The sequence below is a fragment of the Aythya fuligula genome, chromosome 4 (genome assembly GCF_009819795.1).
Source record: "Aythya fuligula isolate bAytFul2 chromosome 4, bAytFul2.pri, whole genome shotgun sequence".
Taxonomy (NCBI): Eukaryota; Metazoa; Chordata; class Aves; order Anseriformes; family Anatidae; genus Aythya; species Aythya fuligula.
The window spans coordinates 64,255,504-64,309,874 of NC_045562.1; the positions used below are offsets into that span (position 1 = coordinate 64,255,504).

The window sequence follows — 54,371 nt, forward strand, 5'->3', positions numbered from 1 at the left end:
ATGGCTTTTTCTGTCTTCAAAATGCTCGGCTTATCCCAAAAGCAGGGCAGCAGTGCCCTCTCTTGGACATCTAGCAAGCTTCCTTTCCCTTGCTGTTGGACATCACCAGAGGAGCAGGGAAGGGTCACTGGGCTCAGGCAGCAGGTACCAGCTCTTCCCACAGCCCCTCGAGGTGGGACCCCTTCTGCCACCTTCCCCATGCCACTGGGTCTGCCCTGCAGGCACCTCCCTGCCCTCTCATCTCTCTGGGATCAAATGTCTACAAACAGCCATTTCTCCCATTCTCTCTCAATCACCTTCACTTCACAACACAGAACTGCTGCTCTTGTCCCTGTCACTAACTGCACAGTCTTCCTGCATTACTTCCAGATTCACTGTCCTGCTTAAATTAAAAGCCTGTACAGATTTCATGCATAGTGTGGCACTCATAATTCCGTGCCAGTGATGCAGGTATTGAACAAGAACACTCATCAGAATTTCATTGGCCTAAGAAACAAGTGTAGTAAATGCCAAGTAAATCTCACAACAGTTCTCTGTATTATGTTATTCATCCTTAACCACTGCATCAGTCGGTATCTGTATCATGATGCCAAAAACCTCTATCCCATCTTATGATCAGTCATTACAGAGGGATTTTATTTTTTATTTTTTAATCTTACCCCTCAGTTAAGTTTAACTCCATGTGACAGCTTATTTCCAAGACAACACAGAATAATACTGAGCCAAAGATTTTTCCTGATGTTGTGAAATACTTTATCACCAGCCAAACAGGCACATTGCAATGGTCAAGTTTTAGCACAGAAGTTCCAATTACTTACTGTTTAGGAAAAAAAAAAATATATATATATATATATATATATATATTTGGCAAGAACAGGTTATTCAAGGGAGGGTGCAGAATATCCATCTGTGCAGAGTTTCAGCACTCAGCAGTACAAGATCCTGAATGACCTGTTTTAACTCGGAAATTAGCCCTGCTTGGAGTAGGAGGCTGGACTAGCTGACCTCCAGGTACCTTCTTCAACCTAATTCTTTCCATGACTCTAATATTCCTTCATACTGATCTGTTGCTTATTTCTTTAGTGCTTTTTTTTTTTTTTTTTTTTTTTTCCTCTCTCTTTTTTTAATCTTTCTTTTTTCTTAAGGGACCAGAGAAATAGCTTGTGAGCCAGGAACTGTGCCTAGACTCCCTGGGACATTGCTAAGCAGTTTTGCCAGCTGAGAGCAATCTCCAGGAACCCCCACTACGGGATGTCAAAAAATGGAGATCCCTAGGCACCCGTCACAGCCCAAAACACCTTTATAACAGAAAGCTGTAAAGCACTATCTTTTAGTTTATTCAGGAGAGACTCACAAGGTGCTTTGATCATGATTTACAGATACATACAACAAATAATGCAGAAATTTAAGGAAAAAAAAACAGGTCTGTTTTTCTTAACATCTAGGCTAGCAACTATAACAACAGCTTACAATTGTGCTGAACCTCATTCACAACTTTATGACAACAGAATATCTAAAATTCTAAGTGTGGTGTTGAGAGTCACTGAGTGTGCTGTATGTCATCAACAAGCAAAACAGCCCATCACAGTGGTCACAGCTCTAGAAAAAGCTGGTAGAGCTTAAAGATTTTTAAATCAGTGTATATAACTATATAAAGTTACCTTTGCATCTCCCTATGCTAGAAAAATACAGAATATGCAGGCAGGGAGCAGAAGGACAAGGTGCTGAAACCTAACTGTTTTACCCATATCACTGCAAATACTTTGTGTTACTCAAAGAAACAGTATGATACTTTGAGTATGATACTCAGAGAAACAGCATCCACAACTCAGCATTTTTACTGCATTGGAAGACATTATTCCCTCTCCTGTACATAATTTATTCTTAATTGAATACCACTTACTGTCATCACTGAAATACAGCTGGAAAGCATGTGCAAAGTTCACCAAAATCAAGATGGAAAACTGTTCTCAAATCTGTTTGTTGTGATCACTGAGATTTAATACTGAACAAGTCTAAATGGCAAGAACTAACTGGTGTCAAGTAAATAATTTGAGAGTAATGGCAGATTCAAAAGGAAGCACTTAGAACATTAAGCTGTACAAATCCTTGCTCTAGGAAGCCATAAATGCCAAGATTTTACATGGGTTTTAAAGGTGCCTTAGCAAATTCATGGCAAAACAATCCACTGAGAGCTACGGAGGGGAGCAATGCTACTGCTTCTTAAAGGATATATTCAGAGGATTGGAATTGTAAGTTTCCTCTTTCTTAAGCTTACATTGTTTCTAATGGAACCCAGAGTACATGGTCATCTGATCTGTCCACCCTGTGGTTTTAATTCTTAAGGAAGAATTCTTAATGAAGATCAGTGTATTGCTAGCAAGAAATACTTATCAGCTGGGACATGTCAGTTTTGGAACAGCCTTAGCATCATCATTAACAGACTTTGTCAAGGAGGTGCAGGACAAGGTCAGACCAGTGGAGAGCTTCCTGAGTGATAGTTTGGACAAGCTTGCTTTACAGTTTGCCTGCTACCAGAGTAATGCAGTTATGTTTAAATCTTAGTGTTTTTAACAAAGATAGTCCTCAAACTGGATCACAGGGACTAACTTTAAGGGGTCTGCAAACGTCAATGGGGAAGAACTAGTTTTAAATTATTAGGGCTATTTCCACTATTAAAATGTTATAGCCCTGCTATAATTGTTTAGAAGTTTGACAATTCAAAAGCCATGAAAATGACTTTTCAAACTACAAGTAGAAAGCAGGGAGGTAACAACTGCTCCCACCCACATGCTAACAGATTGAACATTGCCCAGATGGGTGCTCCTACAAGAGAGCAAATTCCAGAATAGTTTCCTGCTCTGCAAATGTATTCAGGATCACAAACTAATTCACTGTTTATTTATTATGATTTTATTATTTAGGGATAGCTTAACGATGCAGCAGCAGGGACATTGCTGTGAAATAGGCCTTGGGGTAGGAAGGGAGGCACCACTTACCTTGTTCAAAACCCCATTGTTGCCAGCTCTCTGGTGCTGCATCACAGTAGGTGTCCAGATGAGGTATCCATCCTTCACCTTACCATGCTGGTGACCATGCAGTAAGCTCCCTGTGCTCAAACGTAAAAGAAGAGGTCTTTGATTCACACCCAGGTAGTAGTTCTTGTCCAGAGTGGTGAGACCCAGGCACAGCACAGGATCCACGGGCTTAATGCGGGCTGTCCCCAAGCAGTGGCACAGGAGTGTGGTCAGGCTGCAAGGGCTTCCAAACACCATGAGCACGCTGGCACATTTCTCCTCAGAGAAATCACAACAGAGTTACACTGACCTCACAGGCACAGTCTTGTCATGCAGAACCACTGAGCCACGAATCACCTTACAAACACGTGTAGGTGTATTAATTCACAGGCACTTCAGCATGAAAAAGTAAATGTTTTAACAACAATGGAGTTTGCTTACATGCAAAGGGTTCTTTGGTTTAGGATTATGTTTTGCATGGAGGAAAAGTGGAATCTGTCAATACTAGTTATGCAATTCCTTGTTATCATCTCAGAGGTGAAAAGCCTCGTAGATTGAGTAGCATTACTCAGAGGTAAGCAAACACTGCTACCTGCACAAGCACAGAAATCACTACGGAAATTGAAATCAGCAGTTCCGAAATTTTCACACTATGTCAGATTTTCCAGATGATAGTTTCACAAGCCAGCTTGCTTTCTATTTTCAGAGTTAAGATTACCAGGCCTGTTGCTGGCACTGTCAACACTTAGAGCAAATAGGCTGAAATAACACAGTGGAGGTAGAGTCTTGGTTCAAGATTGCTAAACAAGATGGGTCACCTGCTAGGCTGTAGGTTATTCCAGAGCAGTTTGTCCTCAGACTTCTATGCTGCCATTGCTTTATATAATAAAACACACAGATCTCAAAGTAAGCAAGCAAGCCTAGAGATGAGGACACTCTCCAGTCAATAGGAAACATGAATTTGAATCCTTGGGCAGGAGAAAAGGGGTTGGTTTATTTTTATTTGTTTACAAGTATCAGAAAGAAACTAATTGTATTTGTGAAAGGCTTTTTCTTTTATTTTGGAAATAGAATCAATTCAGTTCACTTCAGGATGAACTGCAGTGTTTCTTCACTGGTTCACATCAAAGCCAAAGCAAAAAGAAAAGCCAGTTATTTAGACCAGCTCTGCTGCCAGGTTTTCAGGCCAAGCTAACAGAAATGAAGTTTTCTAGGGCACTGGTTCCCTTCCTAGGAAAGTTGGAGGTGATAGCGCACTGGCTTCAGAGTAAGATGACATGCTTCAGGTAGGCTATTTTCCAAAACTTGACCAGTGCTACATGGTCAAGCCTGAAACGAGATAAAATCATTCCACTGGCAATGTGCTCCTGCAGTACTTTTCCTGTTGCAGCTTGGTAGTGTAGGAAATGGCACAAGGCCAGTGGGAGATGTTTTGCTGACCTGTTTAATTTCAGAGCATCCCACCCTCTGCTATAGCACACACTTCCCCCAACATCTGCAACACAATCAGACAGGTAAAAAGTGATAGAAAATGTTCCTTTTACATAGTCTGTGATATAATCAGAAAAACTGGACAAAGGATTTCTTTCACTCTTACAGAAAAAGATAATACCAAGTCCACGTCCTCTCACCTTTTCTGCATCGTGTCTTGTTCACAACATGCCTGAACACTGCCTAAGGGCAGACAGATCAGCACAGAGCACACCAAGAAAACCAATAGTAAGTCAAATACAGCTTAGGTCTAACTGGAGCATTGCTTACTGTTTATGTACAGATGAAGATGCTGGCAATCAAGTCCATTTGAAGCAAGCTAGGTAAACTTGAAAGCCTTGGAAGAAAGCTGATTTAGGTCTCACTTGGCCAAAATTGAGGCAGCTGCAATATAAGTGGTAATTTTTACAGTGAGCTCTACTTAAGACAGATTATGGCATGCTTACAGTATGCATATGCAGACATCTATACAACGTCCCTTGTGATCTAGGGAGGTTGGTTCCTTCTTTCACATGATGCAGACCTAAAAAGACAGTTTCTCATGAGTTTCTCCATTCTAAATTTTTAATAATAGCAGTAACAGCACTGGAAAGCAGAGGAAGACGCTTACCCATCAATTAATTTCCTTTATTTCACAAGCTTTGAATTCAGAAATAGAACCACGACTAGTAGATCTTGATACGGTAGAGTAAGTAAAAATGCATGTGATTACAAAGGAAAAACTTTGTACAAAAAACTTTAAAAATCCGTCGGCAACTTGGATTATCTGTAAGTACCAAAAAACTCATGCAGAAGGAGAGCACTACTGCCCAGGTGGAGAAATCCCTGCAGGGGTGGCAATGGCATTGCTTTGCATAAATTATGGCGCTGTTGAAAATGGAAACAATGAAGACACAGACTTGGAACATACTGAGTGGGTACAGACAGGTGCTACAGAGACCATTTGTCATTCTAAGTTCTGGTGATTTTCTGTGTCTGAGAAAGTCTGAAGTGCTTCTTGGGTTTATAATAAATTAAAGATAAAACAGAAGCTGCCTATACTACTCTACTGCATACTTTCAAGATGGCCATTTTCTTCCTTCATAAGTGTTTTTGGTGATGGTTTTCAAATACAGATATTAATCTTGGCATTGTGTCTAGTCAATTGTTGGCAACGTGTTCTATAGGGACTCACTCACTGAATGCAACTTGCATAAATAACTCAGTAACATGCATTAACTACTCTAATACAGCAAAAGGGTGCAAAGGAACCATCATTCAGTTACGAGACGAAGCTAAAACCTGTAGTCACTAAAGGGGCAATGGAAGCACCATGCTTTAAGGTGACTATGGCATGAAAGCACAATTGTGAGGCAAGTAGTTCCAAGCAAACACACCACACTATTATCACCTCTTCCTATACAAAAAAAAAAAAAAAAAAAAGACATTTCATTTTTTATTTCCATTAGTACCAAATAAAACTGTGGGTTTGATAACACAGATATTGAAGGGAATGTACATTATTCCCATGATCCTTCCTCCTTGTGTTTCTGTCCATCATCAGTTTTCAGCCAAGACTGGTAATATTAGAGCGACCACCAGGAGGTGCCACGATGCGGTGTCCAGTACGGCGTGGGTTATTGTCATCTATCTGAGCTCCTGAAACAAGAGGAATACAGGAAAGAAAGCTATGAAAAGGAAAAAATCATCAGCAGTGATACTTTACCTGACATTCCAGCTATGCTTCCCTCACATCAGTTGGTTTCTCTCGAGCCAGACCCCTGCCTGAAGCACTAGAGAGATCTTCAAAGGCACATTTCTGTGCCTAGCTCCAGTCATCTTCAATAAGAACTGTAGACTTAAATGTTTGGGATCAGACTGATGCTCATCCTACATGGGCAATTGTTTTCCACTAGCCTGACAAAGAGCCTGTACAGAGATGACAATCTACAGACTAGATTCCCTTCATGAGATCAGACACTAATGGAAAAATATTGCTGCTCTAACTGAGAAAAATAAACTCATATAATGTAGAGTGGCTTTTTCAAACCTGCCTCATTGATTTAGAATGCCTGTCCTCACTGGGTCCATGGGTTAACAGTACAGAAAACCTGATGTTAGTGATTGTAAGTCCACATGAAAAGGAACATTGATCTCATATAAATTCATACCCACTTCAAAACACATTTTAAAATGCTGGAAGATTAAACTTATGACAGCCAGCTTTCTGCCACACTAAATATCATGTGATCACACGAGCTTCTTACAGGTAACGTAACACTACCATGAAAGTGTAGGATCATTTTAAATGCTATCATAGTCTCTGGTTAATTCCATAAACAGTAATGTGCATTTGCCTGATTTGGGTCATGCTTGTTAGCACCAGGTGCCACGGTAATACACAGATCCAGCAGTGGACTGTGAAACCACAGGTTTGCGTGCTTTTGAAAATCCCACTTATTATTATTGTTAGAGGTCAAGATTGAAAGCACTTTTTTGCTTCATAGAGACTTACATATTTGTATATGCTCACCATGGACCTAACTGTACAGGGAAAAATATACTCCAATTCACCAGAAGGGTCTTTAAAATATTTGCTCTCCTTAGGCATTCTTCCAGAGGTTTCATTTAGTTTCTAAAGACAGGATCTGTCAGGGATGAAAACTCCACCATTGGCTCCCACAGGGGAGAAAATCCAGTCACTTTCATAACAACATCATAAAGAGCCACTTATTTACCAACTGGGCTGTAGACTTTTGAAGGACAATGATTTGGCACACTTATAATTATCTTCAAACGTCAGGAATTATTTCCAACAACCCCAAAGGATGATTTTCTTGTCTATTTCTTATGTACTGTGGAAAATGTTTTGGGTATCAAGAGCAAAGAGACAAGAAATACTATAATCGGCATATTAATAGATTCTGCATGTGATTTTCTGACCATGGACAAGGACAGTTGAAGTTTCTGTGTCTAGCAGTTTCTGGTGATACAGCAAGAAAGAAATGTGAGGTGTTTGAGCCACATGAGTCACACCAGGCCCAAGTCCCATCACTGATACGTACTAACAGGCCTCAGTTGTATCAACCAGAGACCTCAGCTAACCATAAGGTGTCAGGTAAATAATACTACAAGACTGCAAGCAGATAAATATTTTAGATGACAAACATTCTGAATATTTGGTAATTTGTAAAATATTCCTAGAGAAAGAATGTATACGAACATACCTAACTATAGATGTTCTTACGTATATATATACACACATGTATATATATATATATATATGTGTGTATATATATTTCATACATATATGATTAAAGAGGTAATTTTTATAATTGAAATTTATCAGCAACAATCCATACACACTGAAGGCTTTAAAGGCATTTCTAATGAGTCAGGTTGACTTACCTGATAAGCTAAAATTAGACTGGTGGAGGTTCCTGATTGGTGGGGGCTGGTTTTTGGCAGGGGAGGATTTAGTTGAGGGTGCAGGAGTTGCATATTTTGGCGTAGCTGGGATTTCATACACAGGCCCATCATACATTCCTCTGGAGACTCCTTGCAGTCCTCCCACCTAAAGCAAGAGCAGAATAAAATCAGACACTGAATGCCCTGATAATGCTCCCTAATGATACTGGTAAACAGAGGCCACCGAGCACAGAGCTATATTCTGCATTAGCTGAGGTACACATTCGTACTATTGTCAAAGCTACAGTCAGCTTTGTATAAAAAGGAAACTATGAAGTCTCCTCTCATAATTTTATAAATATATATATATATAATAAATATATATAAACACATGAGATCAAGACTTAATAGGCTTCCTTCACAGTCAGTGGAGAAAAATTGGATCTCAAAAGAACAATAGCTCTCACCTAAGATATTTATTTTATGTAAGATCAGTCAATGTCATCTCTACATTCAAAGGATTTTCAGTATGGTGGGATCAGGTGAGTCTCATATGTGAGCTGCTGAATCACATTTTGGTTGTGGTAAGACTGACAATCACTATATAGACTCTAGCAATTTCACTCTTAGAATCATAGAATATCCTGAGTTGGAAGGGACCCATAAGGATCATCAAGTCCAACTCCTGGTACCGTGTAACTACATGCACAATCCAATCGCTTCTTAAATTCAGACAGGCTTGGTGCAGTAACTATTTTGGAGCAGCTCTTACCTGGTTTCTCTGCTCCTCCCCTTCAAATATCACATTATTTCCATTAGAACCTCATTGAAAAGCAGTGACTTTTTTTTTTTTTTAAATAAAATTTCAAAAGTTTCCACTTCTTGTCACGAACTAGAAAAGCAATTATACAACAGACTGCAGCTTGGGACCCATCTTTCATTATCTGTCAATAGACTATCTGTCACCTGAGTTTTGATTTCAGTTTAAGGTCTCTATCTTATCCCTGTACTGTTCCTATTAGAATTATGAGGAAAGATAATCGTAACAGTCTCATTGTCCTAAAAAACAAACAAACAAACAAACAAACACAGAAATCTAGGAAACAGTACTTTAAAAAACACTTTAAATTTTCAGGAAGAATCTGAAGCCACTGAATTTCTTAATCCAAAGCCCATCCAAAGGATTATAAATCTAAGGCTTACACAACTATTGTTTCAGGACCCTTTCCCCAGTGAGTTAACAGTACAATTAAAGTACTGGGGAGGAAGGCCACACTATTCATGGGGGTCTGATCTTGCTCTTACAGAAATCAGTGCATTTTCCTTGCTTTTGGTGACAGGGACGTCAGGCTCAGAAGAGACACTGTCTCACAAGCTGAGCCAAAGCTAATGCCCCGAGGGAAGCAGCTGCTGATCACAGCAGTGAATCCGCTATCCAGGGCTCCACAAAGGCAGGGATTTGCACTGCTATCCCTGTTCCAGGAGGTTTTCCCTGGGCCAGCTAAAGCTTTGCAGACCCTTGTGTGATGGGTTTTGCTGTGTGGTGACATAGCCACATGATGGTGGCTGATATCACGATCAGTGGGTTTTCCTAAATCTTTTCAATTAAAAAAATTTGACTGTGAAAAGAAACACAAGACATAAGACTGCTCTCACTTCCTCTCAGCAGGCAGCAGAGGGAGCTGGATGAGCAATAATGTCAATGCCTCACTTGGTCCCTCTGCAGACCTTTGCTTATGGATCTAGAATCAAAGGTCTTTCCCCAAATCCAGGCCCACTACAAGATGCAAGTTATTTGGGCTGGTTACTTTTGAGCAAATCCTTGGTGTAAGGCACCACTCTCTGATACTTGTTTTTCAAGTGCTGTTTTCACTATTTAAATAGCATCATCACTCCAATTTATATAGCATTCCCATGTGCTAAACCCTTGAAAGGCAGATGTGGAGACCCATGTCACCTAACCGATTAACGTTAAAATAAAATAAGAAAAAAGAAAGAAAAATTAATTTGTTGGTATTTTGCAAAACTCCTTTGCAGATGCATTTTATTTTTATGCCTCTTATCCTTCCCACTTGTAGACTTGATTTCAGCTGCCACCCTTACAGGCAATGGCATATGCCTTGTTGAAGAAAATACATTTTTTTGGTAAATTTGTCGTTGCTACCTGCTCTCACAAAGTACTTTATTGCCCAGTGGCAAAAAGCAACCCAAAACTAGCACCAAGCCAACTGGTTTTCAACAGGGGAGTGTGAATATAATTCAATACCAGAACTGACCAAGTCGTGATCTTGGTCATTTCCCAAGCTTCTATTTAAATACACAATAAAAGCTTCCTGAGCTGTGAATGCTGCTAATACTCAGTTTAGCAAATGCACCAACAGCAGTTCAGAGATGCCAAATATAATGAGCATCTCCGACTTAGATGCTTTTCTTCTCTGCAATGGGGCTGTTCAGCATGCGAAGCTTAGTAGCAATTTAAAATGCTATTTTTCTTCTGGCTAACCCTCCTTCCAAAGAATCTGCATCTTTTTGCTGACATCTAACTAAAAGTAAATTCTATCACTATTCCACCTCCCTTCAAAAGACTGCACAGCTGGGCATACAGCAATTATACCCAAATGGCACTTATGTGCTCTACCCACTGAAGTGCAATTTTAAATTATATCAGCTCGCACTTGCAGAGGAGCCAGTTTTTGGTCATATTTTGACCATATACAAACATAGGTCAGACATAAATCATACATAGGTCATCTAATACAGATTTATATTAGCACAGTAGTAATAATAATTAAAATTTGCTAATGTGGTTCTGAAAAGGTATGCCTTGGAAGAAAATTAAATAATATCTGACATTACCTTATTCCTGATTTTGACGCGCTGGTAAAGATATTCAGGGAAAGGTTTGCGAGGGATGAAGCGGCCCATTCCTTTATTTACGTGCAGGTTTCCATCTTCAAACACTATCTTCCCTTGGCTTATGACCACTAGCGGGGCACCGTGGCACTCCATTCCTTCAAAGATGTTGTACTCAACAGCCTGAGGATCAACCAATATACTCACTGCAAGTTCAGTACAAGGTCTCCTTCAGTTAGTAACTTACAATACACATTTGTAGTCATATTTTTAAGCAACTGCCATTAACAGGCATATAAAATTGCTTTTTTTCTGAAGGAAAAGCAATGCATTTCTATGCATTGTTATTGATTAAATGATTAAAAAGCATCTGTCCAGTCAGACTCCCCTGTATGTATTGCTCACTTTCCATCAAGACTTTATCTCATTTGCTTTTGAGGACTTACCCTGTTTATCCAGAACCTCTAGAAATTCAATAATCTTAATAAGAAGGAAAATTCTGACTCAGCTGTTGGATATCCAGAAGATTTAGTCCTATCACGCATGTGGTGTGACTGCATAAGGGAATTTCTAAGCCCCTGCAAAGAAAGCTTCAGACTTGCAGCAAGTACTGAGTTTTCAGGGCCAGCATATTTCTGTCTGAATTTTTCTATCTGAAAAAGCCCAGAAAGGACCAGGAAAGCTTGAAGCTAGATGGAAATGACAGTCAAGTGGCAGGTGATTATTACTTTCTCAAAAATACTGAGATATCTCAAGACAGAGAAATAAACAATGCATCATCTAAAGTTTTTAAAGGTTTTCAAAGGTTTCTGCCCTTTTAATATAAATCATATCACTAGATTTTCAATACAAGTTTTGGAAGAATTTCCCAATATGTATTTAAAAAAACACTGAACATAATAAGATAAAAACTTTGAGATAGATAACATGTAAGGTAAACGCATAAGACCCGTCACTGCCAAAATTAACATGACTGTGAGTCACTGGTATTCTGTGTTAAGGGGCTGAGAAGTACTACACATCAAAGCTTTGGAATTAAATAAGAAATCCCATCCATAAAGCTGATCAGAGCTGTACTATCAAAATATTTAATCATCTATAATATGCTAGAATACTATTGATTTAATTGTGCATTTTATATTAGGTGTTTCTCATACAAGCAAAAGAAGTGAGCTGGTTTTAAATGTATTTTCACAACTTTATTAACCTCAGCTGCAGACCTGCTGATTCATACCTATTTACAGGTCAGGCACAAGCATACAAAAATAGTGCAATTGTATATGCTGAGAGAAAAGAAATCCTTCCAATGCAAGATTCAATACTTTCATTTTCAGAAATAATTACATGTTTCAGAAAAGGATCAGGCTGTTACCCCACTCTTCTATATCCAATACATTTGTTCACATGAATTTGACATTTGAAAAGCAACAGAGACGTTGCTTGTTTTCTTTTTCTTCTTACCGATTTATGGCTTTTAGCTGTTATAGTCTTCACCTTATCAGGGTCCCAAATAACAACATCAGCATCCGATCCTACAGCAATCCGTCCTTTTCTTGGATACAGATTAAAGATTTTGGCAGCATTGGTGCTGGTGACAGCTACAAACTGGCTTTCGTCCATCTTACCTGTGGCCTAAAAACAACATAACTTGACCAAAGCACATTTATAATACAGAGATTGAGTATTCAGAGTGCTGAATGGTTGAGGAGATACAGGAAAGTGTGTTGTTCATATATCTGGTGATGTTGTACGAAATTAGGCTTTATTGAGCAGGATTTTATATAAGGAACATTACTTTGGAGTTTCAGGTAAGTGAATGCGTTATTCCTGGCTGTCAAGTTTCTCAGCTAAGGTCCGCTTCCCTGCTCTGATGCATGTGTGCTTTGCTGCTAGTCCTAATAATTCCCATTTAAATATTTTACTGATTTTAAACCAGGGAAATTATATGAGTATTACAAGATTAAATAAAAGATCAAATATAAAAAATGCTCAGACTGTTTAGAAACATTTTTTGCAAATTAAGTCCATTCTACTAGTAGTATTACAACATCTATAAATCTAAGTAATACAACCCCAGTTATAAAGCTCTTGCCTGGAGAAATGTCACCACCAATTGAACTTTTTATACAGTCAGTGATGGCTTAATAGCAGCTGTTCACTTCAGCTTTTTGATTTTTCAGCAGAGTATTTTGGGGTCTTCTCTGGAAGTAAACAAGAGCAACGTTTATTTGTTTAACACATTTTCTGCCTAGTCAACCAGGAGATTCACAAAATAAAAGCTACTCAGTGGTCCAGGAATTAATGTCACCACCTGTAAATCCCATTTAGTAACACTTGTGGCAGCTGTTTCCCTTCATATGAGTTAACAAAAGGGAAATATCCCTGGCAGGTTGCGTTGCATTTTTCTTGCTTTCCTGCTTTGCTCCTACATGCCGGATATCAGAAGCTGCTTCTGTGCTTCTAAACTCAATAGCATTCCCTGAAGAAAGGGGTTATTAAACATGGTCTGGGTAAAGTGCTCATGAGAGCATTTTAAATATTACCACCTTGCAGTCTGCAATATGCATTCAAGTGCAATGCAGTGTAAGGTAATAAGTGCATGTGTGAGTGAGACTGGGTGTTTATGTGAAGACGGGCAATGGAGGGAGGATATCATTTTATATCAGGATCCATGGAACCATCAAAAAATTGCTAACATACACCGGCACCCCACAGCAAAATATGCCACTATGAATTACATGCAGTGTTCTCCTTCAAAGCATTTCATGGTGTAGCCTCAGGCTCAGCTGCCATCCATTTGTAATTTCTCAAAAACGATGAGACACTTCCCAAATTCAAACAATCCATTCATCACGTTTATACGGGGTCTACTTCAAAATCATTAAACTGCTTCCAGATCCTATGTCTGTGAGAAGCAACTCCTCTGACACAACTGAAAAAATTACAGCAGTTTAGTCTGTGAAGCCTCAGGTCTGATAAAACACTATGGCTTTGTGCTGTCAGAAATGAAACACAGACCTGAGTTTATAAAACTTTGAAACAAACAGTTCATATTGTAGTAGGTCTCTGGGAATTCTCAGATATATATTAGAAAGTCACTGAAGTACCGGCCAAGAGTCTCCTGGCTTGCATTATTCAGCCAACAGTCAAATTCTTTTTAATCCATACAAGTAAGTAATTACTTACTACAGCCTTGTCCCAGACCACAGTCATTCTTTCCTCAATTCCATTGACCCCTTCAGGAATCATAGTGAAGTTGTCCTTTCCAATGGCTTTCTGGGCAGTGCTATATGGGCAATGTCCACTTCCCGTCACCTGCAGGTCCCCACTGCGGAGTTAACACACAGAAGGTTTATAGCAGTCACCAAGGCTACCTTGGTCTCGGACTCACTCAAATGGAGCCTACACGATGGAGGTATAGGCTACAAGTCATGTCAGCAGCCTCTACGTGTTGGTCACATATCACTGAAGAGCAACAGCAGTATTGGACATCTCCACTTTCCCTCAGGAACATCCTGAATTCCCAGATTACAGCCCCCTCAGGTTTAAGGCTGCTTATCGACAGATCAGACACAAGCACTAACCAGGACAAAGGATTATTAAAAGATTAAGGAAATGTCTGATGCACTCAGGATAAATTCATAACCGTGTTTAGAAATAAAAGCATATTTTACAATGCAGAGTAATGAGCATCAAGCTTGTTTCCCTGCATTTCTCCTCTGCACATATACTTCTCTTGTAATTTTTACACAAATATTCCTTGACTGGCCTACCAAAACAGAATGATGAAAATAAAAAAGGAAGAATATTCTAAAAAAGGGAGTAGTATTCTAAACAAACAAAAAAGTGGATAGCTCAAGTGTACTTGCACTCTTGCACTCTGGATTTATTTAATCTAAATGTCTTACACAGACAAAGGTATGGAGTAAAACACAGAAAGAGCAACCAAACAACAATGATTTTATGTATCTTTTTTTTTTCACCTTAGAGAAAAATGCTTTGCAGATATCAGAACTTGTACACTGCTACTTTGGGGAATAAGGAAGAAGAACAAAACCAATATGTGGTATCTTGAAATAAATAAATAAATAAATAAATAAATAAAGGTTCTTTACTATCCACAGGAAACGGCTAATAGTTTTAGATCTTGACTAAGTTTACAGGAGTCAAGCACATTAAAACAAACTACAACTGCTTCTATCAGTCCAGAAGGGTGATGTCCACAAGAGGCTGACAACCTTTTTTAAAACTGATCATATAAGTTCCAGCTTTGAAACATTTGAATGACTTTGATCCACAAATTTAGGTTCCAACAAGCTAACAAATAGCCAACTACAGAAAAAAAGGGATCACACATCAGTAATTCTAATGCAATTTTCTGAACTGCCAGCCCTAATGATTGCTGACAGTCAGAGAAGACCCTTTAGCCTCCTTTCTGGTTCTTCACTATGTTCACAACCAGCCATTCATTTTTTGTTAGAAGGCAAAGTCATGTATTTAATGGTGAAAAGGCAGATATGTTTTAGCTATTCCTAATTATTGAGTGTCTGGTATTACTGCATAGGATTAAACCAAATCCATCAGCAAAACATTAATTTATTCTAACACAGACACAAAGATATGAACTGCATGCCATTTCTTCTTTCTTGCTGTTTTTCTGTCAGCTAAGTTCTTCACAGCTTAGACTCTCTCCTCTTTTTTACTTCTCTGGCATTAATATAGCCATGAAAACATCAATGTCACAGCCAAGCCCTATATCCCTGTCTGTTTCCTTGTGTTTATGTTGTTACGCTCTCCTTCCACTATGCTATTAACTCATCTGAACTCCACTTTTCTTCTCCTCTAACATCTAATAACAGGCTCTGCACTCCCCAGTCTAGCCAACAGAAGACCCCGGCAGCTGCCAAATGTCACTCTTGGGAGATACCCAACAACTCAGGGTTATACACGAGCACTCCTACTGATAGATCTCCTCTACTAACAGCTAACAGATCAGCTAGCAAATTGAGAGATAAAGGGATCACCACAGAAAACATCTCAGAAAAAGAAACTGGTGGGAATTAACCGAAGACGTATATATCTTTAAGCACCTCACTAATACTTCATGATGTTATTCTTCACCATAAACGATGTTTTCAAGGCTGATGACATCTTCCATTTAGCACCAAGATCCCACCTCTCTAGTTCAGAAGAAACAGCACGTCACAGCAGCAATAATGCGGCAGTACACCATGGAAGATGAAAGCTACCCCAAGGTGTATGGCCCGTGGATGAAAAAAGGACCAAATGTCATAAGACAAATCCAATCTGCAAACCTCATGAGACACCTTTGATTTTTATACTTTCCACTTTTTAGCAAAAAAAAATAAATCAACAGATTCTGTGGGAAACAGCATAAGCAGTATGCATACTTGCAGAAGAAGATCGTTGTGAGGATTCTTTAATGAATGTAAATTACCAATCTCCTGATGAACAGTGAAATAGAAAAGTGAAATATTATCTTTACCATCATTCTTGCATAAAATTCCCCACAAACACATGGCAGAGGGATAATATACACAGCTCTTTTTAGTTTCACAGTATAGATTTAAAGTATTAAAACCAAAAGCAGGCTAAGCTGCTGTCATTTATGATCTAGGACTTTAAGCCAGTAAGAAAAAAAAAGTCATTTTTGCATGGTAGGAGGATAATGAAAACTTCTCTGTCTCCTCAATTTGTCTTTCTGATGTTAATGTTAATGTCATTATTTGGATTCCAAGTCTAAAATTTCTCTTTCTATTTTAGCCGATTTGTTTTAACCCACATACCGTTATTTGTGGACTCTTTCTGAAAACATGTAGCTGTGTCTGACAGTAAAGGACCAAACATTCTTATACACATTCACGTATGCTGGCTAAGAGCCTTACCCTCACACAGTGAGCTTCACTCTTTATGATGCTGACAATGACATGTGAGGCCAGAAAAGTAATTTTTCCTCGTTGTTCTTATTTTAAGGAACAGAAATATCAATTATGGAAAATCAGGCCACCAGGCCTTCAGAACAGAGCAAATGCCTGCATGTTCTTACCAGGAATGCGTGTAACTCAAGAGCTTGACTACACATTCATTAACAGTGCAGTGCAGTGCTGCTGTGAACATTTACAATTCAGTTTAAGACAGCCTAATTCTCAGAAGTGCTCCAGCTTACCTGCACCAGCTCTGACCAAAATGGCTCCAGGAAAGCTATCTTGGTTCCAGCTATCTCTCTGCACTGGGACAACTCTAATTTCAGGACCTGTGCTTGTGATATATGACTGGGACTTAAAACTGAGACTATGCTCACAGATGGGGGTTTATCCACCAGGCTATTGCTTACTCTGGAAGGTGATGTGATCCAACTATATATTAACTATTTGGCTAGAGAAAACAGAGAATTAGAGAGAAAGCTAGTTTGAAGTCCTAGGCTAAAGACTGTTTATCTAGCTGTGCAACTAGGAATCACTTGAAAAGCAGAAGGAAAAAGAAATATAACCTGAATAGCCAACAAGTGTATTTTGAATGTGCTAACTAGAATCTGGAGGGTCCAGGCCTGCTCACCAGATTGGCAGCCTAAACACAGGGGCAAAACAATCCCTGCTTTTCTACCATTCCTTCTCTGCCGTGTCTTGTATGGGACTGCTTTAAAGGAAACTGAGCTGATCCCTAGGTGCTTTATTCCATGTGGCATTTGTACTTGCCCAGATATCAGCCTATAAAAAAAATAAAAATAAGGTCTTACCATGCTAAGAGTGAATTCAAGTAATCTGGAGTGGTAGGATCAGGGCTCAGAGGTGGTGAGGTCACAAAAGCAGCAGCCTTGGCCCAGTTTTTGCTCCAGTAATGTGTTCCATCTGTCCCCAAGCTGGCAGTGATCGGCTCTCCAAAAACAAGGGGACCTTGGGGAAAGCAAGAATATACAGGAACTGATTACAATCCACTCTCTTTCCAGCACATTATAGAGCTTGCTGCACACAGCCATGTATAATTTATGCATTGCTACATGGTCAGCGTAGCTCCCAGAAAATTAAGCAGCGTTGGCTTTGTCTGTATGATAAAAAATTAATCAGGAGGCTCTCTGAGTTACACATGCTTTTGATCAGGATATTTACAAAGCTCTCTTTCTAATCCAGGAGGAGACAGTTCAGACCTGGTTTTAATTTGTACTATTTTAATCACAGACATGTTCTCTCTGTTGCTCTGCTTCAGAGTGATTTTAGGTGGAGGATGGGCTCCAGCTGACAGATGCCTTTTTACCACTCTCAGGTTGGGCACAGCACCAGCAGATAACAGCATATGGTCCCACCAGCAAACTCCAAGTCTCCATGAATACAAATACCAAGATAATATTTAGCTCTTTGGCTTCTCCACAGTGCTCATGCACTTTCGAGCAGAAACCAGCAGAACAGTCCTGACTCCTTTCCCTCCTTCATTTTCAAATGAAATGAAGTAAAAACTGACATCGAGAACAAGATGGGAAAAGCTCTTTATGGACCTTTTTCCTCACCACCTTTGTAAACAGAGGCAAGTGGAAGAAGAGGAGAGGCACTGTGGAAATAGTCAGAGAAATGGAGGAAACAGAAGACAAAGTGGGAAAAGAAAAGGAAAAGAAGGAAGGAAAAGGGTGGGAAAACACTGACAATTCAGGAGAACAGAGGGGAGCAGAGGAGAGGAATTATTAATAAGATGCAGTTTGTGGCAGAAAGTGAGGATTGCAAAAGAAAGATTGACTGTGAAAGGACAAAGATTTCGCTCTCTATGGGTACCTCAAGGGACGCTGTAGCGAGGTGGGGGTTGGCCTGTTCTCCCACGTGCCTGGTGACAGAACGAGGGGGAATGGGCTTAAGTTGAGCCAGGGGAGTTTTAGGTTAGATGTTAGGAAGAACTTCTTCACTGAAAGGGTTGTGAGGCACTGGAACAGGCTGCCCAGGGAAGTGGTGGAGTCACCATCCCTGGAAGTCTTCAAAAGACGTTTAGATGTAGAGCTTAGGGAAATGGTTTAGTGGGGACTGTTAGCGTTAGGTCAGAGGTTGGACTCGATGATCTTGAGGTCTCTTCCAACCTAGAAAATTCTGTGATTCTGTGATTTTCAATCTCTTGAGTAGCCCCATGCCACGCTATGTCCTGTCCCACCACCTGTGAGAAAGAGCTGAGTCTCCCAGTACTACAGCACCTCAGGTGCTGTTTCTGTGAGGCACTTGTTTCAGCAAACAAAGGTAGCTTCAAAATGGGCTCCCTCCAGGCTCACAAGTCCCTTTTGGGTGGTCTTTAACCTTGACCCTTGCACGGCTGCACTGAGCAATGCTGACCCACAGACATCCCCATGCACAAGGGTCACACCACAGTCTTGGAGGGGATGGGGGGGGGGCGTGCTTAGAGTTTGTGGAGCAAGACAACGGGGAATGGCCTCAAGTTGTGCCAGGGGAGGTTCAGGTTGGAAATGAGGAGACATTTCTTCTCAGAAAGAGCAGTCAAGCTTTGGAACAAGTTGCCCAGGGAGGTGATGGAGTCACCATCCCTTGGGGTGTTTAAGGAAAGGTTGGACATAGTGCTTAGGGACATGGTTTCGTGCGTGATACTGGTGGTAGGGGGACGGTTGGACCAGATGGATCTTGGAGGTCTTTTCAAACCTTAATGATTCTATGATTCTCAATGGAAAACCACAGAAGGGCCTATTTACAGTTTTCTTAGCCCCAAATATTTAGCATCCATGATCTGGGTCAAGATGTACAGATCAGTCTGCCAGCAACTTATTTTTTTCCACTGAGCTTCTATTCAACACAAAATCCAAGTCTGGGGGCAGAAAAGCAAGTCTCTTACCTCTCTTTCTAGCCAGTGCAATGATATCAGCTGCACTCTTACTCATCACCTTGGTAATGTACACTGGGCAGTTTATTCGACTGGCAATGGTGATGGCACGGAAAACTGCTTCTGCTTCAAGCTGAGGGATAAAGAATGAAAGAAGTTAAATGCAAAAGCAGACAAGAAAAAATGAACTGGAGTACTGAGCCATATTTCTCATTGTTTAGCAACAATACTTCAGGACTAAATTCTGTTTTTTCCATAGTGGGATATGCAGTGCTGGAAAGCAAGAGCTAACCCCCTCGGGCATTTTGTGTTAGGAGTAATCACAGCCAGGCTGTACTTGCTAAGGGGGTACAGTTGTCCTAGTGCTAACACAGTTCACTGGCCCTCAGGGAAGATCACATCCAAGTGGCTGGCAGGGCTCCTTCTTATCTCCTTCCCAAGCCTGTACTTTGGGCCTCTCACTGTATTCTGCAGCTGGAAGGAGAACGAAGCAAGGGAACAGTGCCCCAGCTTGGAGCTCTCCCTGGCAGCTTACCCCCTGAAATCTTTATATAAGAGGACAGTGAACGTAAAGTATTCCCAAACAGCAGCTTCAGCATTATGGACTGAATTTAGCCCATAATCCATAAAAGCCTTTGAAACATCGGCCAGTAAGCCCTCTCTGTCAGCAAGCATAAATACAATCTTCTTTCAAGGAGTCATCTGGGACATAGGCGCAAAGCAGTCATCTTCATATGGAGGAGCAGTGCTTCCCAGTGGCTCCTATACTGCTTTACCCAGTCATCAGTTCTATACCTCCTTCCTAGACAGACTCACAGTATTGGCATTTTAATACCTAAAAATCTGTTGCAACTGAAAATACTGACTTGACAGTGCACAAAATCCTCTCCAAAAGCTGTGCTAGAAAAGTTGACTAATTTAACCTGTCCAAAACCACAGGTCTTACTTCTTCACAGATTTGTAAAATATCTTTTTCTTAAAATCACACTGTCACTTCAGGTTCTCTTAGGACTTTTATCCCAATATTTGCTCTCAAATCCCCAAAGTCACCTACAGAAAAAAGGAAAAGCAGGAAAAAAGGAAAAAAAGAAAAAAAGGAAAGCAGGACCTCTATGCCTCAGCACTGGGGCTGAGGCCATCAGATGGCACAGTCAAAAAGACATGAAATTCCTTCCTGGAAATTGCAAATGCAGATTTTCCTTAGGCCTTTACTCTCATTAAAAAGAAACGCCTCAATTATTTCAGAATAATTTAAGTGGAAGTTAAACAGAAAAATGAAAAAAACACATAAACAGTTCAATAGAAGAATGTGACCAATTAAGTTTATTCCTCTTGCCTTGGGGAGAGGTTATATAAAGATCTGCAAACCACAACAATCTCTTCAAGTTTAGCCTCAAATCCCCAGGGTCTTGTCTCTTTAGTCTTCAAGGAAGGCAGTCACTTCCCACTACTGCCCCCCATCATGCTATTAGCAGCCTGGTCTGTCTACATTAAGAGACATTGACATGTCTCTGTCTTTTCATTCTCATTAAAGAAACCCTTTCCAGATGTCTGAGATGATCCTTGCAAGCGGCTCGTTTTATTACAAGAGAATTGCATAAATTGAGCTGCCTCGCAGCATCTTTCCATTCTCACATATTTGCATTACTACAGTCTGCATTTCTACTACAAACGTATCTGCTGACATAAACATAGATTCATATGTTGGCGAACATTTATGCACAGCATATACGTACACAGGCATTGTATAGGAGGTTTTCATCCAAGGCATTTTAATGAATCCAGTAAACTCAGTCTAACCCATAAGCTGTGCCGCTGGCATTCAGCCTGCTGTGCCTTCCCCAATCCTAGAGTCAAAGCACAGCTGCAATGGGGTTTGGAAACTAAGAGAAATCTGAAATTCAGCCCGGTATTTGTAGTCACAGACCAAACAGCCAAGGTCACAGTCCAAAAGGCCTGCAGGCCTGGCACAGCAGGGTGGTGGAGCTGTGACAGAGCACAAGGACACCTTGGGCCTGCGGGGATGCACCTGTGGCCAGCAGCAGAAGGGTATTTTATACGAACAGGCTTAAGGGGACCTGGATTTACACAACTTTGAGTAATTCTGGAAGTCACGGGAGAAACAGACTGTCTACCCCGTGCACCCATCTATCGTCTGCACGTACAGAGGCCAAGCAGTGGTACTACATGCCTGACAAAACATTTCCATGGATGACAAGAGGAGAAAAGCCTCTTACCTCCTCAGGCCTGCTCAGGGCATGTCCCTCGGGTCCCGTGATTCCCATCTCCAGGATGCGCTTTTGTTCCTGGAACAAAACAGATAAATACCGACAAACTCGCCAGGACAAGACTCTTGTACCAGTTAGCCCCCACCAGGCTGACAGCTGTGCTTTTTGACCGTCCCTTTTCTGTTAGTGCAAATGCAGCTGTGTAAGCCTGCTGAAACCTCCTCTGCCTTCCAGAAAGTCCTATCTGACACCAAGATACCAGCCTGGGGAACATACTTCAACCAATATTTTAAATAGTAATTATAAATATTTCCATCCTGCAATTCTTTCTTTACTCCCAGAAGTTTCTTCTGTCTTCAGCCTATGAAATACTGCTATCTTCATTAAAGTTTTAGCATTGCTGACACTTCATCAAATAAAATCTTGCCTTTGTCACTGAGCTTTCTGTTACACTTTTTTTCCTACAGAGGGAATCACTAAGATTATGTTTTCATGAAAGTAAAAAAGTGCACTCCAGTTGCGAGGGCAGTGTCCACACCAAAAAGCCCTGCTTAGGACCAGTGGGGGATTGTTAGAAAAAATCTGTGCTACAAAGCTTTGCCGCAATTAGGTCAATTTTTTAAAATAGAAAAGGAGCTTCGCTTTTCTTTAAATTAAGACCAAGAAGTGGTATTGGAATAAAGCTCCCTTGTTGTAGAAAGTGTTATTCAGCCACTTCTGATCTGAGTTTGGTACAGGTCTCCTAAGAGAGCAAATGTGGGAACAGAGCTGCTGATGTCCCTCAAACCCTGGCCTGCCATGCCTACAGGTAATGAGCAGAGTGCAACAACTGTAACATCTCTGACAGGAATGAATGTCCCCAAGAGACTAGGATGGAGTTACCGAACATACTTTACTATGTCATCTAATAAATATTTGATCCCAGGTCCCCAGGGGTGCAAAGCTCACACATTACCAATATACTCGAGCAAAACCTAAGTTAATATTCACATATACTTTTGCCTTCTCTGCAATGAATCAAAGCTGATTAATAGGAGTGCATTAATTTGACAGTGTAATAAAGATTATTTTGGTTGGAAAATCATAATGTCTCATAGGTATTCCTAAAAGGAGATGTTCTAAACCATTAATGCAACAGTTCTGAACACTGTGAGTTAAAGACTTCAGATAATTAAAATACAAGAAAAAATAAACAGTTGCATCCATATAATACAAAAAATAGCAAGACAGCACAATAGGATACATTTGCATCTTGAAGGAAATCATAAAATCAGATCATATGATACAATTAGTCACTGTAAGAGGATTTGATAGTGCTAATAACATAGAGTAGTTGTTTGATAAGATCAAATTTTTATTTCCACACAAGATAGTCCTGCAAAACATCCCTGCACCCAGCTTTCTTTTCACCTATTTCAATAATCCTTCTAAATAAAAACATAAGGAACAGATTGATTTTATAAGACATAGCAATGCTGAGGAAATATGTTGATGTATAACATAATTCACATTTCTTTACTACTTCCTCTTTTCCTAATATTTCTTTCCTGTATGCTCATATTCTATGGCTGTATATTAAAGCTGATCAAAGAAAAATATAACCGAAACATATTTTTATCAAAAATGTAATTCCACAATGCAATTCCACAGGTGTACATTGATTTTAATGGAGCACATATCAAAACATCATGGGTGCCATTTGATTAGTTTCATTTTGCCATTCATACATTAATATTATGTTTATTATTATTGATTTTGCTTCGACTGGATATTCAGCGTCACGCTAAAATTATAAAATATATGCATTGGTAGTTTTAAATCATGTTAGTCTTCATGGAAAATCGGCATTATTTTTCTCTTGAATCCTAATGGTAGTTTTCACTTGGTTTCAATGGGAGGAGGATACAGCTGCGCTGTATGTGCCTGCTGACTCCCCACTAGTATCTTTTTAGTCCAGTGATTATTTTGGCTAAACTTGACCTAGGTAAAGAAGGCTCTCAAAGGCCTTACAAAAAGTAAGTTGGTACTACATAGGTAAAGGACAGAAATCTCACTGAGGGGAAAACAACAAATTGAACCTTTATGGGCAAGATTGCTTATACACTCCACAGTCATTCAAGCATTCACTTAAGAGCCTCTCTTATGCATGAGACAACAAGCATGTGGCTTCCGGAGTGTAGAGCTCAAAGACAAATTGTTTGCAGCTATTGTTACTGTAATTTCCCTGTCAGCTCTGTTGCTTAGTCTTTAGCTCATAAACCAGCAGATAAAGAGCTGAGCAGATAAATCAGTTAGCTCACTCGGAGCTTCACAGATCTCTGAGATGCTCTAGACACATACAAGGGATCAGAGGAGTGAGATATCTCTGCTACTGCCTTAAAATATTCATCTGCCACAGATATATGCACTCATAACAATACTCACTCAGGCCTCCCCATTCTGTTTTATAGGGGAATCCTGTCCTCGGAACAGCGAGAGATTTACTATTGATTACTGTCCTTGGGATACCTCTTTCAATCTGCTGCTATTGCACAGATCACGCTTTAGCGTGAGGATAATCCCTACTTGGGAGACCTTACCTGCAAAGAGGTCACTGGGGATCTGGGACTTTTTAATGGAACACATTGAATTTGAATCCACTTTTCTGGTTCTGGGTGGTGTCTTTAAAAAATATGACTTATATTTCAATGCACAGTTTTTAAATCTTTAGAAGATCATTGTGGATTCTTATATTAAAACCTTAGAGATCTGTAAGAATATTCCCAAAACAAAGAGGCCTGAGAGCTTTACCACATGCTCTAAATTCACTACAATATTTATGCAGATAATTGCAACAAGAGACATTAGTATAAAGTTTCCCACATCCACTTTCTGTCCCCCAAATCTCTGAGCAAGGCTTTAGGTTGTTCTGCTTTACTTGTGTCTGGTGGATTCAGAAGAGATCTTGCTTCCTTCTGCCTTCCTCGCCAGTCCCAATTTGCAGCCAAGGCAAGGAGCTGTCTGGATCACAGCTATACCTCACAGATGTTCTACCAAAGCATGCAAAGCATGCATCCTCTCATCCTAGGGTTTACACCAGCAGTGCATAAGTCATCAGGTTCAATAAAGGTTCTTACTAGCTAGTTCCCTTTTTTCCTACATATACTCAGACTGGAGGCACTTTTACTTCCCCTGCCTTGTGTGAATCTTCTCACAAAGTGAAGCAAAAATCACAGTTCACTCACCTGAGCTATCAAGTCTCCATTTTCAGCATGCACCAGGATCACAGCCCCAAGACTTTTTAGAAAGGTGAAGGCTTCATAGAGCTGCAGGTAGTACAAAAAAAAGGAAATACCGCTGAATGAGGAAAACACATTCACACTCAGAACTCTCTGTTCATATTACTTTTACTGAAATTTTCTGATATTAGACTTACTGAAATTGTAGTTCCCTTTTCAACAGGTATTGAGCTAACATGTTCCTTACATAAATTAGACTTCAGTAATACAGGAACATATTTTTCAAACACAGATCAAATATTGAAAGCATGGTTTCTTCAGTGCCTATTTTATCTCAGCATCACTTCAGCAAGCATTAAATAGAGCAGAATACATAGCTTGCAACATGCGCGTTTGCACAGGGTAACAGGCATTACTCCAGCTGCACATTTAAGATTTTGATGCATTTCTGCTGGTAATTCCAACCAGGAGATGAGGTTGGTGTGCACTGCCTCCCAGAGAATATTTATATATTATTCTGTCTAAAATTACAATTAAAACCACATGTATTGGAGGTGTAGCAACAGTTATTTAAGAGACTGAGAGCTATAGCTCTAGGAATCAGTACAATTTAAACATTTTCTCAACTGAATAAGCAAACATTATTATTACTAACAGATGCCATTGTCCATTTATAATGACCCGATACTTATGAATGGAAAAGCTGAAGAGGGTAGAATCTGTAATGAGCACTGGACAAACAACCTCATTGTTATCTCCAACCCTAATGAAAAAAGGCCATCTCCACCAAACAACAACACTATTTAGCTGTTTGCAACATCTGAGAAACTCTTGAAGCCTCAAAACTGTCACTGCCTCATGTGTTTCACCATTTTCTCCCTCTCTGACATAGAGTTCTTGAAAGGTAAAGTGGAGGGCAAAATCTTGGGCAGTGTTGAGCAGTTGCAATGTTGGAGACCCCAAATAATCCTTGCAGAAGTTGAAAGCCATACACTAAGGAACATATGCATAATTTCACCACCTCTCAGTACCAGCCCTTCAGAGAGAAAAACCCCTCAGCTGCAAATTCTCATCAGTGCCACTCAGATCAGTGGGAATGTTTCTCTGGGATTCAGCCTTAGCAACTCCTCAGCTGCCAGGAGGGAGATCACAGAAGACAGATCACAGCAACGAGAAACATTCAGAGCAATACCTGGCTGTCGGACATTTGATAGAGATCTTTGTAGGCCATGTAGACTTGGAAAGAGTTAACACCTGTTCCAAGACAAAATACAAAGGGGTTGTCAGGTCAAGTGGATTCTTAAATTGTATTTGAACAAAAGCAATCAGGAAAAACAGATCATAGAGCATTAATCTGGAATTTCACCAGTGAATGACAGAAATAAAGCAGGATTCCACAGCTGTATTACAACTACTATAACCAGAACCCTAAATCCCCTCTTTTCAGAGGGGATTTGCTGGACTCTGTGGATTGCAGTGTTTAGCCCTGGAGCACCCCATCCACCACTGCAGATGAGATTGCTTGGAGCCAAATCACAGACAAATGACAGTGGCTGAAACAAGTATGTAAAATATGCAAAGTTAAAAAAAAAAAATGCAAAGATTTAGGTTCTGTGAATTGCCAGTTTTCTTTTTAGGTTTCTTTAACTGATCAGGAAAACACTTCAATTTGACCAGAAACTGTGCTTTTAAACAGATAAAGTTCCAGTTATGCTTCCCCAAAGTGCTGAGGAGCTAGCTGTAGGAACCATGTGTCTGAACTAACATACTGGCTTGCTTTTTCTTGATCCTACTGCCCAAAGCACCCAGCTGAGCTGACAGGAGACCCAGAATCAAAGCCTGAAATCAGCTACAAAGGGCAGCTTGCCATACATCTCCCTCCACATTCCAAAGATGGAAGGATTTATGTTGGCAGCAATACAGAACTATGAAGGATGACAGCACCAAATTTTAGAAATCAGTAAGAAATGCTAGTGTTGAGTGTTGGCGGCCAAGTATCAACTGTACTCACACCACTACGTTTTGCCATTTGTTTTAAAGATTTGCAGAGGGATTACACAGCTTCATATTTTAAGGGAATGGGAATTCCAGACATCTTCTGTTGATATCTTCTGTATATTATTAATTTATACTAGTTATAAACTTTCCTTACTCTTTGGTCTACTGACAACATCCCCAGCTTGGTACAGGGACTGATCTCAGTTTTCTAGCTTCAAAGAAAAGTAAATTCCAGGCTAAGCCATGTATGCTGCATTTCAAAAGAGCTGTCAGGAAAACTGCTTCCCGTAGCAGAAGGAAATAAGAAAGAGAACTGTGCATATTATTCATGTTGGTTGTGCTGAATGAATAAGGCTCCCTGATGAAGATATACCTTCTTCATGGGTCTACACATGCACAACTATATCCTCAAGCAGAGGGTTTGGTTGCTTACAGTCACACATGGAGGATAAAACCTTGAAATGATCCCTGGTATTATGTCTTCCTGCTAGGGCCAGGCAGCTGAAGATAAATATGAAGGGGGAGCTGGCCCCTCCTCACTGACTACCAAGCCGAGCGAATCCACCCTGAACTGTGGAGCCCCCTCAGCTGCTGAGTCTATCTTTGTTTCTGTTTCTCAGGATCCCATAAAACACACATGGGTTTACTAACTGTAATGCCTCAGCCTGTTCCATATTACATAGTTTCAATGTACTCAGTATGTCCCAGCTTTAAAATCTTGAAGTTTAACTATGTTTTCCCTGAGACCAAGGCTTACAGCCTCACACCTGCAGACCTGTCTACCCTCTGACTGACCACAGCAGTGTTCAGCACATCTGCCTAACCAGCCTTTGAGGAAAGCTCTGTTTTCTCTTCACAATACCCACAGTGTCTTAGATGTCAGCTGCACCTGGGAGCCACCTTTCTGCACGGGTGACCAATATCAAAGCTAGTCCAAGCCACGCAGACTAGCCTTAGTGACAGCTTGTGACTGAATCCTCTTGTATGCATTTCTCTGTAAGCAAAGAGCTAGGTGACCTATTGCTCTCCCTTATCCACTGAGATCTAGCCAAAGGTAATTCATTTAATCACAGCCCTGCAGGAGGTAAGGCAATTTTCTCTAGGCATTATGGTTGGAAGACATGCATTGCCAAAGCATCACAAACTCTTCCAATTTCTTTTAGGCCCTTTTATGACCTTGGTAACAAGACAATGAGTTTTGCTCCCACTCAAGGTAATGTTGTCCCTGAACTCCATGAGAGTAGAAAGCACCCCAGAAGGGACCCTGTTGTAGGACCTTGAGCCTGCTCCTTTTCTGACAGCTCGTGCAGTGGTCACTGACGTAAATCGAAAACCACATCAGATACACACAAAATGGAAGGGCACTTCACAGGCTGCCTTTACTGCTAACAGGAAAGATAGCTGAAACCATCCAATCTTGCATAAGACAGTGCCTTTACAAGATAACCAAGGTAAAATAACACCCATTTACATACACGGATATCCAACTTTAGATTTTTTGCCCAATGCCTAGGTCTGGTGCCTTGATCTTCTCACTGGAAATACGTGGCTTTTCAAAAGACCTAGTTCACTGCATATTTAACTTCACGTTTAACATTTGTTGCATACAACAATCTTTCCCACATCATGGGTGGATGCTTGTTCTTGCACCAAGAGTGCTCTACAGCAAATTTCAATAAAATTTTTAACAGTGAAAAAGAACAGTAGTTAAAGGAATCATCAAGGCCTCTGTCAACACAGTTCAGGCTGTTGTTCCTTTACATACACTGGAGAATCACTATCACAAATTAGCTGCTAAACTGCTCCAAGTCTGATTCTTTACAAATCCACACTTGATTCTAAAAAAGCTCCAGGCCCATCCAAACCCTGTGTCTCTTTAAATTATCTTTGTATTGATTTAAAACTGATTAATTATTCAATTATACCTCATGACAGGGCACCTCATCAGCAGCTCCTGTTACTCATAGGAGCCAAGATCGTATTAGGTGCACACAGCACTGAAATGTGATTAACTGAGCCCTGCTCCTTGCCTAACTCACCCACCAGACAATCAGCCGAGAACAAATTCAATCCAGATTCTTAGATGATGAAAACCAGTTTCACTCCATTCACATCAAGTCTATTTGCACCAGCTGGCTCAAATGTTTCCAATTATCAGCAAATATTAACCGTTAATTTGAAATATTTTCTATTGTGCTCATGCTTTCATACTCTCCCATACCTTTTGCCTCCTCACACATGAGTAATTCTCATTGACTGACTGACTGAGCCATGTTGCAGCACCCATGAGAACAAAGGTGACGTCCTAGTGCTGCTGCAACCAAAGGGACCACCAAGGGCCACATCATACATCCCACTTCAGGAACTGATAAACTGATTCCTGCTTCCTCTGAAAAGTGAAGGCAGGTCAGAGGTATATTGAAAATTCACTTTTCCACAGTCGAAAAAAACTGTTAACTGTCTGCACTGGCCTTTTACTGTAAGCCCCAGGCACATGTGAGAGTGTGGAGCTGCCTGTAAACCACGTGCTCTGGAAAATAACACCCAACTTTTGAAACAAGGCACAGTGCACTTGTCTGATGGTCAGCTAATGCACAGCAGTGTATCCATGTTAACACTGATAACAGGGAACAGCACCATCAGTGTCAACAGATGTCATCACCTTGTAAAAATCACTGATATTATAAAGACCTATGTAAGACCAGTAGCAGTTTGTCTAAATTGTGTGTAATCTTGCTTATTGAAGAATTTTGTTGCCTAAACACTGGTTATACAGCAAATGTACAGCTGCGACACAGGATAAATTCCTCTATGTGACTTCACCTCCACAGTAATTCAGTGAATAACTGCTCACTCAAAAAAATAGGATTTTGCTTATTTTTTCTACTTTGATGGTATATTTCTACATGAAGAGAATTTTTGAAACCTAAGTCATCACTAGCACTACACCTAACAAATATGCATATACATACTAAGACTTCCTAACAGAAAGGTTGTCTGATTTACTCATGGTAATTAAATGCCGTTTCAGAAAATATTTCCCTAATTAATATCCATACATTTACAAAGAAAATATCAAGTGAGAAACATTTGAAAAAATATGTTTCTGGACAGAAAATCCACACTGTTTGGCAGGAACTAGACCAAAACTTACTTTCTGAAGGCTAGATTCAATTGCCCGCACATAGGCATCTGGTGCTACCAAGATACCCTGCCATATAAGACATTTCCAAACTGAAGTAGCAAATGTGGAAGATAATTTATGAACTGTTTTATCTGTCCTAGTCCCGAATGGTAGCTGGAGTCCAGATAGGGTAACCTACAGTATCTCACATGACAGTAGACCTGTTAATTGAACTGTATCCTGAATTTAGATTCCTAAATTAGTGACCTAGATTTTGTGAGTCCTGATACAAATCATCTTCCAGTAACTTCAGGGAAAGCCACTGGAGACCAAACACTTGAGAAAATCAGGACGCTTTTTCATTATTAGGTACCTAATTTTAGACTCTCTTTTCTTCAATAACTTGAACCTATTTTAAAAATATAGCCATGTTTTATAAAAATTTCTAACAAGTAAAGTATCTCAGACAACTGATGAGAAATTAACAACAGCCTGTGATGCAAATTTCTCAGACACATATACTGATCTGGCCTTTCATATTTGGGCTTGATTTGATGAAGCTAAATGGACAGATTCCAGTCTAGTAAAAATCTGAACTCAATGTCTCACTCTCTCCATTCATGAAATGAGGTGAATGGTGGTTACCTTAAATGCTGCTCTCTGAATTTTATCTTAAAATAAAGTCTCATTATGCAATGTCTAAGCTTACTTCCACATGTAAAAGCAAGTGTAAAGCGATATGTTAGTGTCTGATAACATACATGGTCCATTTTACAAAGCAGCAAAAGCAGCAAGGGAATACAAAAGTTCAAAGTAGGGCACAATCTTGGGTAGCATATCCAGCACCTGTGCATTTGTTTTCTAGACAATGTATTCTTTAACAACATTCATTTCACCTCTGTATGACATTTCACATTTCAATAAAAACAAAAATACTGTTTATTTTCACTCACTAACCTTTATCTTGCACCAGTACTTCCAGCTCTTCTCGAATTCCATCATACCAGCTAGTGATATCCACATGGAGAGAATAATCACAACAAGATTTGGTGTCAGCTGCCTCGTGCCACTTCTCAAAGGAGGTCAGTAAACTCGATCCAGGTTCGGGAAGCACATGGTCAACTGTAAAAGAGATTCAGTGTCTGTTACCCAGACTACACACTGTTCAGATTTCCTTAGTTCCTGTAATTAACCTTCAAGAATCTTGGCCAAAACAGTAGCCTTTGGGTCAGTTTGTGTGGAGACAGTAACTTTGGGATGTTAGCCAGATCCTGTTGTCTCAGGCATCACATACTTTGTGGATAGTCTACACTAAAAGCAAGGGTTTTTGGCAAGCTGCTTGGTGCAGCAATAGATGCACAGTGGAAGACTCAAACATCTCACCATTTAGGGCATATTTATCTTTCCATTTACAGTTTTCTAAGAGACTTAACATTCTGGACTTAGCTGTATTTGTTGTCTGGTGTGTCCATTTCTATGTATTTCATAGTTACCATCATTATTAATCAGACCATCATAGTCACTGAATTGGCTCACTCTGCCTTACCAATGTATCGATGAAGATGTTGAATGCTTTCTCAGTGGTCAGAATTGGAAATATGGCCAAATATTTGAACAGAGAAAATAGAGCATGAAAGCAAAAATGACATAAAATAAGGACATGACTACTTATACTACTTATGCACATATACTTATCTTTTTGAAGAGCTAGGTCAAAAGAAAGCATGGAAACAAAGATGGGCTTACTGATGGTACATGCAAACCTAATGTATCACAGGAAGCTTCAACTGAAGAACATACACTGAAAAAAGATGCTGATGAAACTAATGAACAGCAGTGTATTTTGTGCTTATTGCCTGACATCCTTTCAGCTGATATTTTCTTCTGAACATAGGTGATTGATAACACCAGGCAGAAAAAGTAGCTTCATCTTAATTCAGAGGGAGCAAACCTCTACTCCAGAAGGGCAGCTCCTCTGCACAAAGAAGCTAAGAAAATCTGTCATCTGAACAACTGTCTCTCAAAGTCTAGTGAAGGGTGGGTCAAACTGCTCCTGGTAAGAGAGAGATAAATCTTTTCCTGCCATATAGTACACAGAGAAGGTTATTTAACAACTGGAAAACACTTCTTCCTTTCACCAAGGATTCTAGGACATTTCCAATGAGGACTTCCTCAATTCTTGGTTCCAAATCCGAGTTCAGAAATAAGCATCTTGTATTTCCAAAGCCCCTGAAATGTCACTAGGTGGAACAACAGATTTTTGCCAGATTTTTCTATATCATATAGTTATAGTACTAACTACAGTTTTTTTTAAAAAATGTGCATTATCCCTTATGCTTGTTCTGTATTTCAGAGGGAAATCCAAGAGACAATTCCCTATGCTGCTGTTTCATTCTGAGTGTAAATCATTTTCAAACCAGCCCCGGGTCACAGTGCTCAATGAATTCCCAACATAGTGCCCAGAAATACGAAGATTCGCTGGAAAAGATCTCAGGGTACCATTATGGAGCCTCCTGTAACTATCCCCACCTACAGTAGAGGCTTCAACTTGGGGTGGGAAGGATTAGCATTGCCAATACTCACTGATCATGGTGGTGCCTCCTGCTAGTGCTGCTTTTGTGCCTTGATAGAAATCATCAACAGTAGTCATTCCTTGGTAGGGCTTTTGTAGGTAAGTGTTGACATCTATTCCCCCAGGAATAACCATACGCCCATTAGCCTCTATGGTCTTTACTCCTCCAGGTACAATCAGATTCTCTCCTATTTGCCTAGGCAGCAAAGAAAAGCAATATTATTTTACTTAAAGAAGCAAAGAGGACAGAAGCTATTTGAGGCACATAGGGGAGAGAAACCTAGGGGCTATACAAGAGGCAGAAAGTACTACAACCCCAAAGGGAAGGAGAAATTTGAACACCTGCTCTGGCTGCTGTGCACTGCTGTGGCAGAACAAAGCATTCCTGAACCTGTGTAGCTGTGCCATGTGCTCTCATTGCTCTGCATTGCTCTAGTGGCCAATGAAGAAGCTGTAATATACCAGCATTAAAAAACTGATCTTTTAAATTATTAATATATGATTCAGGATGAGACTTAAGCGTCTTGTCTTGCAGCAACTACAAATATCTGGAGTTAACTTTCTCTTGGGGGCTCCAATATTTTACATTAAGTTCTTAAATGAAAATTAAAAACACAGATCAAATATGACAGTACGCTGGAATTGTAAATATATGGCAGAAGCAAAAGGTACATCAGAAAGAGTCATAATACTTTGTAATCAAACAATTGCAAAATTACCCTTAAAACGGAATCTAAATGTGCTAAAATACAGAAATACACATTTGAGAGTCAAACAACTCTAGTTTAACAAGTCACATATTCTTCATCCTCCTACAACTAAAGCTTAGTGAAATATTCTGCATAACTGTGTGGAAACAATGTTAATTACCTGCTGCTATCTTTCCCCTTTCAGTTCTTCAAAACAGGATTGTTTTCACTATTAAAAATATTAATCTGTCCCCAGGTTAATATCAAGCAAATTCTAGATACTTAAAATACTTTCAGTGTTCATGGACATAGCTATGAGTAAATTAACCTTTAGCTTTTCAAGTTACGTTATGTTTTTATAGTCTATTTTGTACGATTCCTAACAGGAAAATGTACTGTTTTGTGTGGGAGCCATGTCTTTGCACTGTTATCTGTAATCTATCTGGGCTTAGAGATAACTATAACATAGTGTAAGTTGAATTGTTTATCTCATATTGCTGACACACAGTCCCTGTCTTAATTTCCTTTTGTCTGGGATAAAATAACATTTATCCACAGCTAAACAAATACCCCAGACATCTGAGCTGCTCAATCTGTTTCTCTCCTATTAAAATGCAACTCCCACCTATGGAACAAAACACAGCACCTGATTAACAGCCAATCACAACAAGTCAGAACAGAAAATGGATGTAACTGTTAATTAAAGCCAGTGGTGAGAGAGAAGGGAACCAAAAAAAAAAGAAAAAAGATAATTAAAGATAATTATTCAAATTGGAATTTGGCCAAACCAGAATTAATAAACACCGGAGTTAATAAATAGCCAAATAGCCCCAAGAGGTCTTTTTTTTTTTTTTTTTTAATACCCTTTGCAAAAATGTCTCCTCCAGCAGCTTGGTTCCCTAGTGTTGTGGGTTTTGGCTGGAGGGAAGCAGAGCCACTCCATGAGCAAATTCCCCAGCAGCAGACGGAGCTGTGGTCTCAATTGCTCAGTGCTAAACAAATCCAAAAGTGCTTAGCTTGTGAGAGTTGATAATATCACAGCTTGAAGCACGTTGAAGCAACCCCATGTCTGACATCTAACATTCATAAACACATACAGCACTGGGAGCATGCTGTAACCTGTTTTCAGCTGGGAGTGCTGATGATACCATGACAAACACAGAATCGATATGCGGAAGCAGCCCTGCACATCAAATTGCACAAGCATGTTGCAAGAAGCTTCTCTGCTGTCAAAATTTGAATTGCAAAGGCATAGCATAAGGCACTCCAACCCACGAGCAGATTGAGAGCTTGTATAAAGTTATGTAGACCCATGGATAATAATGGTGTGGCACCAATTTTTGTTAGTGGAATCTATTCCCCAGATTTCAATCAGAACAATCCTCAAGCCTTGTACAGTGTTTGTGTGGCTACAAAATTTGGAAGTGGAAAAAAAAATCTTACCAATCTCATTTAAATACGTTTAAACTGGAATTGCACTCCAAGGACTACCACACCTTCTAAAAATAACATTATTAAAGCAAACCTATACAAAAGTATAAAAGCAATAAAAGCAATTCACTTTTCTTTTTTTTCTTCCACAATCAGTATCTACCAGTTCCCTATTCAAGAGGACACACATCCTAATAAAGCAAAAAGGTGCTAAGTATGCACTGAAGTTTTTTGATGACTCACTGCTCATTATTTTCAGTGTACCATTGAGTAACAGCTTATTTGACAATGGCTCAAGTCACCTGAAGTGACATGGGACCAAATGGCCTTTGTGGATGATGCTGTGCTGTTACCTGCTGGGATCCTGTCTCATATCTTGCCCTGGCATCAAGATTAAGGCTAGGAGAAGGTTGATCTTCACTGGCTTCCAAGGTGATTTTTACTCTGACTGACTCAAACACAGAGTAGGATAATGTGACAGGATTCCTGAATTGCTCACTCAATACTAACTGTATGTTAGTAAGAATGGGGTTCAGTTACTTGTGGGTGAAAAAATACAATAGCACAGATAACTCTATTCTAGGCACTGCATAAATGATTGAGCTGCTTTTCTGATGCACCAGCAACTTAGCAAACTAGAAAACTCAGACTGATAGATTGATGCAGTCTACAATTTTCAATTGAGCAAGCTGGCACATTCTGTCGTACACAAGCTGATTTAAACACAATGGATTTAAACACATCAGGCTTCCAGCTCTTCATAAGCTTATCTTGAAAAAGCTGGAAAACTCCCCCAGAACTCAGTGGAGTTATTTCAGTCGTTATCAAGCCCAGATCTCTTTTAGACACCTCAGGCTCCCTCTAGCTTGGCTTATTGTCTGCTCAGCTCTGGTCCCCAGCCACCCATCCTGCAGACTTTGTAGTCACCCCCTGCCAAGAGTGACCCAAAACCTTCCCTTGGCAGAGATGGAGCAGAGGACAACAAGCATCAGACTGTGACCTACTGCTTCACACTGAGACCAAGGCTCATTTCCTCATGTGGATAAGAAAGACAGGATACATGTACGCAAAATATATTATTTATGTAACAACAGTCATTTAAATTACTAAATATCTAAATTACTATTTAGATAACGAAGAACAGTCTCTCAGCTGCTATTTCAGTGTAAATTTCACTCAAAAATTCATGGCTTAAATTACAGCTGGAAAAAATGCACATGTATCAATGTTCCCTTGTAGCAAGGGAGCCAGTTTGAGCCTTGATAGGTTGGAAAAAGCATCTGCCATCCTCCAAACTATAGATAATCTTCAAATGCATTCAAGCTTAAGTGTACATTCCTCTCTGCAGAACAATTTGCAGGTACACAGGCCAAAAAAAGACCCTACTTTATTTCATTAGTCTGCAAGAGAAACCCAACCTTCTGTTTTCTAATCAGTTTCCACTGCAGAATAGGAAAATGAACCCCAGTCTTTTATATCCCAGCAAAGCCATAACACTATTGCCTATTCGGGGCTGAGTGGTTTAGTGTCCATTCCATTCTGTGGAAAGAATTCTGTGTTAACAGCAGGATCTGCAGCCGGAGGACATCAACTGAATGTGGGTGCCTGAGGTTCAAGATCCAGCTCCAAAGGATCTTGAACAACACTGAACTAAATGTTAAACATTTAGACACAATGGGCAGTTTAAGCTGGAGAAACTGAAAAAGACCAATCTCACAAAATACAGCACTTCCCAGTTCTGCAGAGTTTATCATCTGAACAGAGCTAGGAGCCAAGCCCCTCTCACATCAGACTGTGCTCACAAATTAGCTGCTGAGTGTTTCAGAGCAGGACTTCTAGCATCTCGCACACAAAAATCTCAGGTCACCTAAACTCAGGACACTGGTCATGACTCATGATGTTGAACAGCAGATTTGCCTCCTCTGGGAAAGATAAAGGAGTTTTAAAAATTAAGGTAATGTCCATACATTCATTATTAATCCTAGCTATCTTCAGCAGCTGGGATACATTGTGGAGGTACAGAATTCAGAGGGAGTCTATGTACTTAACGAAGGGCTGCTAAATGGCAGGACAGCTGAAAACTTGGCATTGCTAAACTTCCTAAGGAGTACCACTGCATTTCTGGAATCGAGGCCAAAAATTTGCCACAGATTTTTGCCACAGCAGTTTCAGACTCAGCATCTCATGCACTTAGTTGCTGAATCAGTTCTGATGCTCACAAGTACTAACAGAAAATGTGCATCTGAACAAACAAAAGCAGAGAAAAAAATCAACTAAAATATCTATCAGAGAGTACAACTTTATTGCTCTTATAAAAAAAAGGTATGTGTTCAAAATTTTGTGCTTTCTCTACTTATAATAACAGGTTCATTTTGTTTCTTCTGCAATGCATGTTATACCATATCTGGAAAAGCAGAGTGAAATACTAAAAAGAAAACCATACAGTCCGTGGATAAAAGTGTTCCAAATTTTTTCTCTTAAAAAAAAAAAAAAAAAGAATCATGAATAATGTAAGTAGGCACAGATATATAAAGAAGCAGATTTTTAATCTGATGATATCTTCTCAAGAAAAGGAGCTCTGGAAACAAGTAAGTAATTAATTATTTACCATATAGCCATAATAATATTTCTGTGCAGTAAATTTTAGCCTCTGGAGACCAAACTTGTTAGATCAAAAAGGAAAATGTTTAGCAGCCAAGAAAAAGGTTTTAATCCCTGTATACATTATAGTGCTTATAAACACACATAATTCAGCAAAATTATCCCTCATCCCCAAGTCAAGGTGTGACCACTACAGCTACACGATCTCTCTGATACTGTTTACTGGGCTTTCAGTAATATCTATTTATATTTACCCAAGAATACTTTCCCAGTTTCTATATTATATATCATAATAAATCTGTAGGATCCTCTTTTCTAACTGTGTGAAGATTTAAGATCAAATACTTTTTCTAAGCAAGAAAAGGGACATATGAGCAATATATAACACTGTTGTACAAACAGAGCATGCTATACTTCAGCATTAACCAACAGCAGGACTGCGAAGGAGTTAGTCCCTCTCAGCATTGCATAACACTGATATTTCTGTGCTGCACAATACTGTACTGCATGGCTGTATTTGCCCTGATTAGATTTGGGAGTAAAAATGCTGTAATAACCCTCCTGCTATACATGGACCCAAAAAATATTCATTGGATTGACAATTACTTCTTGCTTTGAGGTACCCTATGTCCTTGCCTCAGTCTGACTGTTTTGGAAGAAGCTAGAACTGAACTGTTCAAAGAGCAAATATCTTCCATTTACAGCAAAGGTATTTTCTACTTATCAAATCCTAGCAAGGATAAAATGGCAGAATTTCATTATCTAGCGCTCCGCTACAATGACCCCACATCTAGAGGTAACCAAGATGCTATCTGCAAGATGTCTGGTCAACACCATCAATAAATCACATTAGTCTACACCAATAGGCATGCAAAAAAAGTTCAATGTTTAAAAAACCAACTTTATAAGTCCATCTTCCAGGTATAAGTCTGCATAGAAGGAGTGGTCATCATTGATAATTCTTCCACCTTTAATGAGTAGTCGGTCACTCTGGGGGGAAAAAAAGGAAGAAATGTGGGTTTGTTCAAAATAATAAACATAACAACAGATTGATGATACCAAACAGGCTTATATTATATGCAAAGCCATTAATATCAAAACACTCACCCTAAGTATAGATCTATGCCATAGATTCAGAGGGGTACATAGGCAGTGGAAGAAAAAGCCCTGGTTTAACTGAGTGCCTATGACTGATTTTTGGGACATCAGGCCTCATGATAGTCACACAGTTTTATCCTCAAAGCAGAAAACATAGAAACACTTGAAATCCTGCTTCATCCCCTTTTTACCATTACCTTAGAGTAAGGAGGCCAAAAAGGAATGTGAATCCCAGAGACCAAACTGCCCAACACTGTAGATTAGCTCAAAGGGGATTCTTAGCACCCCTGGAAGAGTGACAGAGTTTGAAATGGGTAGAGATGAGACTGGAAGAGGCTGCACAGCCCACAGCTTGTGCTTCCAGTACTGTGTTACAGAGGTGCAGCAGAAAAAACAGTTTCTAGTTGGTTGCTTCTGCATGGAGACTGAGGGCATGATGAAGGAATCGCTGTCTGTTGGTTCATGGCAAGTACTTGCAGCAAGAACTGCAAGTACTTGCCAAAGGGTTAATACAAGTTAGGTGGCTGGGGGCAGTCTGCACTGGGGCTCCCCATGCTGTGTGTCAGTCCCTGAGCGTAGTCTCCAAAGTTAGGTTTACCTAAAATAGCATGTGGTACATCGGGAACAGTCCAACCTAAATGATTCTGTGATTCTGTATGAAATCTGCTGGGACACTGCTCACTACCATCATCTGTTTTCATTTTTCTCTATTCAAACAGTTACACTCTGTTCTCAAAAAAACCCACAGATTTTACAGAAAACAATTTTTACCACAGCATATTCCCCAGAACCAATATTTGAATTCCCCCACTGAAGAAATCATACTGGAAATGCCAGCACCCCACCAACTACCCAGAAACAAGGAAAGTCTGCAACTTCAGGGCATGATGCTTTTGAAAGGCACTTGGCATTTGCCAAGTGACAGTGAATGCTGCAGTCAGAACCCTCTTTTCCCATTCATATATAATAGGCCATTTATTATAAATTAATTCCTTGGCTCACCAAACAGTAACCCACAATCTCCATTTTGTCCATGCTTTATTACTCCTCACTCCAGACTCAGTTCACGGTTTAATTACACGATGACTCACACATACAAATCACGTGTGTCTCAAGTTCCCAGTTCAGAAAACAACTGAACAAGCTGATATGCCTTCTCGTCTACAAAACCAGGGCAACAACCAAGAGCTCCTAAAAAAATTATTGATAAAAAATGCTAAGTCAGAATTAGGGTTGTTATAACAACCTTTCTTCAATGCAACTTCACAGTTACAGGCTTAATGTTGAGTATTTACTATTGAGCTTGTACTTGAATGTTTTGTAGGTTTGAAGCCTATATACCCCTCTGTATCATTCTAGAAAAGCAAGAAGGGAGAACGTAGCCATCATTATTAAAGACATTTTAAATACAGTGCATGACAAAAGAGTACATATACAGAAGGCTGGAGGCTCTTCTCCCTATGCTGAAGCAGCCAGATGACCTTGGGGGGAATCAAGATCCAAAACTGCACTGAAATACCTCCCTGGGACCTGCCTCACACATTGGCACCCTCCCACTGAAGCACAGAGACAAGTGCAAGTCCTCATTCTGCAATTTGCCAGACCAGGCTCCATGGTTCCCCCCTCCCCACCAGCCTCTCTACTGCCACTTATAATTGTAGCATTTGTGAATCAGCAGCCTGAAAGGTAATACATTTTACCATGTGCTGGCAGTAGCATCTCCTCACCATGATGATGAACTGCACTGCCCACTGACCTGCAGAGACCACCATCTTGTAAGCTCTTTCTAAGCTCATTCAATTGCCTTCCTACACATTAATACTGTCCTGCCACAAAGAGGCAAGAGCACATTGACACCAGCAGGGAATGCTCCTAGAGCATTGCATCTGCCACTGCTGATGAGTTAAAAAATCTGCATGCTCATCAAGATGTTCTACTGATATTTTTTATTTTTTACACTTAGGAGAAGATGTATAATACATAGAAACAAATGTAGCAGGCTGAGAAAATAAAACAGACTAAAATAAAACAAAGCACAATCCCAGAAGAATAACTGTATACATAAGGATTTTATATGCTTTTATATATGTATATGTATGTGGCAAAACAACATATTAGAAGAATCTGAAACCAAAAAGGATACAAATCTAGTTTCAAGAAAGCACTCAGTTATGTGTCATCCATTACATTAAGTCTCACTTACAGTTTATGAAGGATTACTGAATGTTTAGCTATAAAGTCAGCATTTCAGAGGGTCTAAGAAATTCTGGTGAAGAAAGCAATCTGCACTTTACAGAGGCTTTCAATGTTTAATTTCTTGACAACTTCCTGCTCAAAAAAAAACCCACAAACCTCCCAACACTGTTGCAAAAGGAAGCAGCATCTAAGTTGGCCTGTGGCTAAGACTGTGCTCAGCCAGGAATAGGAAGCCATGGGATGGAGATGAGGCTGCCAAATCCCCCACAAATTTTGATGCTCCCCACAGCTCCCCAAGTCTGCCAAGCTACCACGGACACAAGCAACCAGGCAGGTGTCCATGGAGCCGTGCCCAGCTTTCATCAGGACTGATCGATGCGGAAACATCCTGACATACATTTTGATCCCAGTGAATCAGCAAATTCTTATGAAAAGTGTTTTGTTGGCACTTTTCCCAACCACTCAAAACCGTAAGTGCGTCTGTAGGACGTGTTACAGATCACAACAAGCCAGGAGCAAAGCTGGGTACATTTACACAGATGGTGCTGATGGGCACGAAGGAATCAGGTCAGGTTTGGGTGCCGCACGGACACCCCAGCAGCACGCTGTGCCCCCATACACCCTGTGGGGACTAGCAGTGGCTCACCTCCAGCCTGAACGCTGGTACCAAATGCCTGCATGCACCTGTCCTCGCTGATGCATTTCCATGACTGTGCTAGAAAAATGACACAAGCATAACTGGCTAATAGGGAGGTGTGGGTTCACACTTCCAAGCAATTTGTGGCATTGTTTATGAACTAAACTTTGGTCAACATGTGAATAATCAGAGCCTATTGCAGCCTAAGCTTTGGAACAGGCACGGCCCTGGCCAGAACACAAAGGGATGTTGCATCCCTACTCTGCTGAGATGCCCACAGTGCCAGGATGCTTCCTGTGCTGTTTCAGGTCACCAGTACTTGCTGCAGTACTTTCCTGGACAGAAATCTGGGTACACAGGGACTGAGAATTAGGTTAGCCTTTGTTCCCCAGCACAAAGCCCGGCTGCGCGTGTGTGGTCAGCAGCCATTTACTCTTTACCAGGGACCTAATGTCAGGCAGGCTGCTCACAGTTTTCCTAACCATGTGCCAAGCATCCAGAAAAACTAGTGACCGAAGTCCTCTTCTTCCTAATAACACTCCAGGCTGGAGGACAGCCACGGTCTGCTGTGCCCTCGGGAAAGCAGGGGGAGGGAGGAGTGACCCAAAACTCATGAATTAATCATGCAGCGCTGGCCCATATTTCCCCTTCCCAGCTATAAATCCCTCAAGGCAGGCCATTTTCTTTGCTTAGCTCTCAGATGTACCCTCAGCCACTGGGGTGACCTTCGGGTGCTCTCACAATACAAACAACAGCGCGCTCATTACTCAACCCAGGCGGTGACAGCAGTATAAACCTTTACATAGGACAGACAGCAGGGACACAGCAAAACAGAGAGGAGGAATTACAACGAACATAAAAACTGAGCAATTCACCGGGTGCCAAGACTCAACGCAATAAAAACCCTGCACTCATTGACATGGGAGGTGTGGATTCATGCAATTGCTCAGCATTTAGGGGGAGGATTGGAGCCGAGGTGGCTCTCCAGCCATCACTGCAGCATCGATGCGGTGGCACCAACGCCAAGCTGTTTGCTTCCGGGTTTTGGGGCTGGGTATGAGACAGCATCAGCTCAGCAAGCAAACGATGCATATCTTGTGCATCCCCACAGCTCCATTTTACAAGCGCTCTGGCACCGCACAGCTCGGCTTGCTGTTGAGTACAATACAGCCGCTCCTACCATTCACAGCTCTCCACCTCCCAACCCTGCAACGCTGCATTCCCAGTGATTTTTTTTTGCTAATCTCAGGCTAGCTTTTCCTGCTTAATCTGGCAGCAAAGCCACCGAGCTTAGCCGGTGACATGACAGCAATATTCACAGCAGCAGAAGGAGATGCCACAACCTCGGCATCATTTGCTGCAGGAGGAGGGGCTGTCTGCCCAGACACCAGGCTTTTGCTCAGTTACAACTATTGTTTGCTTTACAGCAAGAGCAACATGAAACATCTGTAAAATGGTGACAATTTGTACAGATTGCCTGTTTTGATGATTTTTTATTTTTTATGTCAGCTTGGCTCAGCCCTTTGTGAAATATATCCATATTTTCACTTATTCTCAATGGTAAAGGGCCAGCAGAGACAAACAGGGTCTGAATCAACCTGCCAGATGATCCTGATGATGAGCCTGAACCCCACACTGTGGTCCTAAATTCTGCAGACGTTCCTGTGCAATTATAAGGGAAGTCAAATTCCTTCGGTCAGTAAATCACTCAACTCCAAATAATTTGAAAATATGATCCAATTGCTAGATTACAATGCTGGAGGAAGATCAACTGCAAAGAAATTTAAAATTATCCCTTTTTTTTCATTCACCTATTGCACTAAAAGCTACATAAATTTAGAATTATTATACACAAAAAATATATATTTTTTTAAATGCGCAATTCTCAATTTACTTCTAGAACTACTGAAAAACACAGCAACAGAATAAATAAATCTGCCATTGTATGATATAAGATTCACTAAACAAATGTAATTTCAACCTGGTGCATCATGCCACAGTACAATGCAGCACAAGCTATAGTAAGACACACTTCTCTGCAGTATCAATATCCATTGTACTGCACTTGCACGTACCTTTCAGAGAAAAACCACACCTACACAGTACAAGATGGAGCTTGAAGGGGAAAAAAGAGCAAGAAAGAATCTAACATTATCTATTCTAGACCTATGAAAACATTCAAAGAAATTTTAAAGTGATAGTTTAACCAAATAGCAGCATCTGTCCAGACTGCAACTCTGATATATGCTATTATATTTTTGCTTCTCTTTCACAAATGGAATGTCTATCTATTAAACCTCCAGCTCTAAATCAAGCAAGTAATTCCTTTTTAAGTATTTACAGTTTGCTTTACAATTTAACTACAATGAAATTCACATGACATACACAAAAATTGGTCTCAGCACTGCTTCATGTTTAGAATTGGAGTTTTTACAATTGCTGCATTGCAGCCATTGCCAACTGAAGAGGTCTTTGCAACACTTCTAGCCCAAATTTTCCAATCCTACTGGAGGAGAAAACACTCAGCAGTGATTTCACCCTTTGCATAATTCTAAGGACTTACTAGAATATATCATTGTCCTCAGATCTCCACAGCAACAATGGGTGTATTCTCTAAAATCCAGATTAGTTCACGGCCCTGAAGATGAGTAAGGATTTTATGCTAAATAGCAGTTAGAGAACAGGTTAACTTCTAAACCCACCTCCATTTCCAGTTCTCTGCCTGTAAGTACGTGATTTAAAAGACATCAAGTTAAACATAACAGACATAAGAAGGCATTAAGCTATGTTATCACACATACAGCCAAGGCATTCCTCTTTACTTTTTCAGCATTTGAGAGGTAGAATCCTTTGTTACCAAGACTTTAAAAGGACCACTGAGAGTTAAAAAGACACATCCTCATTTTAGAGGTAAAGTTCAAAATCCCCAGGCTGATGTTTGTATTCTCCTTGGCTATCAAAATCTCAACGTGAATATTTGGGAGGGAGCAGTGCCTCAAAAGCAAAACTCCCACTGGCAGACAATGGAGGGAGATATTCAGAGCTCTTCTGTACTGCCATGCATCCGTTCGTGCAGTTATTTCCCATAACAAATTAGAGATTTAAAAGATATTTGGCTGTCTATTTTCAGAGCTGGTCAGACTCAGAACCAGTTGTGACACAATACAGTTCAGTTACCTTGGTTCTACCAAAGTACTTACAAATAAGGAATATTTTTTAACTTAATGGCAAAGGAATAAAGACATCCTTCCCAGGAGGAATGCTTGTTTAAAATCCTTTCATAAGGATCAAAGAGCTGTAAATGGGATTTCATGAAGTACTGTCTGCTTATAGAAGATCTGCTTTTAATCAGCACTACCCTCCCTTTTGAATTTTATGTCTAGGTTACACTCCATAGGAAGTAATTTTTAGCTAGGGTGAGCCCTGACTCAACCGAGGGAATTCCTTGTAAATCTCTGTATCCTTGAGGCATCATTTCTGCTATGCTACTAATGGAGAATCCTGCTTTTAAGGTCCTTTTCTTAGTAAACACACTCCAGTATATGGCAATTCATTTAGGAAGGATTATGTTGATTGTAGTAATGCTGTATCCTGGTCTGTAGCCAATGTATTCATTCATCTTTATTCATTTAAAAGATATGATGTTCTTTTGTTTCTCCTTTGGAGACCTAGCTTTTTATTCATCTAGCAATTTCAGTCCTTAATCACACAGTCTAAAAGGACTACTCCTACGGCTCACACTCCGTGGGGATTTCTTTGCTGTAAATGTCATCTTTGCTTTGCTTTTTGAACAGAAACACAACAAACATCTTATTGATGACAAAGTTCATTGGCATCAGCAGGAGTTTCACCTAAGTATGGGCTGGAGGGTTAAAGCCATTGCATCATGAATCATAAGACCCATCTCTTGGGTTACACGCTGGTTATGTCAATTAGAGCTGATACCAAAATCTCAGCAAGCCGTTCACATGAAAGGTTAAATTTAGGGAAAAAAATAACAGCAACTCAGCATGGTTTCCTGCTGCGTGCCACTGAATTAAAATCAGTTTTATTTATATTCTAGTCAGAAACCTGCACCAGGTTGCCAGGACACGTCAGCCTTGGCACCTGTCAGGGGCACTACACATGGTCAAAATCTGGCTGAGACCATAAGGAACTCCTCTGGTAGAGGAGGTGGAAACAAGAGAACCAGAAGAAGAGAATATTTCCTTGAATATGGTGTTAGCAATTGTGGTTCATGATCAACTAAATGCAGTGGGTACACACACATATCGTTTGTATGTAGACATGTGCCAGCCATAGCAAGTCACGACACCTCCCTCGGTATGAGCACTGGTTCAGGAACAGTCTTCCACAGTCTTACAGCTCTAAGCACTGAGCCAGCCACAGATAAGGTGGGTGAGAGTCATCATCTTTATTTGGGTCCTCGCTATTACACTCAGATTATAGAGTGTAGATTTTAATGAAAACATTGGGGATATTTATTACTCGGTAGAAATATAAGCAAGATCTGTGGCTTTAAGCCTCATCAGGACACTTACTACAGGTTGAAACTTATCTGGTCACAAGCACAGTAAGAGAAGAGGGAAAACTAATCTTGAAGTATCTCTGTCCCAAGGTACAATGCTACCATCTTTACATGTATCAAGATTAGAAAACTACAAATTATTTTGCTGCTTCTCTCTGTTACACCTCACTCTCACCTACAAAAGCAGCAAGAAATGTATTCCAAGTAGGCTGCACCGTGCCTGAGTACCTCGCAGGCCTGGTGGCTCTCTTAGCTCCCAATGCTGCAAAGGAAAATGAGGTTTTTCCCTTTCACTGCATGTATAAACTCACTTATGAAAGAAGCAGAAAGCAGATCCCTCATGTGTCAGGCAAGTGGTTCACTGCCAGTGGTGGCTCTTGGCACTTGTGAGAGGGAATCTTAGACTTCCTCAACAACCACCTCGCTGCATCAGCTGTCTTCCCAGACAGCAACCCCCTTCCAAAGCCATGTGGCTTCCAGCAGAAGGCAGCTCATCTCCCCACAGTAGCAGCAGCTCTGACACTGAAAACCCTCATGTGCACAGCTGAGAGCACTGACTGACAAACTTGCTGTGGCAGTTCAAGGAACCACTGCCCCGAACCATTCTTTATGCCTCTGCCAAAGATTTCAGTCTCCACAGAAGGAGATGATTGAAAGACAGGTCACCAAAAAGACCTACTGTGAATGTAACTTAAGACAGTAGATAGAAGTGGCTGAAGCAAGCGTTTACTCTCCTGTAGGAAAAAAGGAAAGAAGACGACTTATCATAGAATCATAGAAATGGTGGTTGGAAGTCCAATGACTTCTACCCAATCAGCTAAAGTGTCTCCAGAGCTGCCAAATGCAAGTCCAGTATAATAGACAATGTGAATTCACAAATGTTGACAGCAGACAGGCAAACTGAGAGCATCCAAGCCTATCAAAAAGCTATTGATAAAATATATATATGTATAACTTTGGGTATTAAGCAAATATACAAGAGTTAGAATGGATCTGGAAGTCCCAGGCCCAGGTGTTTTTAAAGCAGCATAAAAAGTGCTGTCTAAATCAGTCTAAATCTTGTACCATTAACAGAATAAAAATGTGAGAATTTTTTCCTATGCCAAGCACTTTTCAGTGGCTTTTCAAAGACTTTTGGCACGTCACACACCAATCTGTAGCTTCATGCTGTTAAACAAAGGTGGCTGGGAAAAAAAGCACAGCCAGGGGAAACGTGGAATAGATCCATACCCAGACCAGGACTTAAAGATTCCCCATTACAGGCACTCACCACGCCTTGAACCTCTAGGACGTGTCACCCCTGGTGTCCAAGATGAATTAGCTCCAGGCTGCTACTGTGTCACACCAGTACACCCTACATTACCCCAGCACGTTGTCCAGGCCCAACACAAGTTATCCATCTTGACCCTCAGCAACCAGCCTGAGACCAGTCTCACAAACGAAAAGTCCAGTTGAATTTTGTCTGGATTTGTATCCCTCATAGCATTCTGGCACGTGCAGCTGAAGCCTACTTATTTCTCAGCTCTCTTCATGCCAATCAATTCAAAAGGCTACAACTAAAATTATTCTCTGTGCCCACTCCTCTGAATTTCTCCACCCTCTCTTCATTTTCCTGCATCTGCTGCTGCTTCTGATCTCATACCAGTTCTCCTCTTTACTTGCTAAGCTCAATAGCGAGGGAGCCTTTCCTTCTAACACCTCATTTTTGAGCTCTCTCCCCATTTCTCACAGTCTGTCAGCTCAGGACCAGCAGCTCCTTCCCCCATTGATGTGCCAACTCTTGGACCACTCCCAGGAATACCGTTCCCTTCCCCAAGAGATTCAGGCACCATTTGCCTCTTCCACGTGCCCCCCTGCATTTGCTTTCATGACTAGCTATTTTCCCTTTGCTCTGTGGAGCTGTCTTCACACCTCCTCTTCACTGAGCTCACGCTGGTTCTGTTTTAATGGCTGCAATCACTACTGGAACAAACAAGCCCTGTAACAGACATTTTATATGCCATATGCTTTTTTACTTGTGCTCTGTATATACTGTAATTTTGAGTTCATCTGGGCTTGAAACGTGCCGAGCACTACCAAAACATCCATGCCAAAATAATTTATGATGGATATTTCAGTGTCATCATCCCCATTGATTCCCTGTAGCATCCAGCACAAGAGGAATGTAATAGTGATGTTAAAGCAAGGGGCGGGGGAACATACCCTGGAAAATCTGGTCTGTGTGAGAGCACGCCTGCACAACTAAAGCACAAAAGATTGCCACTTCATGCAGAAAAACACCTCAGCACTGGATGTGGCAGGTGACTGTACTACACACATGGAAAAATACACCCCTGCAGATGCATTTGTGCCCACCCTTGCATTATACATACCCCTTTCCCTCCCCAGCTAATGTTCCTGAATCAGGGGAGTGAGACCCCCAAGGGCCTCAACATAGTGAGGAGGACATCACCAAAATGCTCACATTTCATGGCTCAGTGTTGTCTCTATTTTACATCACCCAGATACCCACCTGGACCTTCAAAGACAGAATTCCTTCCCACAGCAGTGACAGCAAAAAGCACCCAGTTTCTCCAGTCTGACTCCCCACTGAATGTCACCGTACACTGGAGCAGTGCTGCTGCTCACACAGCAGCCTGGATGCTCTGCCAGATGTGTGAAAGGAAGCAGGGCAAATTGCAAGAAACAAGGATGTTCGGAGGCTTAAATGAAAAGCAGGGGCAGATTTGGCATGTGAAAGCAGGGAGCTGCCCTGCTGCTTTGGGGGAAAGTGGTGAAGGGGTTATCACTTGTGCACTGCTGATAGCCTCAGGAGTGCAGATAATGTGGTGCAGACAGACAAGACATGAGGAGGAAGCTATGCCCACCTACCCCTGGCAGTAATCCAGCTGGGACACCACAGGGTGGTCTTTCCAAGTGTGGTACCCACTCCCACACTGACCAGAGCTGAAACCACCCCCTGCTTCTTCCTTCAGGAAGTTCCCAATGCTGCAGACCTAACCCACAGCAAGCTCCCAGAGGGAAGTTTCAGCCCTGACTACAGGCACGTGGCTGGCCTGGTGACGATGCTGCAGTGATGTTCCTGGGAGCCCAGGACAGCTCCTGGCCCCAGGCAAGGAATGCAGGTTTGGTGCAGGAAAATCTGCAGCAATGTATCAGAACACAGGGCACCATCAAAAACGAGCTTCCCATTATTTCACTGAACCAAGATGATGTAGCTCCAAAAAGCAGGAGTTGGGGGGGAGCGTTATGCCAGTAACAAACGACATTTTTGTAAGATTTTATCATTGCTGTTGTTGTTACATAACTTCAGAGAGCTATCACATTTCCTCAGAGCCCAGAGGTTTGAAGCAGCAATGTATTTCCTCAGTGGCAGGATGAAAATTTCCCACACTGGAAGGGGGCTTTCAGAAGATGCGTGAAGGAGCCAGACGCAGTGGACCCTTCTTAGCCAGGAACTGAGTATAAGGTGTAACACAGAGTGCCTGATTTGCTTTTGCTGGAGAGGAAGAAGTGTAAAACATTGAAATAAGGAAAAGCAGTCCAAGTCAGATGCCTGCCAACTTCACTAATCTTAATCTGTCTTTGCTTTGGTCATAAAACTTAACACTAACGTTAATGAATATTAATTTATGGAAGCTTCCACACATCCCATTCCAAAGGAACAGGCTGGGGTTTGGGCTTTCTTTTTCCCAGCAATCCCCTCACCAACAGAGAAAGATATCTGGGAGAAGTCAAGGAATTAAAACAAACTGTTGATTCCAAGGCAAAGACCTTACAATTCTTCCAGTGTCTTCACAGAATCACAGAATTTCTAGGTTGGAAGAGTCTTTTTTCGTTCTGAACTGGAGAGCAACCAAGCAGCTATGGGTGGGTGTGAACCTGCTACACCCTGGCTGCAAATGAAAGTGGAGCCCTGCACGGGGCATTTGCTTGTTCCCCCAGGCCTGGGTGAGCATCATGTGTACCTTGAGTTACAACAACGCACACGATGTATGTGAGACAAAGCAGGACGAGCTCTCACCCAGCACAGCCCTGCTCACACCTTGGCCACCAGGCACTGGTGCCTGTTGATAGAGGGAAGCCATGTCTGTGATATCACCCAGCCCTGCTTTCAGAAGGGTGCTGCTCCCCTCTTAGCCAAAGATTCTGGCTAAAGGATTTGTTTTAAATAATGAGAAAGCCTTGAGGTGCTTTCAAGCCTTGCAACACCAACCTCAGATAATGCCTTTAGGGTACATTTTCCCATCTCCTGAGGCAAAAAGCCTTTCTGAAACCTGTCTCTCTGCTCACCACCATGGTGTTTGCTTAGGCAGCCACCACACCCACCTCTCAGCCTTGTCTACAGCTACAGCAACTCGCCCAGCTTCCCAGCACCCCAACCGTGCCAGTTTAGCTCAACACACCCAAACCTCTTTTGAGCTCACCCCATTTCCCCATCATTCCCCCCATCCAGCCCCCCCAAGAGCAAAGCGGGCCCCAGCCAGGAGACCCACGCTGCAAAATCTCAGCGTGGCCAAAATCCGGGGAGAAATTTCCCATGAAAGCCCCTCCCTCTGCCTCGCCTTTATCCCCAGCCTGTCGGTGGGGGTGATAAAACAATATACTGACTCCGAGGACCGGGAGCCTTCCTTTCTGGCATGGAAAGCCGCTCCATTGTAGGGGGATAAAAGCATCTAGCGGGAGACAGGCACCGACAGCACGAGGATGGTTATGATTAACTCTTTGACTTCTGATCCCCACCCTGCCTGATGCAGGCACGGCGCGGAGGTGCTGGCATCATGGCGATCTTCCCTTTTTCCACGCTTTCTCCCCACCTCCCCTCCTTCCCTCCCTCCCTCCGCGCCCCCAGCCCCCCCGGACCCCCTCCCCTGCCCGCCGGGGGCGCCTTGTGCCGCAGCTCCGTCCCCTCCCTCTTTTGTTCTGCCTCGCCCGGCGGCCGAGCCTCCCGGGGCCCTACTCCACCGACCCTACACTGTCCCCCCCCTTGGTTCCCTGGTCCCCCAAACCCTCCAGCACCGGGGTACAGCCGCTACTGAGCCCCCCCCCTGCCCGAAGCCATCGCCACCGGGATGGGGGTGGCGAGGGAGCACGGTGCACAGAGGACGAGGGATGGGGAAAATATAAAATAAAATTAAATAGCGATGGTAAATAAATAAATAAATAACAGAATCAAAGACAATGGAGACAATATCATAGCCTAACGATAAAGGAAAGCGAATAACGAAATAAAACCACTCCCAGCCCGGAGCTGCAGGAGGTGGAGAAGGCACCGGAGCCGGTACCCAGGCGAGCCCCGGGGACCCCCGGAGGCAGCCCCCGGGAGATGGGGCTCCCCGCCGCCCCCCCCGGCCCCTAACAAGGAGCGAGGGCACCGGCCCAGGCTGCGCTTACCGTTATGTGCGGGATGCTCCTTCTTGCCCTGGTAAGACATGTCGGCTCTCGCTAGCGCGGCACCCGCAACGCGCCCCGAGGACCGGCAGCAAAAAAAATAATTAAAAAATAAAAATAAAAAATCCCGGGTTGGAAATAACGGGAATAAAAAAATCGGAGCTCGCTCGGGTGATGGGGTGGGGCGGGGGCGACCGGCAGAGCTGTGTAATGGAGGCAAAGTTTCCTCGCCAGAGGAAGGGGAGAGCCAGGCAAACCCGGCACCTTTTTTTTTTTTTTTTTTTTTTTTTTTTTTTTTTTTCCCCGGCTGCAATAAAACAGGGACGCGGCTCCCCGAAGGAGGGAGGGGAGGAGAGCGGGGGGGGGGTGTCGGCGAGCGCTGCCTCTCCCGGCGGCAGCAGCGCCCCCTCCCGACCTGCAGGTCGGAGCGGGATTCGCTCAGCTCAACCCAGGAAGCGTTTCCTTCCCTCCCTGGCCCCCACCCCTAGCCCCCCCCCCGGCCCCCCTTTCCCTGCCCATCAAGGCAGCCGGAGCCTCCCCCCCGCACCGGCGCTGGGAAACGCCGCCCCCCGGCCCCGCCGCCGCCCCGCTCGCACGTTTGGGGTCACCGGCAGGGTCCCACGGGAGGGGGGGTCCCACGAGGGGGTGGGATGGGGGGGCATTTCTGCGGCTGTGGGGGCAGGCAGTGGCACTGCCGGCTCCGTCCCCAGCACCGCTGTCCCCCTTGTCACTACGCTGCCCCCTTGTCACTGTCCCTGCGGCACTCCCAGCTCTGCCCTGTCCCCGGGGGGGGATTGGAGTCGGCATGGCCAGGCCAAGGGGACACTGCCAGAGGGGAAACGTGGCTAAATGGAAGCTTCCCTTCTCTTCTGACACCGGGGGTCCACCCAGTGCTTGATTAAGGGTCCACGTCCAGCTGTAGGGAAGGTAAAGGCTGCCGGCACATTAGCCCCCTTCGCATGCATGAGGAGCCAGGGGCATGCTGCACACACAGCCCTGCCACACGCACACAGGCACAGGATGTCCTCCAGCCAGGTGTCCCTGACACATCCCCAAAAATCTCCATTCAGGGTTTAGCAACAGCTCCAGTCCCTGCTGTGCAGGGGTCAGGCAGGTGGGTGGCTGCTCGCTACACTCCTCCTGAAGCCAGGGAGCTTTGTCCCCAGTCTCCTCCTCACCCCTGGGTCCAATCCTAAGAAAGATTGGGAGCATGGTGAGACCCATGAAGGTAGTGTGCAATGTGCTCACCAGCCAGGGCTTCCAGGTTGAACTCAGAAGCGGCCCACAGGGAAAAACTGGGGGGAGACATCAAGGATGTCCCAAAAGATGGGGGATGCGCAGGGTGTCCTCCCACTGCTGGTGGCACGGGGGTTCATGGTGTGAGGTGGGAAAGGGAAGGCTGCACTGCAGCTGGCAGCCTCCGCAGGAGGTCCCAAGGTCGCTGCGGGGCGGTTGCGGGTGCTGTGTCCCACGAGGTGCTGCCCTGAAACCCACCTGAATTGGGGACCCACAGGGGGGGCACCAGCACCCCTTCATACTCAAACTGAAGAAGGGGAGGAAAGAGGGGAAAAGCTCGGTTTTGCCTGCAGAAAGAGCAGATCGTGGGCAGGCCACAGAGTCTCCAGGCGGGGTGCTGAGGCAGAGGGGGGGGATCCGCACCGAATGGCTGTGCAGGGCAGGGCTGCCAGGCTGCGTGTCTTCCGAAGGGGAAATCGCTGACCCGGTTCCCAGCAGAGCCAACCCCTGGCTGTGCCCCCAGCCCATATGCCACGACTTGGGGTTAGATGGAGAAGCCTACCGGCCTCACTTTTCTTTTCCCTTCACTCTCCTGCAGACCCAGGGCGGGGAAGCCGGGGCAGGGGTTTGGGGCGATGCTCCCGCCCTACACATTCTCCTCGCCCGGCAGACAATGAAAGCTGCCGGGGCTCCAGCAGGGGGTCGGGGCAGAGCCAGGGGCTTCCACTGGGACAGCCTCGGCGGAGTTTTCCCGACCAGCCCAAAAGTGCGGAGGGGCCGAGCCGTGCCGAGCCGTGCCGGGCCGCTTTGTTCCGCCGCTCGCCCCGTCCGGCCCGGGGCTGCGGGGGCGGGGGTGGATGGGGGGGGGACACACAGGGGTTAAAAGGGGGGCCAAGGGGGGCGGTGCTGCCCTCCAGCCCCCCTCCTCCGCCCAGCCGGCGTGTGCGGCGTTTAGCCGGCAGGAAGGAAAACTCATCGCCATCACTTACAAAGGAAAATGATTTCTGCTGCGTGCCCCCCCAGACGCCCCTGAAAGCTCAGGCAAGTGAGACAGTTCACGGGCCAGGACAGGGGGGCACTGCCCGACCTTCCGAGCCGAAAGACCCTGGCAACGAGACCCCGTCCCCCCCTTATCCCCTTGCCCGGGCTCTGCGGCACGCCCCCCCACCATCCTCCCCGGCTCGGGGGTCTCCCCGCTCACCTGCCCGTTGTCGTGGCCCTGCAGCAGCTCCTTTCCCGCGGGGTAGCGGATCTCCACGCCGGGGGTCTTGTCCTCCCCGTTCCCCGGGCGAGCTGATGACCGAGCCGGAGGACCTCGCTGACTGTCGCTGGCCGTCTCGCTGTAGTTGTCCCCCCCGTCCAGCATGTCGTGCCGGCTGCCGCTGCGAGGGGTCCGGGATCCCTTCTTCCCCACGCTGTAGGCGTCGAAGTCGATGGTTTTGGTTCTCGTAGGCCCCCTCCACGGAGGCGAACATCCCCCCGTATTTCCTGCCGCGGTGTCTGGGCTGTCGTGCCCGGCCTAGCCAGATAGACGGGCAGGTCATCTTCTTTATTCCAGTTCCTCTTTCTCTCGGCCCATTCTCGCTGTCCGGAGCTCTTCCTCCTCCCTTCGCTCTCTTCTCTCTCTGCCTCCCACTTCTCGGCACCTTCTACTACCGGGATAGGCTGCTGGTGACCATAAAAATGAATGGATGGATGCAGCAGTGGCGGAGCTGGGTTGGCTGGTGGATCTTTCCCTCAGGGAGATGCAAACGGTAACCTCCCTCCCCCATCCACCCCCTCCAAAGAATTAAAAAAAAAAAAAAAAAAAAAAAGGAAGAAAAATTTAAAAAGAGAAAGAAATAATCCAAGCG

General features: G+C 42.4%; 1 protein-coding gene across 1 annotated transcript; it reads right to left on the minus strand.

Annotated features, from left to right (window-relative positions):
• Nucleotides 1–5,050: 5,050 nt before the first annotated feature.
• CRMP1 (collapsin response mediator protein 1) lies at nucleotides 5,051–54,078 on the minus strand. The gene is made up of 14 exons (XM_032186389.1): nucleotides 53,720–54,078; nucleotides 38,334–38,422; nucleotides 32,723–32,907; nucleotides 31,097–31,261; nucleotides 26,210–26,271; nucleotides 25,024–25,104; nucleotides 21,809–21,877; nucleotides 19,584–19,704; nucleotides 17,506–17,662; nucleotides 13,935–14,076; nucleotides 12,210–12,380; nucleotides 10,752–10,931; nucleotides 7,896–8,061; nucleotides 5,051–6,146 (listed from the first exon to the last, which is right to left on the minus strand). The coding sequence occupies exons 1-14, from the start codon at nucleotides 53,882–53,884 to the stop codon at nucleotides 6,055–6,057; spliced, it is 1,845 nt and encodes a 614-aa protein (XP_032042280.1). The 5' UTR covers nucleotides 53,885–54,078; the 3' UTR covers nucleotides 5,051–6,054.
• Between the last annotated feature and the right edge of the window lie 293 nt (nucleotides 54,079–54,371).

Excerpts from the sequence above, each read along its gene's own strand:
- CRMP1 (XM_032186389.1), bottom strand. The coding sequence starts at position 53,884 with ATGCTGGACGGGGGGGACAACTACAGCGAGACGGCCAGCGACAGTCAG. Across the intron at positions 38,423-53,719 it reads AGGGCCACGACAACGGGCAG|AGTGACCGACTACTCATTAA; the intron begins GTGAGCGGGGAG and ends TTTTCCCCCCAG. Across the intron at positions 32,908-38,333 it reads CTGGAAGATGGACTTATAAA|GCAAATAGGAGAGAATCTGA; the intron begins GTTGGTTTTTTA and ends TTTGCTGCCTAG.